At 39.6% G+C, this 58,772-nt stretch overlaps 1 protein-coding gene and 2 non-coding genes across 6 annotated transcripts; 1 reads left to right on the top strand and 2 right to left on the bottom strand.

Annotated features, from left to right (window-relative positions):
• Window positions 1–24,362: 24,362 nt before the first annotated feature.
• On the bottom strand, window positions 24,363–24,495 carry LOC113179621 (U11 spliceosomal RNA). The gene has a single exon (XR_003300370.1). It is a non-coding gene; the product is annotated as a U11 spliceosomal RNA (small nuclear RNA).
• A 10,369-nt stretch (window positions 24,496–34,864) lies between these two features.
• On the top strand, window positions 34,865–57,386 carry Tial1 (TIA1 cytotoxic granule associated RNA binding protein like 1). 4 transcript variants are annotated; one of them, XM_026384164.2, is made up of 13 exons: window positions 35,371–35,396; window positions 38,041–38,102; window positions 42,118–42,214; window positions 47,701–47,850; window positions 48,079–48,133; window positions 48,289–48,376; window positions 50,276–50,351; window positions 51,998–52,106; window positions 52,504–52,599; window positions 52,846–52,930; window positions 53,168–53,291; window positions 53,629–53,768; window positions 54,719–57,386. In XM_026384164.2, exons 3-13 carry the CDS (start codon window positions 42,203–42,205, stop codon window positions 54,843–54,845), a joined length of 1,062 nt encoding a protein of 353 aa, XP_026239949.1. In that variant the 5' UTR covers window positions 35,371–35,396; window positions 38,041–38,102; window positions 42,118–42,202; the 3' UTR covers window positions 54,846–57,386. The 4 variants fall into 4 exon arrangements, with proteins under 4 accessions (XP_026239948.1, XP_026239947.1, XP_026239949.1 ...); XM_026384163.2 differs by lacking the exon at window positions 38,041–38,102 and having other exon boundaries at window positions 34,865–35,396; window positions 47,752–47,850; XM_026384162.2 differs by lacking the exon at window positions 38,041–38,102 and having other exon boundaries at window positions 34,865–35,396.
• Window positions 45,300–45,372, bottom strand: Trnaa-agc (transfer RNA alanine (anticodon AGC)). The gene has a single exon. It is a non-coding gene; the product is annotated as a tRNA-Ala (tRNA).
• Window positions 57,387–58,772: the final 1,386 nt, after the last annotated feature.

The following is a 58,772-nucleotide window of genomic DNA, read 5'->3' as shown; positions in this document are numbered from 1 at the left end:
AGATTTTATCAGGTCTGACTCTGGTTGGCAGGAAGTGAAGGCTTGTCCAGGTTTGTCAGCAGCCTTTGGACATGTAAGCACTGACCTGGCTCCTCTACCCCCACCTCAGACTCTGTCAGGACCTTCCGAGCCTGGAGCTGGAAGGCAAGTGGAGGACAGCCAGCTAGGCGTTGAAAGACAACACATCCTCGGGGAATAACTGCCTCCCCAGCCCCAGGGCCTCAGACCCAACACATCCCAACCTGTTCTCCTCACTTCTATCCCCCAGCCTAAAAAAAAAGAAAAGAAAAAAATCAGGGACCCCTGGTAAGATCATCAGGATAGGATCTCATTTTTCTGCCCAGCAATAGAGGAAGCACAGACTTTTATTAAAATCCAATCATTATGGGATGGGGAGCAGGCTTAGAGATGTTGAGTAACCTAACACACTGGCAGGAAGAGCCAGGATTTGAATGCAGGCATTTGTACTAACTGCAAGTGCATGGATGCTCGCGCGCGCGCGCGCACACACACACACATTCTGGGGATCCAACCAGGCCTCACATTTAGCAAGAACTCTACCATTGAGCAATACCCTACCCCCCCCCCCACAGTCTGTGCCTGACAAGGCTAAACAGCTCTGGTTTTTTGCTGCTTCTCCTTCCTGTGCAAGTCCTAGCTTAATGCATAGGTTGAATAGTATCCCTCCTCCCCCAATTCATGCCCACTTGGAACCTCAGAATGTCACTTTACTTTGCAGATGTGACCAAATTGAGATGAAGTTATACTGAATTTGGGTGAGCCCCCATCCAATGACTGATGTCCTTATAAGACCGGAATGTGTCACAAAGACTTACAGACACACAGGGAGAAGGCCATGTAACAATGGTGGCAGAGATCAGAATGATTCATCAACAGGCCAGTGAACATCAAGGATTTCTGGGAACCACCAGAAGGTAGAAGAGAAGAGGAATCTCCTCCCCACCAGATTTCTGACTTTTGGTCTCCAGGACAGTGAGATAATAAATTTCTATTGCTTTAAGCTGCCCAGTTTGTGGTATTTTTTTAGAGCAGCCCTGGGAAAGGAAGACAGCAGCCAGAGTGTGGCTGTTTAGTGACCAACTCAAGTGTCACTTCTATAATCGCTATAGGAGTCCCCCTTTGGAGTATGAGCTACAAATTGTTTCATTTGTCCCTCATCTAATGTGGCACTCCAGAGAGGAAGATTTTCTTGAAGTGTCTCTCTTTCCCAGAAAAAAAATGAACTCTTCTTGTTTGAGGAATATCTCCCCTGAATTGCACTAAACTCCTAGATCATTTAAAGTGCAACTCTTAATGTGCTTGTAAATGATTTTTTTTTCCTTTCTACCTATCAAGATTCTCCAAAGCCTAGGGCCAGCTTTCAGACGTCACCCTGGCTAAACATAAATGCACTGACAGCTTATGAAGCCCCAAACCAATAAATCATTATAGAAAAGAAGGAAGGAATTGAAAAATGTCTAGTTATTTATTTATTCACTTCCTCCAGCAAACCCTGGAGGACTGACTGGCTCTGGGACCATAATGAATGAATGGAGGGCTCAGCCCCTGCCCTCCTGGAGTTATGATTTTGCAGAGGCAGACCCTTGTGAATAGTTAAATTACATTTACCACTGGGTAAATGCTGTTGCAGGGGTTTTAGCTGTTGCAGCTAAAATGGTTCTGGGGATTGAATCCAGGGATATTTTATCAATAAGCTACATCATTTAAGCCAGGTGCAGAACGGTAATCCCAGCGACTAGGAGGCTGAGGCAGGAAGATTCAAAGTTTGAGGCCAGCCTGAGCAACATTTTAGCTATTGCAACTAATGCCAGCTCAGCCTGGTGAATCAGGAAGGTTTCCAGAAGGAAGGAGTATTTGTGTTGAAAGAAAATGTAAGCAGGATACAGTGGTATACATCTGAAATTCTAGCAACTAGGAGGCTGAGGCAGGAGGATTTTAAGTTTGAGGCCAACCTGAGCAACATAGTGAAACCCCCCATATCAAAATAATAAGGGTAGAATTGGTAAAGCATCCTGGGATTCAATCCCCAGTACAAAAAAAAAAGAAGAAGAATTTTTAATCACTAACACGTGCACTTTTTAATACAGAATTCAAAAGGGACTCGGGAATACTGTTATCAGCTTAATAGAGTACCACAAGCTGGTCTTGGAAGAAGAGGCTAGAAGTCTATGATCAAGATCATCAGGGTTGGGTCAAGAGGGAAAAATCTATTGTACACCTCTCTCCAAATTTCTGCTGGTTTGCTGGGTATCACCTGGTCTCTGCCTTCATCCTCAAATGATGTTCTCTGTCTCCTTGTCTGTGTCCAAGTCCTCCCTGCTTTTTTTTTTTAAGGGACTCATTCTACATCAGTATGTCTTTATCTTAACTGATTATATCTGCAGTGACCCTAGTATGTCAGTCTCTCTTCCTCTGATGTTCTCCAGCCTCCCAGCTGGAGCTTTGGGTGCAACCAATGCCCCCCCAGTTACTGGGTATTCTTCCAGGGGTCCTCCATTCATTTATCAACATCTGTGTGCCCTTTCTTCTAGCACATCTTGTGCTCTGGCATCCAGCTTGCTTTTTTGACTTAACAATATTCCTGTGAAATTTTCCATCTGTCCATAGAGACCTTCCTTAATCTTTTAAGTGACTATAAAGCATATTCAAGTCTATACTTTAACTGGTTCCCCACCTTTTTTTTTTATTGGGTTAAATGTCAAACATAGGGCCTCATGAGCACATTGCCAGCTTAAATTGGTCCCCTCTTGATAGACATTTGGATAGTTCCAGGCTTTTGCTCTTACCAACAATGCTAAAATGTATATTATTTTGCAAACATCATTTTGCTGTGCATATACAAGTAGATCTGTTAATACCTGGAAGAGGAAGTGCTTGTTCATCAGGCCAATGCATTTTAAAATTTGAAATATTTGGCCAAATCCCTCTCCAAAGAGGTCAGAGAAGGTCAGCTTCCACCAACAAGGTTCAGAGTGCTTGCAACTGCTGCCCCCCACGCCCCCCAAACATATTTTACTGAACTGGCTGGCTCCTATTCTGAACTTTGCCAATCTCACATCTTCCCCTGGTGCTTCTAATTTGCATTTCCATTATTAAGAGGGTAATTGAGCATCTTTTCAATGTGTTCAAAAGATTTTTGGAGTTCCTTTGCTGTGAACAGTCTGTACCTATCCTTTGCCCAGTTTTCTGTTGGGACAGAGGAAGAATGAAAAAGGATTTTTATAGATGCAGAACAGGGAACAAAACAAGGCCACCAGATAATTGTAGGGCACACAAAGATGTGGACTGGCATTGAAAAATGGCCTGAGGCATTCTACCTCTGTGCCAGTTGCTTGGTATTTCTCACCTAGGTGTCTCCTGCTCCTTCTGACCAAGCTTCAGTCTACTCTGGAACCAAGGGGAAAGCCTGAAAATTAAATTCTGGGTTTAGAATTGCAAATTTGAGCTTGGAATGTGAATTGTCCAAGAAACCACTAGGCCCTTCCTCTGGGCCTGGTTATCTCTAAAGAGTGAGGTAAGCTTTGTTGGAGATAAAGGGAAATGAGATGTAGGAGTTTATTGAGTGAATTAATAATAGGCTTGGGAGAAAGTTGAAGATTGAAATAAGTACATATGTCATAATGTGACATCAGAGACCAGAGTCAGGTACTTCCCTGAGGCCACAACTTTCCTTTATATTGTTCTTTGGTCTTTTTTTCACCGGCTAGGGCTGTGCAAATTTCAAACCCAAATAGACAGATATTTCTGTCTGAGTTTGTTATTATCTTAAGCAGGTATAACTAAGTAAGGCCAAAGAGTCATTTTCAGGGTGGAGAAAGAATCAGGGTTGTGCTTTTGCAGTCTCTGCTGCCAACATGGTTTGCATGATGGGTTTTAAGCAGAGATTGGCGACACATCCTCTGTAGTTTCGAGAAGGTACACAAGGTTGCTTCAACAGGATCTACCAAAACTCATATTCTATTCTGCTACTCCTCAGGGATTGATTGAACACCTCCTGATGGTAGTCCTGAGATAGGCCCTGTGGGAGATTTCAAGGACATGTAAGAGTTGATCCATTCCTTTCATGTAGTAGGCTTCAGTTGGGGAGATAAGCCTAACCTGAGATTTAGTTTCATGTGTCAATTTTTTGGATGAGATTAACATTTAAATCTGTGAACTCCTGAGTAAAGCAAATTGCCTTCCGGAGCCATAATATGAGTGGGTCTCATTGAATCAGTTGAAGGGTTTTTCTTTTTTTTTTTTAATACTGGGGATTAAACCAAGGACACTTTGCCTCTAAACTATATCTCTAGTCCCATTCTTTCTTTACCTTTTCTTTCTTTCTTTTTTTTTTTTAAGACAAGTTCTCTCTAAATAGCTGTGGCTGGCTTTGAATTTGCAATCCTCCCCACTCAGCCTCCCAAGTTGCTAGGGTTATAGAAATGTACCATTATGCCTGGCCCATGAGGGCCTTTACCAGAACAAAGACTGTCCTCCCCTGAGAAAGAAGGAATTCCACCAGCAGACTACCTTTGGATTCTTTTCCATGGATCTCCAGGCTGCCTCCTTACTCTGTAGATTTTGGACTTGCATTTCCACCATCTCATGAGTCCATTCCCTAAACTTATATAATTTTATGTAATACATACATCCTATTGTTTCTATTTCTCTAGAGAACCTTCGTCAATACAACCAGTAACGAGTTGCATGATCCTAAGGTGTTATCTGACAGGATGTTATCTGACAGGGTCCCGATGAGGGAGATGCCAAATGGGGAGGTGGGGAGATGGACATTTATAATCCAAGAGACCTTGAATAGGAGCTGGAGACCTGAGCAGGATTGTAGATCAAGTCCCAAGGAGGAGAGCAGGCTGGGGTCCTGGTGCCTCCCTTGTGGCCGCCATCACAGGTACAGCTGGACACGTGTTAGAGGGAGTATGTGTTTAACATCCATTTCCCTCTTTAGCTGGGTCTTCTTTAGCCCTGTGCAATCTCTGTGCCTACTTAGTTCCATTATTAGCATTGTCAATTTCAAATAAATGTTGTGGAATTAATGAATTAACTTTGTTCTCCTAGTGAATCATAATCAAGGGCAGAATGAGTTCCCTTCCCTGTTCCAAAAGGTGACGAGAACTTGGCAATGACAGTCATGAGAATTGTTTTTCCCAAAGGGGAGATAACCTTATTACTTTCTATTCCTAAACACATACTTGTAAACAATTCAGACAATGAATAAAACTATAAAACAGAATATCTAGCTGGGCGTGGTGGTGCTCGCCTGTAATCCCAGCAGCTGAGAGAGTAGGATCACGGGTTCAAAGCCAGCCTCAGCAAAAGCGAGGTGCTAAGCAACTCAGGGAGACCCTGTCTCTAAAGAAAATACAAAATAGGGCTGGGGATGTGGCTCAGTGGTCAAGTGCCCCTGAGTTCAATCCCTGGTACAAAAAAAAAAAAAAAAAAAAAAAGAACATCTGTAGTCCCAATGCCCAGAGATGAGATGTGAATGAAAATAATGTTAAATCACCATTGATTAAAAATTTTACAAATTATTGTTGTCACCTTGTCAGATCCCTTCCTTGCTCTTGATTCAAGAGCCTCATATTTATTGAGTACCTACTGTGTGTTAGCCAGCATGTGGGGCCTGAAATACAAAGATAAACATGAACATAGGGCATTCTTGCCTCCAGGAGAGGCTCACCAATGAGAGAGTTTTCTAGAACCAAAGCTTTTACGGCTCTGGTGTTTCTGTGCCACCTCTTGGCTGCTGGACCCACACTCTTGTTTTTGTGCTTGAAAACACTTTTTTTTCTTTTTCTTTTTTTTTTTTTTTTTTGTAAAGGCACTTCCCCCTCAAAGGGTTGTGAACAAAATTCTCAGGATATTTCTCTGAAATCATTTCCATTTCCTAGAAAAATGGGTTGTTAACTGTTGAAGGGCCCTTTTCATGACTTCCCTTAGATCCCTCTGGAAACCTGCCCTCCTTAGTTTAATGGGTTTTTTTGGTACTTGTTTGTGTGTGAAGATCTCATTCTTATACAGGGGAGCGGTTATTCACCCTGACAGGTCAAACTGGTTCTGTTTGATCATTTTTGCTAATATAAAGGGGCACTGTTCTTTGTTAAAAGAAAGAGATATTTAGCACTATCTCCGCATTTATGTTTGGATTTTCCCCCCAGTGCTAAGGATTGAACCCAGGGCCTCATACATGACAGGCAAGTACCTCACCACTGAGCTATAACCCCAGTCCAATTCTTTTTTATATATATTTATTTATTTATTATTTTTTTAAAGGTGGACACAATATCTTTATTTTATTTTTATGTGGTGCTGAGGATCAAACCCAGTGTCTCACGCATGCCAGGTGAGCATGCTACCACTTGAGCCACAACCCCAGCCCCCCCCAGTCCAATTCTTTAAACTTTATTTTGAGGTCTTGCTAAGGTGTCTAGGTTGATCTTGAACTTGTGATCCTCCTGCTTCTGCACCTGGCTGGATTTTTTAAAAATGTTAATAATTTTTTATGGAGATTAAGCCCAGGGATATTTTTTCACTAAGCTACATCCTCAGCCATTATTATTATTATTATTTTTTTTTTCAGTTCATGAGATTGAACTCAAGGGCACTCAACTACTGAGCCACATCCCCAGCTCTATTTTCTATTTTATTTAGAGACAGGGTCTCACTGAGTTGCTTAGCACCTTGCTATTGCTGAGGCTGGCTTTGAACTTGCTTTCCTCCTGTCTCAGCCTCCCAAGCTTCTGGGTTACAGACGTGCACCACTGCACCCAGCTCCCCAGCCCTTTCTATTTTTTATTTTGAGACAGGGTCCCGCTAAGTTGCTTTGGGCCTCACTAAGTCGCTAAATACTGGTTTTGAACTTGCAATTCTCCTGCCTCAGCCTCCAGAGCTATTGGAATTATAGGCATGTGACACCACAATCAGCAATGTTAATAATAAATAACATAAATAATACATAAAATACATAAATAATAATACATAAAAACCTATCCTTGTTTGAAAATGTGTTTGACATTCTAAGCTATTTTGTAAAGGAAGTCCTTCATCTAATAAGTCTGAATCTAGCCTGTCTTTGCAATCTTTAGGGTTGTTCTTATAGGTTCAGGTCTAAAGCTTAACCCTCTTTTACCTGGGAAAAGTCCGTTAGGATTTTCTAAAGCTTCTGTTTCCCAGGTTGATGTCACTGAGTTTCCTAGGGGCTACCCATCTGCAGTACAGCTGTCCTATGCAGTATTGTTTTGCAGTATTGGTCGTGGTGCTGTGGGGCATGCTGTGGAGCGTGCTGGGCAAGCACGCCACAGGGAGCCTTGGACCCATTCCTTATCCTGTGCTGTTGACTGGCTACAGGATGCCAGACCTACTCAGGCACTGGAGCAGGTATCATTGTCAAGGGCTCCAAGAACTGGGAGGCAACCTGTTCCCTCTAGAACAGGACTGGTGACCATTGGCTGGCCATACACTATTCTAGGCATGGAGTACCAGACTGCTAAAGGCAAGAAAAGCATCTGCTAGTTAGTGATGCTTGCAAATAGCATGCAGGTCCTAACAACGAGGACGAGCTGTGCTTGCACTGGACTCGGTCATCAGCTTCATTCAGGTGATTTGGGGCTCTGGCTGGCGAGTCGGCGGGGCGAGATCCTGCAGTGGGAGAGGAGGCCAGTGATTTGATTTTTTTCTTCTTCTCTCCTTTCTTGTTTATGTAAAGGTTGGAACAAGATTTTGTGGTTAGAGTTTTTTATTTTTTTTTATTTTTTAAAAGAATTTTAGTTGTAGATGGACACGATGCCTTCCCTTTCTCTTATTTATTTTTATGTAATACTGAGGGTCGAATCCAGTGCCTCACACATGCTAGGCAAGAGCTCTACCACTGAGCCATAACCCTAGCCCCTAGAACTTTTGAAATGCATTGTTTTCTTTCTAATTATGAGTGATTTATTTACACTTTATAGAAGGTGGAACCTTCAAAAGTCACAGGAGAAAATAAAAATCTCACAAATGGGGGGAACTCATAAGGATGAAGGATGATATGGGAAAGAACTTGCTAAGGATTCAGAGTAAGCTCCAGGTTGCTGGGGTATCAACAGCAGAGGACTAGACCATCAGCCTCTGAAAGGACTTCAGCTCTGATTTTTGTGATGGGGTAGTGTGAGTCCTCTGACTTCAAAATAACACACCCCTTTGTCTCTGCTGGTGCCCACAAGACCAGAGGAGGCAGATAGTGTTCACAGAAGAGGGTTATGGGTCCCAGAGAGGGAATGCCACATCTATCATGCATTTGTTCATTCATTCATCCAATCTTTTATTGAGGGCCTGCAATGAGCTGTACAGCACACCAAGCTCTGAGATGTTCTGTGGATGACACAAAGTCCAGATCATGTTCCTAACGGACATTAAAGTTGTGCAAATAAGAATTAATTGTTTAATTCCTTATTTTGAGATGCTGGGAGTCAAGTGCTAGGCAAGTGCTCTATCACCAGCCCAAGTTATACAAACAAGAATTTAACACAGTAGTTTACCCCAGGAAGAAACAGAGGGAGAGGTCTTGTGAAATCTGTCCTGATCGGGAAGTGGGGAAGGTATCACTGAGGAAGTCACCCATTGCTGAGGCTGGTCCAGTGAGGAGGAGTTTGCTGGACAGTAGTAGATGGTGAGGACGGGCCGTTGTCCACCCTGCGGGAAGCTTTGTGCTGGGAAACCTTCTGGGGAGGGTGGTGAAGAGGCAAGGAGGATGCAGGTGACTTGGGGCTCTGGCTGGCGAGTCGGTGGGGCCAGATCCTGCAGGGCCAGGGCAGCCTCTGTAGGGTGTGGGAATTTATCAAGGGCCATGGGATCACTTGCAGCGTTGTGAGCAAAGGCCCGTCATGATCAAGCTTGTGTTTTTAGAAATTTTAGCTGCTGCGTAGCTGAGTCTTGCAGGAGGGCAAGACTAGAAGTGGATTAGGGGTGGATGTTAGTTAAGAGGCTAGATAAGAGGCTGACTGTGAATGTTGAAGTAAAAAGACAGTGTGGTTGGAACAAGAATGGGGATAGTACTATGAAAGCCAGGCTATGGGGTTTTTGTTTTAGTACCAAGGATTGAACCCAGAGGTTTATGGCTGAGCCATACCCCAGCCCTTTTTATTTTTCATTTTGAGACAGACTCTGTGTTGCTTAGGGCCTCACTAAGTTGCTAAGTATGGCCTCCAACTTGTGATCCTCCTACTGCAACCTCCCAAATTACTGGGGTTACAGGTACACACCAACACACTGTTACACCAGGATGCAAGAAAAGACCACTGACTCCAATTAAAATCAAATTAAAGCAAGCTTATTATTTCAACCGGCCGGGCTGCCTCTCCCACCCAAAACTGCGGGAACAAGACAGCAGCAGCATCTTTCCTGCAGCCCAGCTTTATAGCCCAGAAAGTTACACAAAGGGGGGATTACAGATAACAAAACTCTGAGGAGCATAACACTAATGGTAGTTTACATTTTTTGCTGGCCAGACACCACAGAATTTATGAAGGTCATTAGAGCCTCAGAGAGGGTCATTATCTGGCCAGGGAAGGCCAAGATTTGTGAGGCGTCACTAAAATCTCAGAGAAGGCTGCTATCTGGTCAGAGGGCCAGGCATGGGTGAGTTCAAGGCACAGGCAGGCATTCCAAGCAGGTTCAGAATTTGCAGTAATTTATAGTAAAGCTGAAATTATCTTTTCATGGCTTTGTGTCGAGATGGCTCCCAATTTTAAGAAAAGATCAAGTTGGGTCTATCAACACCTGGCTGAAAATTAGGTTTGACTGAATATAAGACTAAGTACCAGGCACTGTTCTCAGCATTTTATCTGAATGATCTCATAAACACCTATGAAACACCTATGAAACAGACAGCATTATGAGTTTTGACTGACAGAGAATACAAAGGCTCAGAGAAGTTAAGAAACTTGCCCAAGGTCACACAATTGGTGTGGAGAGTCAAGATCTGAGCCTGGGGGCTTAATACCCACCCATAGTGGAGAGAATTAGATGGAATCAAAGCCTATTCCAGTGTAAGAAGCAACAAAACTTGAAGATGGGTGGAATGATTTCTTCAATGAGCCCAACAAGATAATTAGTTCCATTTGTTATCATAGAGACAGCTAACTCAAAATGAAAATTTGATAGGGTGTGGTAGCACATGCCTGTAATTCCAGTGGCTTCAAAGATTAATACAGAAGGATCCCAAATTCGAGGCCAGCCTCAGCAAATTAGTTAGGCCCTAAGTAGTTCCTTAGTAGGCCCTTAGTGAAATCTTAAAAAAAGGGGGACAGGGGTTGAGGGTTGGAGACATAGCTCAGTGGTAAAGTGCCCTCGGTTCAATCACCAGTACAAAACAAACAAACAAACAAACAAAAACAAGAGAAAGCTAATTTGCTGAAGGTATGGCTTAATGAGTTGCAGATCAATTAATTTATACCAAAGTAAAAATAACAATAACAAACACTCATATGGAATTTTCTATGTGCCACCCAAATATCCTCTAAGAGTTTCGTCCTTAGAGGATTCACTGAATTCTCACAAGAAGTCTCAGAGAGAGGGGCTGTTTTTATTATCCCCATTTCACAGGTAAGGAAACTTAGGAACAGAGAGCTCAAGGAGCTTTCCTACGGTGGTGCCATAGAAAGTGTCAGAGGGTTTGTGACCTGAAAAGGGTGGGCTCTGAACCACAGGTCACAAGACCTGCAGCTTCCTGGGCTTCTGCAACACAAAGGTCCCCTTCCATGAGGCTGGCCTCACCAGAATGGCCCATTTCCCAGAGTCACAGTCCAGAAGCTTGCTTCTACCTTAAGCCACCCTATAAACGTGGTCCAGTGAGTCATAAAATTAGCCCCAGAACTCTTAAATAATAGAGGCAGATGGTATACTCAATCCGCACTCCTGTGGTGAGCTGCTTAGTGGTCTGGCCTGAACTGCAAAAAGGGGTTCCCCATCCAGACATTATTTTCTGAATTTGCTGAGAGGTTGTTTATAGGAGGAAGAGGAATTATCTGATAAGGAGTCCACAGGGAGGCTTTTCCCAGGTTTCTGGTTAAACCTTTTCATTATGCAGATGTGGCCTTCTTGGTGCTTAATAAGGCTGTGCTTAATTTGGATGTCTGTGGAATTGTATTTGAAGGGATTGCTATTAATGGGAACCAGTGGAAGAGCAGTCGCTAGTTAACTAGGATGGCTTTTTGGTAAGGAGAATCTGGCTTTCCAAAACATCCCACCGGGCACCTGGGAACCAGGCTCAGAACAGCAGGGGTACTCCTGTGCATCTTTGGGCCTTGTCTCCCTCCTTGGTTGCTCTCTGGTAAGTCCCTGGAGCTACCCGTAGTACTCATTTCTGTTTCAAATCCCTCAAGGGGTCCCCATTACTTGGCAGAGCCCCCACACTGGCTGAGCCCACCAAGCCCTTCATAGAGTCACCCCAGCTGACCTCTCAAGCTTTGCTCCTATCCTCCCGCCCTCTAGTCCTACCTATAGCATCTCACCTTCCCCCAAAATATCACCTGCAGGTTCCTTTCAGCCAGGCATGTGGTTTATGCTCCTCTGTCTCATCAGTTCCATCTTGCCCTTCAAGACCCTGTCAGTCTTCCTGGGGAGTCGTCCCTACCAGCCCCAAGTATAGGCATCGTCCCCACCCTAATGCCATGGGGTATTTGGTTAGGAGTGTCTTCCTCTCTAAACAGAGAGTCTGGTGATCAGTTTGTCTTCCTTTTCTTCCTTGTCCCTTCCTGTGGCCCCTGCATTGGATACCAGGCCTGGGGAGCAGTAACTATATATGGCAGGATGCCTGTCCTGAGATCTGTCCTGCTCAGCATCCCATCTTAGCAAGACTGTCCTGACCATAGCCTGGGGCTAAGGTCTTTATGTTTACTTCCTCAATGTTTAGGCTAGGAGTATGTCCTAAGAAGCCACCCCATAGGCTGGCATGTGACTTGCAATGACCTGAGGAAAACATGACCTGACCCATCAGGCTCTGCTTTTAGGAAAGTGAGCTAAGAGACATGGGAAGAACTGGCAGTAGCAGAGGGAAGGCTGTGGCCAAGTCACATGAAGGGGACAGAATAGACTGAAGACTCTGGGCCCTGCCACTAAAGTGCCCAAAGCTGCCTTGCTTCCCACAATGCCCTCCAGTTCTTGTGTCTCAGAGGCCTGGCTGAGCTATGGCACTGTTCTTGATTCCTGAGACCCAGTTCCCCTTCGTAGAAGCCAGCCTCCCAGATGGCCCCATGATCATTGCTTCCTGGTATTTGCCCTTGTATGTTCTCTTCCACATTGAATAAAGCTGATGTGACGGAAGTGATGGTTGTGACTTCCAAGATAGATCATAAATGTTGCACATTCCGCCTTGCCCTCTTGAAACATCACCTCTGGGGGAAGCCAGTCTCCGTCTTCTGGAGATGATCACATAGTCTCATCCACTCCTAGAGAGGCCCACTGCCAAGAACCAGCACCAACTTGCCAAGCCCATGAGTGAGCCACCTTGGAAGAGAATTCTACTTCCCCAGTCAGGTCTCTGATGACGTTTTGACTGCTTGATGCACTGAGCAGCTTCCAAATTTCTGACACATAGGAACTGGGTGAGATGATAAATATTTGCAGCTGTTTTATGCAATTAGATATTGGGGTAAAATGTCATATTGTTTCTTTACAACACAAAGTTCTTGTATCAGCTTGTGTGCTAAATACAGTCAAATGTTTCATAATAAAATTTTTGACTGCATGTCCAGCAACCATTCAATAGCATGCTATCACTAGTGACATTGTAGCCATCTTAGTTGGTGAAGGTACTCTCTATAATGATTGTACAATGACAAAATCACCTAACAACTAATTTTTCAGAAAATATCCCCATTGTTAATGATGCATGATTATTCTTGCTATTTACGTATAGCTGCTTCATGTGATTGGTGGGTTCCCATTTACATACAGGGCAGTTTATGCCCTAGGACTAGCACCATTGGAAGGATAGAAGAGGAAGAAAACTAACTCTCTCTCTCTCTCTCTCTCTCTCTCTCTCTCTCTCTCTCTCTGAATTTCATCTATCAGTAACACCTTGTATATGTTTACTGTGATTCTATTTTCAAAGCAATTTTCTTTTTTTTTTTTTTTAAAGAGAGAGTGAGAGAGGAGAGAGGGATAGAGAGAGAGAGAGAGAGAGAGAGAGAATTTTTTAATATTTATTTTCTAGTTCTCAGCGAACACAACATCTTTGTTGGTATGTGGTGCTGAGGATCGAACCCGGGCCGCACGCATTCCAGGCAAGCGCGCTACCGCTTGAGCCACATCCCCAGCCCCAAAGCAATTTTCATTACATCTCATTGACCCTCTTTAGAAACTGACATGAATACGTAGATCTCACACATATTTACAACTAGAGATACTGATTAACTTTATATTAAAAATTTTGGCAGGAATAAAGCCCATTTTGCAGTTCTTTCATTGTGTATGGGACCAAAAGATTCATTTATTCAACAAATGCTTACTGACTCCTACTATATTTAAGAAGTTAGAAGACAGAGAGAAAGCGGAAATTATGTTGCCTTCAGAAACTTTATAACCAAGTAAGAACATTCATATTTGTATATAAATAGCTAAAAAGTTATACAGAAACTTCTAAAGTCCACCACCTAGACCAAACAGTGGCTTTGTCCTGATGTTTTACTAAAAGCTTTATGTGGATAATCTTCCCTGCTAAGATGTGATCTTCATGAGAGCGGGGATTCAACTTTACCTCCCACACCCAGAGCTGTCCTTGGCACATTTTACTACATTTGGCACACAGTAAATATTTATTTCATAAATCTCATTGTGTCCTCACAACAACCTCATGAGAAAAAACAGAGTGGTTAGTATTTCGGTTCTAGAAAAAGTCTCCTGGATTTGAATCCTGGTTCCATTACTTGCTGCAAACTGATCTTCGAAAAGTTACTGACTGTCTCTGTGACTCAGGTTCCTGGCATGAAAAGTATAAATAACAATACCTAAGTACAGTACCAAATAATCATGCTCATAGAGTTATCACAAGGATGTCATGAGATAATTCATGGACGACCCTTGGAACAGTGCTGGAACATGATAGACACTAAAAGTGCCAACACATTACTGTCACTATGATGGTCCCCATTTTGCAGATGAAGAAATGGAGGCTTGGGGATGTTCATTAAGCCATGACTGTGGGGCTGGGGATGTGGCTCAAGTGGTAGCGTGCTCGCCTGGCATGCATGCGGCCCAGGATCGATCCTCAGCACCACATCCAAACAAAGATGTTGTGTCCACCAAAAAAACCTAAAACATAAATATTAAAAAAAAAATTCTCGGGGCTGGGGATGTGGCTCAAGCGGTAGCGCGCTCTCCTGGCACGCGTGCGGCCCGGGTTCGATCCTCCAGCACCACATACAAACAAAGATGTTGTGTCCGCCAATAACTAAAAAATAAATAAATATTTTTAAAAAAATCTCTCTCTCTCTTAAAAAAAAAAAAGCCATGACTGTGTTGGTTTTTTTAAAAAAAAATCTGTTTGTTTTTTGTTTTTGTTAGTGTTGAGGATGGAAACCAGGGCCTTGTGCATGTTAGTTGTACCACTTAACTGCACCCCCAGCCTCTATGCTGCACTTTTAACTGTATCATTCTAACATCTCCAAGAAAGCTGGTAAAGGAAGGCAGACCAGGATCCATGTCAAAGTACATTCTTGTAAAGAGAAAGAAGAGTTGGTTTCCATCCAAAGATGATGATTGGACCTCTTGAAAAAGGTGTTTTAAACCAAGGTCAGCTGGACCCTAGCCATGAGGTTTCACTATGTTTCCTCTTAGAGGGTTGTTTCGGCAAAGAGGCCTGCCTGGAATAGGGAGGCAGACATGCTGTTGGTGCAGCCATCTTTGCACAACTCACCAGGCAGTTTATAGCACAACTTAGAAACACCAGGGATAGCAGGATTACTAAGCACGATGTCTGCTGATGTAAACTCTATTTGGATACAACAATGCTTTAAAATAACCCACAATACAATTACCACCCTGAGGATGGTGCTGGTTGAATGACTGCAGAAATATCATTCAGATAGTTCATTAACTAATCACAGAGCACCACAAACAGAGCTTACTGCCAGGCAGAGGCTGTGGGGATGACTCACAGGGCTGAGCTTAAGGGTGTTCAGTTCTCTGTTCTGGTATCAGGAAGTGGCGCTCTTGACTGACAAAGAGAGGCTCTTCCTTCCCTTGCTGTCTGTAGCATCCATGGGAAGGTGCATGGGAAGCTCAGAAATACTTGCATTCCATGGTTACATGGCATCAAAAACAAACAAACAAATAAACAAAAAAAACCTACTCCTCCCATCATGGCTCATTGCATTTATAAGTCAAGACAGTGTCTCAGAGAGCTTGGACAGGTCCCTCATTTAGTGTCCAGAGGTTGAGCACTACAAGGGAGAAATATCTACTAGGGACAAAAGGGCCCTGATGCCCCACAGCCCTGCTACCCGGGGAGCACCTGCTGGAGGGTGTGAATCATCCCCATGTGGAACCATGTGGATTGGGAGCGGCCACCCATCCCACTGAGTTTGTTGCACTGGGAATATTAAAGTTGTTAGGTGCAGGAGTGTTTGCAGGGCATGTAGGAATCCTGACAGTTTGGACAAGTCAGTCCTTGAATCTTGTTTTTTTTTTTTTTTCCAACTGCAAATGGGGTGGGTAATAATGATGACTACATCAAAGAGTTATCAGATCAGGGCTGGGGATGTGGCTCAAGCGGTAGCGTGCTCGCCTGGCATGCAGGCGGTCCGGGTTTGATCCTCAGCACCACATACAAAGATGTTGTGTCTGCCGATAACTAAAAAATAAATATTAAAAAATTCTCTCTCTCTCTAAAAAAAAAAGAGTTATCAGATCAGATGACATCAGGACTGTCAAGTTTTTAGAATAATGCTTGGCAACAAGCCATCTCACATAACATGAGAGCTATTCTGTTGTCTTCTGGTTTCACGCATATGTTTCCTCATGGCCTGTAGAGGAGGATTCAGACTCGGCGCCTTGTCCCTAGCTTCCCCCAACATGCAATTCTATCAGTGTTCAGACCCCATGCTCAAATGCCAGCCTTGGTAGTCAAGAACAACTACTCAAAATTCCTCCTCTGAACTTTTAAAACCAACAATAGTAGCACACTATCTCCTGCTTTCAGTGGTCTCCCAACAGCCCCTGTTTTGACTTCTCAGACCCCCTCCCCACCTTGTTTTGAAAATAAAACAAAACAGTCTTTAGGAGACTATAATTGAGCCTAGTTGACTTTTTTTTTTTTATTTTCTTCCAAAGTGAATGCCAGGCATTTCTGGGGCCAAAGACAGGGATTAACATTTCTCAGCCTAGTAAACACACCCATCTGGATTCAACACACGGAGCTTTAGTGCTCCAACCGTTTCCTGTAATCAGCTTGAATGATCTAGGCTGCAAGCTTGGAAATTAAATTCTAGAAGCAGTTTTCCCATCCTGGAAGCTCTTTCAATTACAGCTTCTTGCAGATGAACCTCAGGTAAATGGCAAATTTACAAGCTCTGGCACTTATGTAATGAAGCTGCACAATGGGAACCTGGCCATGATACAAGGAAGACGCCACCTGGAGGCTGAGACAGGGGGATGTGCCTGCACTGAGCACCTGTGGCAGACCAGACATCCAGAGTCTCTAAGCCGCCACAGAGCAGCCAGACTTGGGCCTCCTCCTTAAAGACTTGCTGTGCAATGGGGGGATGCATTGCTAGGACATTTCCATGTGATAGATGGCATTAAACTTCATCTCAGCTAATGCTAACTCTCCATGATTAAATACTGCTCACCAACCCAATCAATAAATGGGTGAAGGAACTGAACAGACAGTTCTCAGAAGAAGATATACAATCAATCAACAAATATATGAAAAAAAAGTTCAACTTCTCTAGCAATTAGAGAAATGCAAATCAAAACTACTCTAAGATTTCATCTCACTCCAGTCAGAATGGCAGTTATTAAGAATACAGGCAACAATAAGTGTTGGCGAGGATGTGGGGGAAAAGGCACACTCATACATTGCTGGTGGGACTGCAAATTGGTGCAACCAACCTGGAAAGCAGTATGGAGATTCCTTAGAAAACTTAGAATGAAACCACCATTTGACTCAGCTGTCCCACTACTCGGTTTATACCCAAAGGACTTAAAAACAGAATACTACAGTGACGCAGCCACATCAATGTTTATAGCAGCTTAATTCACCATAAATTTTGGAACCAACCTAGATGCCCTTCAGTAGTTGAATGGATAAAGAAACTGTGGTTTATATACACAATGGAATATTACTCAGCATTAAAAGATAATAAAATCATTGCATTTGCAGGTAAATGGATTAAGTTGTAGAATTTCATGTTAAGCGAAGTAAGCCAATCCCAAAAAACCAAAGGCAAATGTTTCCTCTGATAAGTGGATGCTGATCCATAATGGGAGGTGGGGGATGAGAGGAATGGAGGAACTTTGGATAGGGCAAAGGGGAGGGAGGGGAAAGGAAGGGGCATGGGGGTAGGAAAGATGGTGGAATGAGATGAACATCATTACCCCTAGGTACATGTGTGAAGACACAAATGGTGTGACTCTACTTTGTGTACAACCAGAGAAATGAAAAATTGTGTTCCGTATGTGTACTATGAATTGAAATGCATTCTATTATCATGTATAACAAATTTAGAACAAATAACTAACCATGTTAAAAAATAGATAGTGTTCACCCATGTAAAGAAAGTGGAGAAGGGTATTTCAGGCAGAGGAAAGAGCAGGTGAAGACCTCTAGGTATGTAACAGTGTGTGCATGTGTGCACATAGTCAGCCTGGGATCCAGGTATAAGGAAGGTGGTGCCAGGAGACTAGCTCTGCACACCTTTGCCCTTCACTATCATTTTTAGCATCAGAAATTTCTTTGGATGTTGCTCCAGGATCTTGCCTTTAATGTACCAGATTTCTAGGGTGTGAGAGGTAGAAGAGTTCCACCAGCCCTTCCAAGATTTGTGGAGGCCATGCCTTGGTATTTCCATGCTCCAGCTCAAGAGTGCATTGGGGCACTGGTATTAGAATTAGGCGTCAGTGGATGGCAAAACAGGTAGCCCAATGAGGTGAGGAACCAGATCCCAGGGGAAACCTCAGGACACAGCAATCACTCTTAGATCTTGGCTATAGGCTACAGAGATGAGTTTCAGAACCAGTTTCAGAGATTGTCTAGGGAAGAGGCTACAGGGTGATCTGAAGGCAGATTCTCCTTCACTGAGAGTTCCTCCACTATACAAATGACCTGGGGACCAGGGTGGATACTAGAAGAGAGACAGAAAGTCCTGAATTAAAGTAAGTCCAATCTTGCAGTTAGTTGTGTGTGAGACTTAATTTCACCAAGTGCCAAGTTCTTCACTGTTATGATAGGGACTATGAAGCTCATGGGTTGTTGTGGGCATGAAATGAATGTTCATGGGAGGTCTGGTGTCACAATGAGTGTTTAATAATAACAGGTTTTATCCAGGTGCTGCTGGATACAACAGCTAGTGCCTACTCTTGAAATTTTCAGGCTACATGGGGGTCAGTTTGGAGGTCTGTGATGTCTCTATGGTGGGCATTGTTAGGAAACCCAAGTTGGCTATTTCCAAGGGTCTCTCACTGGCCTTTCCTCCTCCCTGTGCTTCTGCTGAGCTCTGCATGTGAGACCTACGGTCCCTTAACCACCCTCACAGTACAAGGCTGTGGGGAAAGGGCACCCAGCTAGAAGTGATGCAACCTGAGTTTTCTTTCACTGCCATCATAGGAATTGAACATTTTTATTGCTCGTCTAGGTTTTTAAATTCCAAAAGAGTAAAAGATTTAGTTCGGGTTTTTTATTGTTTGTGAGTATGGGGGATTGGATTTAGGGGCACTCTACCACTGAGCTACATCCCTACCCCACTTTTTTATTTTTTGAGACAGGGTCTTGCCAAGTTGCCAAGACTGGTCTCCAACTTGTGATCCTTCTGCCATAGCCTTCTGAGTAGATGGAATTACAGATGTGAACCATGGGCTCTGGAAGATTTTTTTTAAATGAGGTTAAAAAAAAAAAGCTGGGCTTGGTGGTGCATGCTTGTAATCCCAGTTACTCTGGGAGGTAAATGGATTAAGTTGTAGAATTTCATGTTAAGCGAAGTAAGCCAATCCCAAAAAACCAAAGGCAAATGTTTCCTCTGATAAGTGGATGCTGATCCATAATGGGAGGTGGGGGATGAGAGGAATGGAGGCCAATTTTAGCAATTTAGGGAGACCCCATTTCAAAATGAGAAGGTCTGGGGATACAGTTCAGTAGTAGAAGGCTCCTGGGTTTAATTCCCACTAGTGAAAGAAAAAAAAAAAACATCTTAAAGAGTACAGGACACTGAAGTTACTTTCCTTCTCCTGGCCTCAATGTCCTAATCTGTAAACAAGAGATAATAGTAACACCTTCCTTGTAGAGTTATTGTGGAGATGAAATGGAGGCATAGGAGAAGTGTTTGATGCAAGCTTGGCAGAAACAACTACCTGACGTATTGTACCAAGTATCATCATAGCTGTTCAACTTCCAGAGATGACCAAGCATCTCTTTCCAGAAAGATTCCACACTTATAATAAGAAAAACCTTTACACTCAGGCACACAGAGAGATATTATGTTTAATGCTCTTCAATTTGTGGTTTTTGCTTTGTAATTATCTTGAGCATGTTTTCAAATTAATGCATATTTATTCTCCACACTCTTTTTGAATAACCTGGCAGTATTTCATTGAATGGTATATCATAGTTTACATGACCACAAATGAATATTTTGGATATATAATTACATATCTATTCAGGGTTTTATACTTGGAAATTCTTGCAAACAATCATTTAATAATTCGAACACATTTTTTTCTTTTTTATTCAAATATATTTTCAACATTTGCAAATCCTATAAACTGACCTACGTTATGTTCAAACAATGCTGCTGAGAGACAAACTGGAACCACAAATTAAGAGCATTATGGGCCAGACTGGACATGCCTAATAGGGCAAGGTAAAAACAGTGCAAGTTGCTATATTACTCCAGATTTATTTGGAAGAGAACAGAGCATTAAAGGAAGTGTGATAGTCATTTGTTCAAGCTTTTAACTACAATCTAAAAGGACCAGTGGTTTTACTATTTTATTTTCCATTTGGCTTCCCTACACCTCAAATTCAATCAGTGTCCTGCTGTTCAGAGGTATTTTGAAATGTACCAAGTCTTAATTGAAGTGGAAGCGCCTGAAACCAGAGTTAATATCAGTAGCAACAGGAAGCCGAATTTATGGAGGTAAACTGTTGCTAGCCCTGCATTTCAATTCCTTTTGGCTCCTGATTGTAGATTGAGGGTTGGGCACTGAGCTGGACCACATAAGAGATGCAACTCTGGTAATTCTGCAGAGCTTTGGGGTCCCTTGGAATATAAGAAAAGAGTTGTGCTACAACAGGGTCCAGGATACTAAGAGAGCACCTGGCATGTCTTCCACCACTAATTATGAAGCCTAATGAATACTTCAGGGGCTGGGTATGTGGCTCAAGCGGTAGCGCGCTCGCCTGGCATGCGTGCGGCCCGGGTTCGATCCTCAGCACCACATACCAACAAAGATGTTGTGTCCGCCGAGAACTAAAAAATAAATATTAAAAATTCTCTCTCTCTCTCTCTCTCTCCTCTCTCACTCTCTCTTAAAAAAAAAATGAATACTTCAGATATACTGCTGAGAGCTAGAGATACAGGATGAGATTGGATCTCTGCCCTCAGTGAGTTTAGATTCTAGTTGGCGGGGGCGGGGGGGGGGGCTGACATAAATAAGGAAGTAAATGAAATGGAACTTTTAATTAACATAAAAAAAGAAATAAATGGGGTGATGAGAAAGAGAATACTGAGGGGAATCCATCGTATTGGTCCATTTTCTACTGCTATAATAAAATGCCAGAAGCTGGGTACTTTATGGAGAAAAAGTTTTATTGACTCACAACTCTAGAGATTCAAGAACATGGCATTGGCATATACTTGGCTCTGGTGAAGGCTTCATGGTGGATGGCATCACGGTGGAAGTATGTACAAGAGGGAGAGTTTACATAGTTAGAAAGCAAGAGACTGGTGAGAGACCAGGCTCACTCTTTTCCCCAGGAAGAGCAGAAAAAGACCATTTTAGGCAAAAAGAAGAACAAGGGCAAAGCCTTTGGTAGGGATGAGCCATCATACTAGGTGAAATGAAAAACACCCATGTGGAGCAAAGTGAGAAACAGAGGAACAGAATCAAAGCCAATGGGGGCCATGTCTTGCAGGGTGTATAGACCACCATGGGGTTGGTTTTTGTTTTAAATTCTATGGGAGGCCATAGAAGAGTTTAAGGAAACAATGCAATAGTCTGATTCTTATCTTTTCAAAAAGACCACTTGACTACTGAGAGCACAATGTATTAAGGGAGACCAACAAAGAAGGAGCCTGCAGTGCCCCTTGCAAGAGATGATGCTGGCGGAGGCAGCAGCCATAGAAGCAGAACATGGTTATAGATTCACTCCAGCAGGTCAGAGCCCACCATACTCTTCAGAACACAAAGACCTCCAGGGATCTCCAACCGATGCTCAGGTATCTACTGAGCATTTGCCCAGCACAGGGACAAGTGTCTGGTGTAGTAGGAGGCATAGGCCACATTAAGACACTTGCCTTATGGGGACATGAGGGAAATGAAATAGTAAGATGCCAGCCTTCAGGCAATGGTGAGTGGGGGCACTGGAGTCAGAAGAAGCAGTGACAACTTTGTTAGCATGCCACACACCTGCCTTCGGGACCCTAGACACAGCTGTGAATGTACACCCTCTATGCCAACTTCCCTTTCCCCTGCTAGGAATGCAGGCTGATCCCATCTTCCACACAAACACTCTACTCAGACCCCTTTTGCAGAATTAGGTCCCTGCAACAAACATCTGCTTCCCTCTCATCCCCAGAGTGGGGATTACACACTGGACCTCACGCATGCTACGTTGCACTGTACTGCTGAGCTACATCCCCAGCCCCCCATATCTGCTTTAGTTGCTATAACTCAAATGGACTTTGAGTTTTGAGTCTGTGTGGGAGAGATTTGTAAGGCCTGGCTCTGACTAATGATCTTGGCCAGCAACTCTCTGCTGGTGGTGAACAGAAAGGCTCCACACATCACAGGTTTGGGACTAAACAAGTGCTATGTATGTTCAGAGAAGGCAAACCTCCAGGCAAGATCTCTTGGAGAGACAGGCCTGGAGCTGAGCTGGACAGCTTTTCAAGGCTGGTTTTGAGGATGCATGGAGGGTTCAGGCGACAGTAGTGGCCCAAGCTAGGTGGAGTGAAAGGCTGTTTTCTTCATAATGCCAGCCTAAACATTTGAAATACAGGTGGTAAGAACCATTTGTCTGTTAACAGGGCTGTGGTGTTTCTCTCTGGCTGCTTTATAGGCCTTCTATTTGTCTCCGTGGTTTGCAATTCCACTATCTGGTGTTGAGTTGTGGATTTCTGGATTTCTTTCTACACATCATAACTACTATATATTGTGGTTTGTATTGTCTTGGATCATTGTGTTTCTCTACCAATTCATACATCAAAGCCCTAATCCCCAGTGTCTCAGAACGTGACTGTATTTGGAGACAGTATTTGGAGACAGGGTCTTTAAAGAGATGATTGCCTTAAACGAAGTTTAGTAGGATAATGTTTTTGAGGGGATCCTGTGGCAATTTACCACAGAGCTATCCCCAGCCATTATTATCTTTTGAGATAGGGTCTCACTAACTTGCTTAGGGCCTTGCTAAATTGCTGAGGCTGACCTTGAATTTACTATCCTCCTGTCTCAGCCTCTTGAGCTACTGGGATTATGGGCATGCACCACCACACCCTGCACTAGGGTGAGTTTTTTTTTTTAGTTGTAGTTGGACATAATACATTTATTTATTTATCTTTACGTGGTGCTGAGGATCGAACCCAGGGCCTCACACGTGCTAGACGAGCGCTCTACTGCTGAGCCACAAGCCCAGCCCAGTAGGGTGAATCTTAATCCGACATAACTGGTGTCCTTGAAAAGGTGAGGTTAGGACAGAAACACACAGAGAGAAGACCATCTGTAAGCTATAGAGAGACTTTAAGATAAATCAGTCCTGTTGACACCTTGACCGCAGACTTCTAGCCTCTATCCTGAGAAACTTTGTTAGGATAGTACTAGCAAATGAATATACCTATCTCTACTATGTCAGGTTTTTCAATTTTTAAAAAAATTCCCAGTCCTTACCCTCTGACTATACTGCTTCTTGTTCTTTCTTGCTGTTCTCTGATGGGCTTCAATTTGATGTATGTTAGATTCTTTTATTCTTTCCCCAGACCGCTTTCCCTTCTTCTTCCTCTTCTCCTCTGTGTTCATGTTGGGTAATTTCTTCAGATTCACCTTCCAGCTTACACATTTCCTCAATACCTTTTTCAATTTTAGGTTTAATTTATTATATTTGTTTAAACGATTATATTTTTTCATTTAAAAAATTTTAGTTGATGATGGAATTTTATTTATGTGAGGTGGTGAGAATCAATCCCAGTTCCTCACACATGCTAGGCAGGTGCTCTACCACTGAGCCACAACCCCAACCCATATTTTTCATTTTTAAAATATCAATTCTTTTAAAATCTAGCCTTTATTTTTTGAGAAAAGTCAGTTTCTTGAGATGATAATGAAATTGACAGGTGGATTCTCATGACAAAGAATAGAAGGTAGAGAAAGGGCAGAACATGACTTCAAGAGAAAATAAAGAATGAAAGCAAAATTTAAAAATTAGTTTTTTGATTGTCTCGTGGTTATTAGCTAGGAATAAAAGAATATTACTTCAAATCAAACATTGGGGAAGCAGAAGGATTGGCCAAAAAAGAGTGTTTTTGTAACACTATAGTAATGATTGATGTAACACTATAGCAAGACTCATAAATACTAAAACCATCAGTGAAAGAATGTTGGATAATAGACTTTTGAATGGATTTGAAAGATTATCTCAGAGATCATTTATGAATTCAAAGGGTAAAAGGTATCTTTCTAAAAAGGAAATCCAGACAACATTATTTTAAACTAGAAATCAGTCTTAACACCAACAAAGGGACATTCCAATACCAGGTCTCTTCTGATGTGACACATTGATGATACAACACCCCCTACACATTAATCCTACCACAATATTTAACCTGAATATAATTGTGAGGAGACAATAAGACAAATCCAAATTGAGGGCCTGAACTTTTAAAAAGTATTCATGTGAAAGGATAAATACATGGTGATAAATTTGTTTTTTATAATTTTTTAAAGGGTGCAAGGCCAATAATCATCAGATGCTAAATAACTAAAGAATTATACTTCTGAAAACTTTTTAGAGGATTCCACATGAAAAACAATTGAGTTGCCCTAGGTGTGCCACTGAGGACAGAGACCCTTTTTTGTTTATTTATTTTTTATGTGGTGCTGAGGATTGAACCTAGTTCCTTACACATGCTAGGCAAGTGCTCTACCACTGAGCTACAACCCCAGCTCAGAGGCTCTTTTTAAAATTAGTATTTTTTGAGTAGAACCACAAATTTAGCCTCTTGTAACTTACCTTCGGAGGGGAAGCAAACTGGAGGACAAGGTGCATATGAATCAGAGTCCCTTTAAAACTAAAAGCAGCTTCCTGAACAGTGCTTGTTTAAGTCAGCTTTTGCATCACTGTGTGACCAAGATACAAGAACAACTTAGAGAAGGAAAAGTTTATTTGGGGCTCATGGTTTCAGAGGTTTCAGTCCACGGACAGCAGCCAACTCCATTGATATGGGCCCAAGATGGGACAGCACAGCACTCGGAGAAAAGCTGCTCAGCTCACCCAGATCAGTAGGGGTCTGGAAAGGAGCGGTGTACCCTGAGGGCAGGTGCACCTTTCAGAGCATGACCACCCCCACCTCCTCTCGCCATGCCCTATCTGCCTACAGTTACCACCCAATCGTTCAAATTAGGATGGACTGATTAGGTTACAGATCTCACAATTCAATCACTTTACCTCTGAACTTTCCTGTATTAACACAGGAGCTTTTTTTTTGGGGGGGGGACACCTCACATTCAAATCATAATAGTGATTTTCTGCATCTCAAATTTCCTTATGCTGAGAATGAAAACCCAGAAAGCCCTGCCAGGTCCTGAGGCACCAAGGAAGCTGAAACTGACATGTGGTCTGGCTACCACAGCCTAGCTAAATCAATCTATCTATCTATCTATCTATCTATCTATCTATCTATCTATCTATCTATCTATCACCTGGCTCTAGTTTCTATAAATGGGGTGGAGAAACAACCTAGCTGCTTCTCACCAGTTTGATTAAATTGGACAAAGTTCATTTTTCCTTTTTATAACCCATTTCATATTGCAGGGGTGGGGTGTTGAGTCCTGGCCAGCCTGGATCCTGGCTTGGGAGCTGGTAATATGTGGAGGTACAAATCCAGGTGTGGGTGATGCACACATTCTTAAGCTGGGTGTAGTGTTCCTAAGTATCCATTTTATTATATATATTCTTTAGTATGAGTTATATGTTACATAATTTAAAACACATTTTGGCTAGGGAAATCAGAAATGTCTAATTTCTACCTTTGGCCTATCAATTCTTCCTGGATCTAGATTCAAAGCAGGTATGAGGTAGGAATTTGGGAATAAAGGGAGACACTAAATCTCAGAGGGAGTGCCTATGAACCATTGAAATGTAGGAAACACCCATGAACCATCAAAATGCAGTGAGCACCCATGGGCAACTGCAACTCCTGAGCAACATGTCCTTATCTGCAAAAGCAACATGAAGGCAGTGCCTGTGAGTGCAGGGAAACTGGCCTGAAATCATGTAATTCCACCCTGGCTCTGCCTCTAGTCCAGCCCCTGGCAACCATCCCTCTATAAATATTTAGCCCACCCACCAACGGGTTGCTATCTCTTCCTTGGGACATGATCCATGTTTTCTCTTGAATGAGTATTCCTTGCTTTATCCCAAAGGCATTCTTGAGATTGCCCCCATTCTCCCTTGAATATGTATCTACTTTCCTAAACCTCTGCCTGTGCCTTTGACTGGCATGTGCCAAATGCTTTTCCTTCATATATGCCAAGAACCTTACTGGTCCTGAGTCAAGTTCCCACTTCTTTTCTGGAACTCTTTGGACCCTTCTTCAGAAACATCACTTCTCCTGTGACAGGTATAGGGTACAAAGGAGGCTAGGGTAGGTAACTTGATAAGGACAGACAGATGTGAGTGGTGGGTACAGGAGGCTAAGGGAATAATTCCATAAAACAGGCCCACTGTGCTGACCTTCTCATGCTTTCTTTTCCAAGAAGCAATTTACCTGCAGCACTGCCTGGTTTAAGTGGACAGGATTCCCCAGCAAACAGCCTGTTATCTGCAGGAGAAATTCAGGCTCAAAATAATATCAATAAGAGGAAGCCAAATTACCTGAAAGGACAGATTTTTGTGACCCTTTTCACAGACCAGATCCCAAAAGGAGATAAGGATAATTCCTTCTAACCACAAAATCTGTAAGAATTAATGGTTAAGAATACAATTAGAACCAGTTAGTATGGGCCAAAGTAACCTAGAGTTGTCATGGCAGCGGGGAATTGAAAGTCTGATCTCATCCTGCTGTCAGTAGAAAGTCAAAAGGTGAACCTGGGAGGGATTTTCAGAAAACTTCTCTGGTATCCCCAATTAAACTAGAGTGCATGAGAGGCATACTATCCCTCTCCTCTCTAAGAGGACCCCACTGTCTCCCTTGAGAGCATCCCCTTTCCCCTTTTCCTATCCCTTTTCGAAACTCATGCTTATTACATGTCTGAAATCTTTCTGATAATAGCAAGAATGTAAGTTCAAAGGGGATAGGTCATCATGATGCCTCAGTTTCCCAGAGTCCCAAGCCCTGTTAACAAATGGAAGATCAAGAGGTTACTGAAGATTCCCTTCAAACCTTGGTGCAGAAAAAGCAGGGAAGCTGGGTGGGTCCAGTGGGTGTTTTTACCTGAGTTTGGCTTCCAGGCCTGTCTAAGTTCCAGGGTCCAGTGTTTACTCTCCTGGTTCTCAGACTTGGATTTCTGATTTTGCCATTATGATAGGGGAGAAAACATCCATTTCACACAGACCTGATATCCTCAGTGAGAATGTTCACAAAGAGTAAGAACACGACAGCCTCTAAAGGACTGGGGAAGTAGCTCAGTGGTAGGGTGCCTGTCTAGCATGCAGGAGGCCCTGGTTCCATTGCCAGTACCTGTTCCCCAACAAGAGAGTGCCTAGAGCCAAGTGCAGAGTTGGCGCAGGTCTGAGAGAGGAAGGGAAGGGGAAAGGCAGGGTGATCCAATATTCTCCAGAGAGAGAATAGGCCTGCCCTCTAATACTCCTGCCATGCGGCAAGGAGTTTGGAAGGTGAGCCACACCCATGTCCCAGATCCCCCTTACATGGTAATTCTGTCCCCTGGGAAATGTGCCCCGCTAGAGAGAAAAACCCATTAACCATGGGATAGAATCAGGAATAGAGTGGGAGGAGGACAGGATGGGATCCTGAATTCCTTTTGAGGGACAATCTGCTTCCAATAGGTGGGTCCAGTTTATTTTAAAATTAAATTAGCACATTTTCTGAAGCTTAATCCACATTACCTGGCTTCTTGTCCCTTCCCCTCAAGGAAGCTGCCATTGCCTACGATGACCTATCTGCCCAAACCTTTCCACCATCCACCAAGATGGATATTCCTTGTCCTTATTCCCTGCTGGGTCAGTGGGAGGTGACTGGCTCCTTAGGGACTGTGCTCCGTCTGCTGGTTCATGAGCAGGAGGCTTCAGGATGTTGGACAGGCCCTTCCAATGGTGATATCAACTTCAAATAACTGCCATCATAATAATCTGCTATAGATTATCAGTTGCTGTAGATTAATAGTGTTAATATAAAATATGTCAAGGGCTCTGGAGTCCAATGAGGTCCCCATGGACCTTTGGCATACTTAATCTCTCTGAGCTTCTGTTTTATCTTCAAAATTGCAGGATCCATCAGGGTCCAGTGAAGGAGACAGAAATTACACTTGCTGATTTAACAGAATATGGGGAAAACTGCTAAGCATGTTGGAGGGCTAAAAAAGCAGAGTGGGTATTTGGAGATCACAGGTAAACACTTGGGGAAGCAGCTGCCATCCCTTTGTGGAGGGAAGAGGTTGGGATTATCAGAGCTTTTCTACTTTCATGTGACAAATCTCTCTCAATCTCAGAGGCCTCCCTATTCTCAGGGATGGCTCCCTAAGGCTCATTCATGCTGCCCTCTTATGGAAGGTCAGCTAGGACATCTGGTTGACTTGGCCTCTCTGTTTTTCTTTCATCCTCACACGGTGGCATCCACAGTCCAAGAAAACAAGTGCTCAGGAAGACTCTGCTTGCTCGTTTGTGTCTGTCTCTCAGGCAAAGCAGTTTCCTGGCCTCATACAGGGTGCTTGTGCAAGGGACAACGGGGGCGGGGGCAGATATCAGGGGGCATGATTCATCAGAGGCTAATGGTATAACCAACTATCCTAAGAAACTGAAAGTTGAGTGGAGAGGGTTCACGGGGCTTTGGCTACCTTGGGAGTTTGGAGGAGGGGTTTCACGGAGCTAGAGCTGGGACATGTAAGAATGGGCCCCCACCAAGCTGTGCTGGGAATATGGAAGTTAGAAATTGGAGCCATCTAAAAGAACTGGCAAGAAAATTGGGACAAACAAACCCCTTCTTTCCTCTTGCTGCCCTCTGGTGGCCCCATATTAGCAGAAATTATTAGGATGCTTGCCAACAAAGGGGATGTAGTTCCCAGACTTCTAGCCCTGAGCCACAGCGTATAGTAGAGAATGGCAGGAACTGAAACAAACCTTCAAACTGTGCAGGGTTGTTGTGAAGACTGGAATTGTTTGTACAGTTATTAGCCCAATGAAATGTCAAGTAAGGACAATTGTTTATTGTAATAAAAAGCTAACTCTTGTAATCTTAAACATAATCTTATTGAACTCTCACTATGTAGGTACCATGAGGTGGGATAAAATCTGGAGGTAACTGAAGTTTTTCCTAACCCAATAGAGTTGACCCTCTGTATCTGTAGTTTCTACATATGTAGTTTTTCCATATGTAGAAAACTTTTGCAAAAATGGTGCCAAGCCAAGTGGATCACCAATTCAAAGCCAGGCTCAGCAATTTAGTGAGGCCCCAATTTAGTGAGACTCTGTCTCTAAATAAAATATAAAAAGGGCTGGGGATATGGCTCAGTGGTTAACCACCCCTGGGTTCAATCCCTGTAAACAAAAAGCAAACAAACAAACAAAAAAACTATACTGAACATGTACAGACTATTTCATGTCATTATTCCCTAAACACAGTATAATGATGATTTGCATAACATTTACATTGCATTGGATATTATAATAAGTAATCTGGAGAGGACTTTATATATGAATACATGAAAAGGGTTCTATGTAAATACTATTCAATTTTTTAAAAAATATATATTTTTTAGGTTTAGATGGACATAACACAATGCCTTTATTTTTATTTGGTGCTGAGGATCGAATTGATGGAACATGGGTCCTGCCCGTGCTAGGTGAGCACTCTACTGCTGAGCTACAATCCCAGCCCCAACTATTCCATGTTTAATAAGGGACTTCAGCATCCTTGGAGTGTGTATATAGCATTATAAATTTTTAAATTCATAATCCCCTTCATCCACAGTTTTGCTTTCTATAGTTTTAGTTACAGTCAACCATGGTCTGAAAATATTAAATGGAAATTTCCAGAAATAAGCAATTCACAAGTTTTAAATTGCTTGCCATCGTATACAGACAAGCACCCTGAAAAGCTGTCCCTTTGCAAAAAGAAACTTACATCTACATTGGTAAACAGCAGATGCAAACAGAGGCTTTTTTGATTACTACCCCCCCACCCCCGCATCTGCTTAGGAAAGACCTTGGACAAGAGGGGACTGGGGTCTGACACCTGGCCCAGGCAGAGATTACCACAGGTGGTCTTCCAATGGCTGCTACCCAGAAGACTATCTGGAGAGTAAGACAACCTTTCTCTGAGATCCAGTTTCCTTCCCTCACTCTTTCATTACTTGCCTTAAAACCAGTTACAAGAAGCTTGAAGCATCTACACTATATAAATTCCAACCATCTGGCACTCCTTTGAGTTTTCTATTTTGCATGACTCCCCTACTTATGCAAGTTAATTTATTATTCTTGTCTTGTTAATGTCTTTTGTTATAAGGGTGTTTTCCATCACCTGTTATGATGTGAGGGAAGGGACCACCCGCTGTTCTGCCCCTACACCCTCTTCCCCACTACAATCATAGTTTCCCTTATTATTACCAATTTATATTACTGTGGCACATTTGTTACAATTGATTTACCAATACAGAAACATTAGTAGGTCTTTGCTTACATTGGGATCCACACTCTTCAGTTGCAGTTTTTTGGGTTTTGACAGAAATTTCACTCAGAATTTTACCACCTTAAAAATGCAGTTATCGGTCTGGGGTTGTGGCTCAGCGGTAGAGCGCTTGCCTCACACTTGTGAGATCTTGGGTTGGATCCTCAGCACCACATAAAAGTAAATAAGTGAAATAAAGGTATTGTATCCAACTACAACTAAAAAATAATATTTAAAAAAAATGCAGTTATCCTCCCTGATCCCCTAAACCCTTGACACCTACCAATTTTTTTTTTTAAATTGTCTATAGCTTTGCCTTTTTCAGAATGCCACATAATTAGAATAAAGTATGTGGTGTTTTCAGATTTTTTTTCCCACTTAGCAATATGCATTTAAGATTCCTCCATGTCTTTTTGTGGTTTGAAGGCCTATTTCTTCTTATCACTAAATAATGTTTCACTGTATGGATGTACCACATTGTACCAGAGTTCATTCATTCATTTATTCAAGGACATTTTGGTTGCTTCCAACTTTGGGTAATCTAAATAAAGCCGCTATAAACATATGTATGCAGGATTTTATGTGGACATGTTTTCAACCCTGCGATGGTTTGGATATGGTTTGAGGGTATCCCCCAAAAGGTTTATGTGTGTAGAAGCTGGTCCTCAATATGGTGATCTTGAAAGGTGGTGTAACCTTTAAGAAGTGGAACCTACTGGAAGGGGTTCAGGTTATTAGAGGCACTGCTCTTGGAAAGAATTAATGTAGTACTCATGGGTTGTTACTTAGTTTCCATGAGAGTAGACTGTTATAAAAAGAGTGAACCTGGCCTCTGACTTCCTGTCTTACCAAGCAGATTATTCACTTGTACTTCCATTGTGACCCAATTTGCCATGTTGTGGTAGAGCCAACAGGGACCCATCAGAGGCCAAATAGACAAGGCCACCCTATCTTGGACTTTCAGCTTCCAAATGGTAAGCTTAATTGACCTCTTTACAAGTACCCAGTGTCAGGTATTTTGTTACAGCAACAGAAAACTATGATAAATTCATTTGGTAAATACCTAGGGGTTATGTTTAGCTTTGTAAGAAAATGTCAAACTTCCAAAGTGGCTTCCACTGACATGAATGAGAGTTCCTGCTGCTTTAAGTCTTCCCCAGCATTTGGCGTCCTCAGGGTTTTGCATTTTTAGCCATTCTAATAGGTGTATAGTGGGCATATATGTGATATATACTTTTCATAGGACTACATATATATGTAACACAATTCTGTAAAAGGAAAGCAAGAAATAGTAAATGAAAAGCCAGGCACAGTGGTGCACACCTATCATTCCAGCTGAAACAGGAGGATTTCAAGTTCAAGGCCAGCCTCAAAATTTAGCAAGATCTTGTCTCAAAAAATTTTTTTATTTATTTTTTAAATATTTTATTTTTTAGATTAAGGTGGACCCAATATCTTTATTTTTATGTGGTGCTGAGAATCGAACCCAGTGCCTCACGCATGCCAGGCAAGCACGCTACCACTTGAGCCACATCCCCAGTCCCTTGTCTCAAAATTAAAAAAAAAAAAAAAGCTGGGATTATAACTCAGTGGTAGAGTGTCTTTGGGCACATTCTGAAGTACCGCAATAAATAAACAAACAAGTACACAGGATGATGGTTACCCAAGGTGAGGGGGATAAATTAGTACTGTTGTGTGACACATACCATACATTCAGATGTAAATTGCTGTGATGACTTTTTAAGATTTGCAGCTATTATATTAAGTTCCTAAATTAGCAATAAGTAAACTGATACTGCCCACTGAGGTGTCTATGTCCTAATCCCTAGAACATATGAATGTGGGCTGGGGATGTGGCTCAAGCGGTAGCACGCTTGCCTGGCATGCGTGCGGCCCGGGTTCGATCCTCAGCACCACATACAAACAAAGATGTTGTGTCTGCCGAAAACTAAAAAATAAATAAATAAATATTAAAACTCTCTCTCTCTCATAGTTCAGGACATCTGTTATTAAAAAACTAAATAAATAGAACATATGAATGTTTTTGTTTTTTGTTTTTGTTTTGTACTAAGGATTGAATCCAGAGATGCTTCATCATTGAGCTACATTTCCAGCCCTTTTGATTTTGATATAGGGTCTCACTTAGTTGCTGAGTTCTGGGCTGGAGATGTAGCTCAGTGATACACTGATACACTTGCCTAGCATGTGCAAGGCTCTGGACTTACTTCCCAGCATCATAAAATGTATAATAGATATATAGATAAAGGATAAAATTAAAAAAAAAAAAAGTTGCCAGGCGCAGTGGCACATGCCTATAATCCCAATGGCTCAAGAGGCTGAGACGGGAGGATTGGGAGTTCAAAGCCAGCCTAGGGAACTTAGTGAGATGCTAAGGAACTCAGTGAGACCCTGTCTCTAAATAAAATACAAAATAGAACTGGGGATGTGGCTCAGTGGTCGAGTGCCCCTGAATTCGACCCCTGGTACCCTTTCCCCCCAAAAAAAGTTGCTGAGGCTGGCCTCAAACTTGTGATTCTCCTGCTCAGCCTCCTGAATCACTGGGATCACAGATGTGTGCCACTGCTCCAAGCTGAATGCTTTGTATATAAAAGGGGACTTTGCAGATTCGATTGAGGATCTTCAGATGCAGAGATTATCCTGGTCAAAGTAATCACCTAAAATCATCGAAAGAAAGAAAAGGAGGCAGGAGGACCAGCCAGAAAGACAGCATTGAAGGAAAGAAGATATGCAACAGTTTTTGAAGATGGAGAAAGGGGCTAAGAGTAAAAAAATCAGGCAGTCTTTAGAAACTGGAAAACACAAATCAGCCCTGTCAACATCTTGATTTTAACCCAGTGAAACTGAACTTGGGCTTGAAACCTCCAGAATTCAGATAATAAATTCATGTTGTTTTAAGTCTCTAAATTTACACTAATTTGTTATAGTGGCAACAGAAAACGAATACATTGGGCTAGGCACTGTCAGTGAATTGGATTATGATTAATCCAATTCTGTACCTAGGTTCAAGTTAAAAAATAAATAGATTCAACTTTTCAATGGTTCCTCACTGCTTGGAAGATAAAACTCCAACCCCTCAGCATGGCATAGATCCTTGACAACATGGTACTACAGGCCCAGGCTTAAATCTCTAGCACTGAAGACCAAGTCCACATTGCTGCCAACACTCCCACCCCTAGACCCAGACATTTTACCCATAGATGCTGGCCTCTGAACCCTTTAGCTATTCCCATTGAGTCTTATGGGGCTCGACTCCTTTGTCAACCGTTCTATGAAGTCCTCCAGGTTAAAATCTCCCTCCCCACCAATTGACAGTACCATGCGTTGCTGCATGGCTGATGGTGCCTACAAGATTAGGATCCGATGGTACCTGCAGAGGTCTTCAGAAACAACTCTGTTAACTGCGAACTGTCAGGTCAGGCAAGAGACTGAAAGTCCTCTCTTCACCTCCACCCTTCACTCATCCACAAGAGCTGCTACAAATTGTGTGCTTTTTCCTGTCGGTGCTGAGGAGGTAAAAAAGCATACGGAGGACTGGTGTGTGTGGGGGGGTGAGGGGCTGCAGAGCTAATTTGAACGTGGCTTTCCACTTCTTCAAGCAAGACTTCCTTCCCCACATGGCTGATGTCTGTAAACACAACCTTAAATCTACGCATTTCTGTTAAAAGACTTTTACTTCCACGATTAAATACGGGGGAAAGGAGGGCAAGTCATTCAAATGGACGGCTGCTCGTCTCACCCGCTAACCCGACGAGATATGGAAGGTAGGCAGCCCTCCGAAACGTACAGCAACCTACCAGACTACCTCGTCTAGGAATTCCTATCTGCGGGAAAAGGCGCCCCAAAGACGCGACCGGCCCCTGGGGAGCCCGCGGTCCGTCAAGTCCCGCCAGGTGCCCGCCAGGCCAGCCTCTCTCGGGCCAGGCGCGAGTTGGCGGTTGATGACCGCGGGCCAGCCGTTCTGCCTCCAGAGGAAGGCCGGCAGGGCCTGATAGCTCTGACAACACGCGGAGCCGGCGCACCGCCTGAGCCGCAGTTGAAGAAACCGCTCTTGGCCAGGACGGAGGCGGAGCCGACGCTCACGCCCGGCCAACAGAAGAGCCTTAAGATGCCTGGAGCGGTCCTGAAGCCGCCCCCGGCGCGAGGCACGCTGGAACTTGTAGTTCACTTCCCGGACAGCGACTCTCCCACTCGGCCGGCCCGCGTTTTACCGTCGCTTGTTCTCTTCCCTCCCCTCCCGGCACGCCGACTTCCTGGTGGCCGCACGCCCTCACGTACGACTACACTACCCAGAAGTCTCTCCTGCGCGTCCCGGCGAGGCGCGGGGTCTCCTTCGGACTACAGTTCCCAGAAGTCTCCTGGAAAGTGCTTCCCTCGCTCCTTCCCAGGACCGCGATTCCCAGAGACTTCACTTCACGACGTTTCTCTTTTTGCCCGATCTCTGCTGGAACTGGCTGGGGTTCGGTCGGACGGCCAGCAGACAGGCTCTCGGCGACAACGGAGTCGTCGTGAACTGGCACAGGGCTTGCTCCGCGGCCTGGCTTTCTGCCCCCCTCAGCTCTCCCGGGGCAGGCCGTCGCGGCTGGCCTGAGCGGTGACCTGGCGGGCCGCGCCTGCGCCCTGCCCCGTTTCCTGCCTGGCTGGTGGCGGCGGCCATTTTGTTCATCCTCCTCCTCCTTCTGCTCCTCCTGGTTGGAGCGCAGTGTCCGGAGCGGGCTGGGGGGAGAAAGCCCTAGAGCAGGGTTCGGTGCCTTTTCCTCTGTCCCCAGCCGGTGCCCGGAGCCCCCCTCCCCTTCCTCCCCACCCCCTCCCCTCCCCAACCCTGCCCTCCCCCTTGTCCCGGGATCGCTCCGTCGCACCCACCATGATGGAAGACGACGGACAGCCCCGGACTCTGTGAGTACCCGAGACCGGGGGTGCCGGGAGCCTAGAGGCCCGGGCACCGCGGGACGCTAAGGGAGGGAGCAGGAGACAGGGGGCCGAAGCCGGGACTCTCGGCGGCTCCCTGGCCGGGGCGGCGTGGACGCTAAGTGCATTCCTCATCTGTCCCCTTTTCCTAGGGAAGGAAGCCCTCCCTGCCCCCAAACGCAGTCACTTCCTGGGGTCTGAGGCTTGTCCCGACCTTTTCCTCTCGCGCCCTTCTTCGCGCACCTTTCCCAGGCCTGGCTTCTGCATCCGCTGAGGCTGTCAGGCCCGAGAGAGCTTCTGCTCCCCCTGTGCTTGGGGGCCCTGGGCTGGGCCGGGAGCTGCCGGTCCCCACGGGGGCTGGGCCTGGTGGAGGTGGGACTGGGGGTGGGACCGTCGCTGCATCCCTTGCGGGCCCGGAGGAATTAGCGCTCACGCCCTCCACGTCCCGGGCTTGAGGCGCCCCCGGCTCTTTGCCCGAACTCGGCTCTCGGAGGAAGCCAGACACTCTTCAGCCTCGGGAGCCCCTGGTCTCTTTCTGCCCCACGTGCCCCCGCCCACGCTGTCAGAAACACCCGCCCAGCGCCCGCTACTTTTGAAGTGCAAGCGGAATGCCTCTGGCCGCCGCAGCATCGCTCCCTTCTCGGAGAGCGAAGTTTACTTTGAGCGCGCCCTACGCCAAACTGACAACCAGTTGTTACACTCTTTTGCTGTTTGGTGTTGCCGCCTCCTAATTGGTGTGTCGAAATCATCAGAAGCAGATAGAATCATGTCTTCGTTCGCTATACGATGCGTGTTTGGGGGGCGCTTCTTTGGTCTTGCTGTTGCATTTTGCCCAAAGCCCAATCTAATGAATGGATTTCATCTTCCAACCACCTAATTCGAGTTTTCCTTCCTTTTCCAATGAAGAGTGATGACTCAGCAATTACATTTCTTTCTGAATAGCGTGGCACTCTTTTTCTTCTCTTGTATCTTTTTTTTAATTTTTATTTTTAGTCTGAGTTATTTCTAATTGTTTAAATTGCGCACCTTTGGCATTCCCAGCCTCTGAGGCCCAGTTCTCCTACCCTGAGTAACAAGGAGTCCAATCTCTGCTTTGTTTCCCTTGCCTGTGCCTGATATTGATATGATCAGAGTTCACTTGGCTGGGTTATCTGCTGGGGAAAGTACTTTTTGGGGAATAGATGAAGGTAGATGGACACTCAGGAGGTTGATTAGCTTCTCAAAACTTCACTCCTACCAAAAAAAGTATACGCTCCCTAAAGAAGGTAGACTTATATGTTCAAACTTGATTTTTTTTTTTTCGCCTGTATTTTCTTTTTGTTCCTATTTCTTTTAGTGTCTTACTCTGAAGTACTTGTCATCCTGTTTTGGGAATTTAAGGCCAATTTAAGCACATCTACTACTTGAATGAAAGGCTTGCTCAGTAGAACTTTTTTTTGTTGTCTTCCATTTTTTGCCCATCTTCCCAGAAAACAGAATTAGGACAAATTTGAAATTTGTCCTCAACATCTGTTGAAGCCAAAGCTTGGTAGTTAACATCTGGGAAAGTTAGATTTAGGGGCTATCATGTATTTAAGGAAGATAACAGTTATATTGTATCTGAAATGTCATCATCGCATCATAATAACTATTGAATAATTGGTAATTTCTTATGGCTAATGTCTCATTTAATTGTATCATTTGTTCCCAAGAAGAGGAATTCCTGGTTTTGTCCTTCTAAATAATGTACTTTTTCAGTATCTTTCATTCATATAGTTATCTATGCATATGCCTTGTTTTCATTTCTATTGTACCTTCTCCAGTAGTCTAATAAGCTAATTCTTTGTTACTTCCTACCACTACCTTTTCCAGTATCTTGTCCTTTCTCTGAAACATACTTAAGTTGTCTGTGTTTATTATATTTATCTAAAAATGTGACATGTATACATAGGAGTAAATAAAGATCTAAGCTCTGTTATTTCTCAATGTAGTACATGTTTACAACTCTCCTTTATTCTTCCTTTTTCCTTCTCCCACTTTTCCTCCATGGGAAGGTTTTTATTGTTTAAGATAAGGACTGCTACATCTTCCTAGGTCTTACCCTTTAAGCACTTAGTTCACTGCTGGGAACGTAAGAGGTACTTAATAAACATTTTGCAATGATTATATTTTTCTCATTAAATCAGTTTTAAGTCCCTTTTTAATAGTCCTGATTGATTTAAATTATAGGCAGACATTATTGTCATACCTTGGGCAGTTGATTTGTGTGTGTGTATGTGTGTGTGTGTGTGTGTGTATAAACCTTCAAATGTAAAATCTTGAGATAAAATCAAATGTTTCACAATTCAGATTTTTGCCAGCATTTAATAAAATTAATGCATAATAATTTTTAAAAAGTGTACGTTTTATATATTTCTGAAAGGGCTCTTTTAGATACAAATAATGTAATGGAAACTGAACATGATTTGAAGGTTGTTATCTAGTAAGGTTTGGTTTTGTTAGTTTATGGAGATCCTATGTTTTGCCTTGTGATCTATGGATGAGCTTTTCAAGTGGCTAGTATGTTTTTAAAGAATGTACTCTTAACAAAACTTATCTTAACCTGTTTTCCTTAAAATGCCTGTGTGTTACTAGTGAGGTTTTTTTCCTGCAGACACACACAAGCTAAGACATATGGTTCTATCTTCAGAAAACAATATGGTGTTTATAGCCTAGGTAGGTCTTTAAATATTCATTACCTACAGTATTACTAATTTATTTGATGGTATTTAAATGGTATAGAATTGCTTTGATGTTGAGCTTAAAGTTCTGTTTGTCATATGGTTGCTTTAAAGGACTGTTTTTTCATGTTTTTCATTCTCATTTGACATTTATTTTGGGATATTATGTATTGGCTAACTTGTGATCTGAAAAAATAAACAAGATCATGCTGTGTAATACTGGTGTTTGAAAGTGGACAAGCCTTTAGGACATAAGTTGCAGGCTTGTGTGTATTTTTATAGTACAGTGATTTGATCCATGGTATATCTGAATCTACAATATGACACTAAATTACATTAGTGTTACACTATAGTTTATTTTACTCAGCTATTTGATGCACTAAAATCAAAAGGAATTGTGGTTCTGGGATAATAATAATCATGTTATATAATGCCATCCTTTGAGGCTATTGGTTCTTCCTCATACTCAAAAATAGGGAAATCTATGATTTAGAGTATAATATGAACATCTAAGAACACAGCAGAAGGAAATTCTATAAAATCTAGTTATAAAACTGAGTAGCTATACCATGGATTTGGCTAAATTGTGGCTGTAATCAAGCCCTTCATTCAATTTAATCATAGATTTTGTTGTTGCTGTATTTTTTTTTTAAGTGTGTGTGTGTGTGTGTGTCCCTTATAGATAGATGGTCAATTCAATGGTTTCCTTTTCCTTTTCCTTTCCTCCTTCTGACCTCCTTCCACAGTTCTGACAAATTGAACATTCATTAGCTGTCTATTAAAAGGTATTGTTGCAAAGTCTCTTGTATAGGAACTTGTCAAGAACAAAAGCAAAAATGTTAGTTTTATGGAAGTATGACCATAGTATTTTGAGTAAAACTGCCTTGGTAGGGCTACTCTTTGCAGAGAGAGCACATTCAGTGTTGAAAACTATCATTAGTCTCCTGCAAGTCATGATGTTCTTTAACTTAAATTTCTGCCCACTTGGACATATGAAGTAGTTCGGCAGTGTGAACTTCTGCCTACTGTGAAACTGCTAAGTCTCTGGTCTCAAATTGGATTTTAACCCTAATGTTAGGATAAAGGTATCATTCTCAGTTTTTAATACTTCATTTCCTGTTCTTAGAAGACAAAATAGAGTGTCAGGTATGCCTTTTTTTTTTTTTTTTTTTTTTTTTCTTCAGTGAGATAAAAACCATTTTGGAATTTCTTAAGTATTTTCTCTTTTGAATTGACCTCTCACTATAAGAACTCAAATCATTTGTCTTTTTTGTTTTGTTTTATTATTTTGTATAGGTTCTTCAAGTAGAATTATATATTTTAAAAAAACTTGAAACTTTAGAATATGTTGACTACTTCATAATCAAAGCAGAAAGAAAGTGAAGTATAGAGGCTGTCATTTGAAAATAAAAACAAATTTTCAGTCAACTACCAAAAGATGATGCTTACTAGGTTAACAATTGAAATTTGTCTTATTTTTATTAGTATTTATTTCAGGACAGGTTATTTCATGATAATGTAAAAGTACTTAAGCAGTATAGTAAAGTGTTTTAAAAGCTACAAATTGTGCCTCTATTAAGTATTATGCATGAAGGCATATGTAAATACATGAATTATATAATTCTGAGTAAAAGAAAAAGCAGTCTGAAATTTGGGTGAAATTTTAGGGGAAATTATATAGTGAATTATGTTCTTTTTATCCTGGTAAATTAAGATGTTCTGCATGTTGTGGAAGGCCTTTTATGTTAGTTTTTGTTTTGTTTTTTTTTAAGATATCATTTAGATATCTTTTTTAAAAAAATATTTTTTATTGTTGATGGACTTTGTTGTCTTTATTTTTATGTGGTGCTGAGGTTCGAACCCAGTGCCTCATGCATGCTAGATGAGGACGCTACCACTGAGCCACAACCCCAGCCCCATAGTTTTTGTAATTTAGTTTTCTGCTTTTTTATTTTGAGACGGGGTCTCATAAGTTGATGAGGCTGGCCTGGAACTTGTGATCCTCCTGCCTCAGCCTCCTGAGTTGCTGAGATTACAGGCGTGTGTCACCATGGCCAGCTCTTAAGTTAACTAGCCCTTTAGGTTAGATGAACATAGTATTTAGAATATTAGCATCACTTGTTCATTTTTCTTATAGATACATCTCCTGTGTTTAAAAAAAAGGAAAGAAAAATTATTCCATGGATACAGGCTCACAAATCCCTGTGAGTTTTAAAAAAAAAAGGAGGCAGTTGTCTCTGGCTAACTCATAATTCTTTAATCTTTCACTACTGGTGGAAAAAATAAGTCATTGCATTGGCCTACACTTTTAATAATAAGGAAAAAATGGCATAGTGGACCAAAACCAATTTGTCAACTGTTTTGATCTTCTATTTAAGTAATATAGGACTTATTTCAGTTTTAGAACATGTGTCCTATGGTTATTAGTGCCCATTGGGGTGAAATTCTTTTTTTTTTTTAATATTTATTTTTTTTGGTGTAGATAGACACAACACAATGCCTTTATTATTTATTTTTTTTTTTATGTGGTGCTGAGTATCGAACCTGCCCCGTGCTAGGCAAGCACTCTACCACTGAGCCACAATCCCAGCCCCTAGGGTGAAATTCTTAATCTTAGCTTTCTCAAATCTGTTTTTCCCTTTTAGTGTATTCCATCTTAAAGCAGTTTTGTGTTTAATGTGGCAACTGTGTTGCAAAGCTTCTTTTGGTCTCAGTACTCAAGTTTCCAGATGTTATATATTATGGTTAGAAAAATAAAACTTATATCCATTTACCTTCCAGAAGAAACTATGTTAAATTTTACAAGTACTTTTTAGTTTATGAGGTTTGTTCATGACAGATGTAAGTTTTAGGAACTATTTGCTGAATACCAGAAATATTCAAAAGTTTGACAGTATACTGACATAATTAAATCAGTGTGCAAAAAAAAAAAAATCAAAGTGGCATCTCTTGGTGGTAAAGTAGTGATTTTTCTTTATTTAAAAAAATTTTATACAAAATGTGTATGTTCAATCTGTAATCTGGGAAAAAAAACCCAAATATTTAAATATCTATAGTCAACAATATATCTAAATTGGTCTCAATTTTTCTCTGAATTTCTAAAGAAGTCTTTAAGTTTGCTTTATTTGTTACCTGTATAAAAATGTATTTTTTGTTGATTCTGCTTTATTTACTTATTTGTGTGCGTGTGTGTGCACGCGCGCGTGTGTGTGTGTAATTACTGGGGATTAAACCCAGTGGTTTGTGCATGCTAGGCAAATGCTCTACCATTGAGCTACATCCCCAGCTCTTTTTATTTTATTTTGACACAGGGTCTTGCTAAGTTGCCAGGACTGGCCTTGAACTTGCGATCTTCCTCCCTAAGCCTCCTGAGCAGCTGATTTTACAGGCGTGTGTCCTCACACCCATCTCAGATGCATTTTTGACCAGAAAAATCTTATTTTACCTTATTCTCCTAAAACAAAGCAATGAAGACATACCATTTGCAAACAGTCTTATTTAGCCAACACCAAAACAAAACTCCTCCATTCTTTATGTATTTTGCTGTAACTTTATTCATCTCTGTTCTTTGTTCATGTAATTGCCGTGGTTGGCATTTTAAAATAAGCCCATTGTAGCTCTAATAACTTTTTATGGTCAGTTGTTTTAGTATTTGTCATAATATGTCTATGCTATGAATTATTTTGATAGAAATTGTCATTATCATGAGACTGGTTAGAATAAGAAAATGATATATAGGGTATAGAATAATATATATGCCTTTGGGCATATGTATTCATATATAAGATCATATTGATTTGTTCTTTACAACATCTTTGAATTTTAGTGGGAAAGGAACAATTGTTTTCCTTAATAAGGGTTAATCTTACTTTGATAGGATCAGGCTTACTTTGAAATTTTTTCTGAAGACACAAGAAGTTAAGTTGAAATAAAAGGTGATAAATTAAATGATAACACAGAGCCAGAGCTAAAGGTAAATTGCTGATAATATATATTTTTTTCTCATTCAGATACGTAGGTAACCTCTCCAGAGATGTGACAGAAGTCCTTATTCTTCAGTTATTCAGTCAGATCGGACCCTGTAAAAGCTGTAAAATGATAACAGAGGTAAGATCTTCCCAATTATATGTGCTCTCAGTATGATGTTAAACATTTTGAAATTTATTGGTTGATTAGTATCATTTTTTAAAATTTATTTTAAGCATCAGGTTATTCTGGTGGAGAGATCAGTGACTTATTTGATTTGGCTGGTAAATGAGACTTGGAATGGAGTCTTAAAAGGGCAAAGTTTCTGTGCTATTATTCTAACACAGTCATTCTTTGTGATGTAGTTATCTCCGAGTGATTTTGCTTGTAAGCTTATCTCAGAATGGTGAAAAAACTTGATGGTATATCATATAATTCCAATTAGAATGTTAATAATTCAGGTAGCATTCATTTAAAGTTCAGGAATTGGTGTATGTGAGAGAATATTAGGTTATTATGTGCATAGTAAAGCAACATGTGTCATGTGCATTTTTAGTAAATATTAATGATCACACAATTTAAGTAGTTAGGCATTTAAATTGTTAGAATAATTTGTTGAGGCTAGGCATGTGCAGGCGCTGGATTCAGTTGACTAGTGATACCCAATGATTCACATTTTAGTTATTCTTTTCTTCCTGTCTTTTTGTTTGTTCATCAACATGTTTTTTGACTATTATGTACCAGATTCTGCGGTAAGTACAAAGGATACAGTAGTGAATAAGACAATTCCTAGTCCTTTAGTATTTCACAGCTTAGTAGGGAAACAGAGAAGTTAACGGGTACTTAGAATATAAAATAATAATGTATGCAGTGTGGTTCGAAATCAGGGAGGCTTCTTGAAGATATTAGTATACAGGCTGAAACCTAAAAATATAATAGAAACTGACCAGAAAGGAATTTGGGGAAGAAGCAATTCTAGTTAGAAGAATGTTGGTCTGGGCTGGTAGACAGAGCAGGAATGCTTATAAGAGGATAAAGGGGGGGGAAATACAAGTCTGTTTTTTATTAGAAACCTGTATTCAATAGTAGCATGGTTGGAGTTTAAAATGGAATTAGTTGTAAGACATTAGAGGCTGTGATAAGGAGTTGGTGTTTTATCCTGAGATGGGGCACTGTTAAAAACCTGTAAAGTGCACTGGTTTTTTGATCTTTCTTAACTCACTATAGTTATTAGTCTGTGCTGGTATATTTTCCTTTTTTATTTCCTGAATTTATTCATTCATCTTTTCATAAATAAAATGTCTACATTGCACTAGGCACTCTTCAAGGCACTGGGCATATAATGGAGAGGCAGAGAAAGGAGGTTCCCAGGCAAATAGGGAGATAAGAGTCATGATGAGAATAAAACAGTTCTGTAATGATTGGAGGGTTGGTGTTATGTAGGATAGGTAGGTGAGGGAAGATGTCATCTCTTTGAGTTGAGACAGTAATAACAAACAAGATGGTGCCTGTCTATAGTAAGAGCTGGAGGCAGAGGAAAAGCAAATACAAAAGGCCTCGAGTTTGGGGGTGGGGCTGTGCTGTGGCTCAGCGGTAGCACACTTGCCTGGCATGTGTGAGGCACTGGGTTCGATTCTCAGCACCAAATTTAAATAAATAAAATAAAGGTCTATCAACAACTAAAAATATATTATTAATAAAAAAGCCTCAAGTTGGTAATAAGCTTGTTGTGTTTATGGAACCAAAGACCAGATGGCTGCAGTCTGGTGAGTGATGGAGGATAAGTGGTGGGAAACGAATCTAATAAGGTAAGCAGGATTCAGAATCACACAGGGCGGTATGGGCCATGACGGAGTTTAGGTTGCAGTGGCAGACCTTTGGAGGGGTTTTAATAGGGGGATGAAGTGCTCTGATTGGCATTTTTAAGATTACTTTGTGTAGACACTGTGGTATAGAGAAGGATTGTAGGAGACAAAAGAAGGAAAGAAACCAACTGGGTTTACTAGTCTAGGTGAGAAGTGATAGGTTCTTGTGCTTTAGAGTGTGATGGATAAAAATAGGGGTAGATAAAGTTTGAAATATATTTTGAAGATAGAATCAATAGAACTGGATTGGCTGTGGGATATAAGGGAAAGGAAGAAATTAGGAAAGACCCTAAGATTCTTGTTAGTACGATTATGTGGGTGGTAATGCTGTTTACCAAAATGGATGACTGAGCAGGGCACAGAATGCATGGGGTTTGGTGGGAATTAAGCATTCTATTTTGGTTGTGTTAAATTTATGTATTAGATATCTAAATGATCACTGTATATGGGCAGTTGGATTAACTAATTTGGAACTCTGGAGAGACCAGTGTTGAAGCTTGCAGCAGTATTTGAATCTATGGGACTAATTGATAGCAGAAAAGAGTAAAAGGATTAAGGTCTGAGCCCTGGAGCCTGGAACAGCTCAGCATTTAGAGTTACATTCCAACTTTGAGTTAAGGAAGAACTACCTTCGGAAAGATCCTCCACTGAGGAAACAGGAGAACTGAGTGTATGGTAGGTTGAAGAGAAGAGAATGTTTAGAGAAAGGAAGGTAGTGGTCAGCTATTTTGAATTCTGTCTGGAAGTCAAGATGAAAACAGAAAAGGGGTTGTAGAGGTGACAGAGTCATTGGTGAGCTAATCTCAGTGACATGCTTGGGTTGGAAGCTTATAGGAGGGGATTTAGGAGAATGGGATATGAGAAAGTAGAGTCTAGAAAAATTTTGAGAAGCATTTGATAAATATTTTAAAAATATTTTTGAAAATTCTATATTTATATATAGCCATTTGAGGGATGAAATGATTTGAAATTCGAAATTTTATCCATATTCTAGAACTCCTAGATTTGAACTTGTAAATATAAAACTTCATATTTCTGTCTTGACATTTATGTCATCCAACAAAAATAGGTGACAACACTAATTAAGGTAAGGACCTAACTGATGATTAGAGTGTCACTTGGTGGTGGTGATATAAATGGGAAGCTTATAAAGGGCATGGACTATAATACAGAATACTTCATCTAGGCATTTATTTTCCCTTCATAATTTTTTTTCAGTATATGAAAAATCTTTTTCCCCCTTAATTTTATGATTTTTAAACTGTAGATATTATAGATTCTAGCTTTCCCTATATAATAAAATAAAATCTATACTAGATTCTAAGGCAAACATTAAATATGTATATATAAGTGTGTTTGTTTGGTGGTGCTGGGGATTGAACCCAGGGCCTTGTGCATGCTAGGCAAGCACTCTACCAACTGAGCTATATCCCCAGCCCCAAACATTCAATAATTTTAACACCTTTGACACTTAGGATTTTTTAATTTACTTTTAAATCCATCAGAAAAAGTTTCTGATAAATATTAACTCTTTTCACAAGAGGAACTTAAGTGTGTGTTTCTATTTGGAGTCTTTCCCCCCATTTCCTTTCTCTACCTCTAAAGAACAGTGTTCACATGTCTGTGACAGTAAAAAAATCAGTTGTGCTTTAGATGAAATGCAGCATGATACGAGCATATATGTGATGTGACTATTTAAATACGTGTGTACAGTTTTTTCTCTTATCTGTGATTTTTTTTTCCCCTCAGTTTTGGCTATGGTCAACCTCAGTCCAAAAATATTAAATGGAAAATTCCAGAAGTAAAAAATTGAAAAGTTTTAAAATGCATATAGTTCTGAGTAGTGTGATGAAGTTTCTTGCTGTCCTGACCAGAACATGAACCATTTCTTTTCCAGTATATACATACAGGGATCTGGCTTACTACTAGTTAAGTAAATTTGATATTAGTGTGCATGTAATACACTAGTTTCTTAAAGCCTGTTTGATTTTTTTCCATAGTTCTACCATTGGACCCGCATATATTTTGCCATAAATATTAAGTATTTTCTTTAGAGACCATCAGGGCTGAGGAATAGAAGGAAAAATGGACCAGCACAACTTTAATTTTTTAATTTACTTTTAAATCCATCAGAAAAAGTTTCTGATAAATATTAACTCTTTTCACAAGAGGAACTTAAGTGTGTGTTTCTATTTGGAGTCTTTCCCCCCATTTCCTTTCTCTACCTCTAAAGAACAGTGTTCACATGTCTGTGACAGTAAGATCTTGTGTGAGAGCCCATAGTTTTCTTGTCAATGATAATGATCCTACTTTTTTTTGCCTCAAAAAATTGCTTCTGCGTGCTGGGGTTGGGCTCAGAGGAAGAGCACTTGCCTAGTGTGCATGAGGCACTGGGTTCAATCCTTAGCACCACATAAAAATAAAATAAAAGTATTGTGTTCTCCTACAACTAAAAAATAAATGTTAAAAAAAATGCCTCTAGTTGCTTTGTCACTATTGTTTAGACATCTTATTTTTTTTCTAATTTTTACTTATTTATTTATATGTGTTGCTGAGGATTGAACCCAGGGCCTCACGCATGCTAGGTGAGCACTCTACCACCAATCTACAGCCCCATCCCGTAGACATCTTATTTGGGATTTTTCTTCTAAAACTTTCCTGGAGTGATAAACAGTGGTTGTTTTAAAGGTCTTTATTTTATCTGGTATTTTTATTCCTTGTAGGTCAGCCCACAATTGCACATTTTAAATATATTTTTAGGGTATTTCACATTGAAGAGTGAATGTTTTCAATCTTATATTAAAAAAATTTTGTACAGTTGTGCTACTATCTAATATAGACTGCATGTTATAAAAATTTGTTTTTGTTGTTAGCACTACTTTCTCACCCTCTTTATAAATATGTATTTGCCAACTACTATCAAGCATATATTTAACAAAGATTTTTATATATTGGTGTTTTTGTGATGACAGAATATATATAGCTTTATCCTGGATTCTCCTCACCACCACTTTTTTTTTTTTTTTTTTTTTTTTTTGCAGTATTGGGGTCAAATTCAGAGCCTGGTACATGCTAGGCAAGTACACTACCACTGAGTATACCCCATTACTCTCCTGGACTATTGGAATATTTTATTCAGTCACATTTTTAGCAGTTATTTTCTAGTTCGCTAGTGTATTTTTTGGACTTTGGAAAACCACATTCAAAGTATATAGAATCTCTAGTACATTAGACTATTTTGAAGGATTACATTTTTCTATTGTTATTCTTATTCAGAAAAGGAATACATATAATCCAGTCTCAGTAGTAATATAAAAACACTTATTATTTGTGGTACCAGTCCTGGTTTTGATCAGGAAATAAAGCTTATAAAGTTAGTTCAATTCTGTATCTTTTTATAGTACTGGAATACAGTTTGGGAAAGATTATGATACATGAGTAGAATATATTTGTTTCAAAATAATTTTTGGAAGAGGAGAGCAATGATAAAGAGTGATCCTCATCAAATCTGAGTTTGAGGTTTGGTTTGGCCTAATCTATTTCATATTTAACATACTTCACTAGAATTTTATATGTTAGTTTAATTCTCAAGGTTATGATTCCATACTGCTTTCTGTTTGAGTACAGCAGTGCTGTGAGGCACAAAGTGAGGTTTAGCTGTAAATCTTTTTTTTTTAAGCGTTAGGCTTTCATAAGCTTTTGCAATCTCACTTTGTACATTCCTAGCTATCAGTAATGTTTTTTCCTGGATTTTCTTCTCAGCAACCCGATAGCAGAAGGGTCAACTCTTCTGTTGGATTTTCTGTTTTGCAGCATACAAGCAATGACCCATATTGCTTTGTGGAATTTTATGAACACAGAGATGCAGCTGCTGCATTAGCTGCTATGAATGGGAGAAAAATTTTGGGAAAGGTAAGGTAATAGAATGGTGACGCCTTATGAGTACATATATTTGCATGTTTATATTCTTTCTTAGCAAGTTTTAAACAGATATTGAACTGCTGATTGATGGTTTTGCTTTATTCAGCCTAGGGCTTTTACAAAAATAATCCGCTTGATAAATGGTTTGTTAAGTGGTAAGTGTTATAAATGCATAATGACATGCTTAATAATTGTATTAAATATAATCTTTATTTTTAGGAGGTCAAAGTAAACTGGGCAACAACACCAAGTAGCCAGAAAAAAGATACTTCCAGTAAGTACTCCTGCTGCGTTTACTGTGGAAGAGTTCTGAAATTTTCCTGGCAGCATTACCAGCTTAACTAGGGTTTTTTTCCTCCTTAGTGTTGCCTAAAAAAGGTTTAGTAGCTGACTTCTTAAGTATTTGATTACCAAATGCTCTGATTTCAGATCACTTCCATGTATTTGTTGGGGATTTGAGTCCAGAAATTACAACAGAAGATATCAAATCAGCATTTGCCCCCTTTGGTAAAATATCGTAAGTATCATAATCAGTACTACACTCAACAGTGATAGGCAAAATTGTATATGATTAACTTGTATTGGAAATAAGATTTTCTTTCTCTAGTTAGTGTACTTTTCTTTTGCTTTTTGATTTTCTTTTTTTGGTTTTGTTTTTTGAGTAGATGTTGTTGCAAATGTTGCTGTCATTTCAATGTTTTGGGGTCTTGTTTTCATATAATCCTGTGTATAATATGTTTTAAAAATTTAAGTGATTCTGTTTGTTATCTTTGAAGCACATGTTTAGGTGGTAAAACTTACAAAGTCCAACTTTTTGTCAAATGTTTTCAAAACTTGGTGGTTAAGAAAAATGTGTTAACAAAAAACAAATGTGATTATACTGTGTTACACTTTTATTGGAGGAATTGATAAGTGGGGAAAGTAGTTAAATCTTTGGGTATATTGTGGTAAAATTGAAAATGTTAATGTTTAAATGTGATGATAAATGTGTTTTGATATCTTAGGTATAAGTAAAAAGTAGTACTATTACAGTATTAATGTTTCATGTCTGAATTATAATGTGGGACTAATTAATAGATGGTTTTTGTTAGTGATATTTGATTCTGCTAGTAAGGGGACAAATATGGTTTGATTTTTAACAAAATTTATGCTCAAATTTTACTGTTACTTGATCAACTGTATTGGAAAATTAAAAATGGTTATAAGTTGTATAAAGTATTTATCACCGTTTGTCTTTCTAATTAAAATCAGTGTATTTGATATATTTCCTGTAGATGTAAATGAAACGTTTTAGTACTACTTTACAGAAACGTGTTTCAATTAAGAACAACAACTTTTTTCTTTGTATAATTTGTTGTTCTGTAGATTTAATTTTATTTGAAGGAAAGATTTAATTCTTAATTTTCTATTTTGATATTTGCTTTGCTTTTTAATATAAATGTGGTAAGTAGTACTGTTTTAAAAATCAGTATAAAAATAACAGGTTGCTGTTTTTCAATCTTTATTTATACCTGAGACCTGCAGTTTTCTAAAGTCCAAGTCACAATTAAAAGTAATAGCATTCTGGTTATTTTGCAGAATTGCTCATAAGAATGGACAGGATCTTGAAGGCTAACTGCAAGGAACTGTGCACACTGGAACTCAGTTGTAGATTTTTTTTCTCATTTCTATTTATTCTTATTATACATTATTTATATATACATATTTTAGTATTTACATTTTAACATTCTATATTCAGTGGAGTTCTATATTTCCAATCATTTTAACTTACTCACTAAAATTTCTGTGTAAATTTGTTGTTTTCGTACTGGTGTGCTTAGCATTGTTGTTAGTTTTTTATTCTCCTTTCTTAAATTTCTGAAAATGTCAATTTTTCAAAATTTACAGCTGCCCAAACTCCAAAATGATGATAGAGAATTGACCAAGAAAAATAAAGAAATCTGTTAACAGGCCATGTATGCCTTTTTAATTCCTATTTTTTCCTCTTTTTCAATTTTTTAATATTTCATATATTTTGTATCACTAGGCAGAAGACATTTAACTATTTAGAGATTGCATGGTAAAGTAGTTAGCATTGTTACAGTAATTTATAGAATCAGTAAATCTTAGAGGACACTAGCAAATAGAATATTAGAAAAGGAAACTATTGTTCCTATTAAGCTTCAAATTTGAGCATTTAGTTTAGAAAGCACAGGCTATTTGATTAGGTTGCATGTTTATTACATGTTTTTGTCCTACTGCTTTTTTCTAACAGGTAAAGAAGCATTAGGGAGAGTTCAGGAATGGCTGTAGTTAATTAGGGCTAACTGGAATTTTATTTAAAAAAATGCTCACAATACAGTGTGTGTGGTTCCTTTTAGTTTTTATTTTGAGGGTGACTCTTACTTCCCTCATTTAGCTGTGCTTCTTTTCACAGGGATGCCCGGGTAGTTAAAGACATGGCAACTGGAAAATCCAAAGGCTATGGTTTTGTATCTTTTTATAACAAACTGGTACGTTCTTTCAACTCAATTTAATTTTTTTAAAAAAAATATTTTTAGCAGTAGAGGGACATAACTTTATTTTTATGTGATGCTAAGGTTCAAACCCAATGCCCTCCTGTATGCTAGGCTGGCACGCTACCACTGAGCCAAACCCCAACACCCAGTTTAAATTCTTTAATTCTAGATTTAATCACTAGTTAATACATAATAACTGAAATTTGAAAATGCTTGGATATTAACTACAAATCCAACCTCAACATAAATTTTTGTGTGTTAATAGTAGAATATAATTCATTCTTTCAGAAACCTGAAAGTAAATAGTTGAAATAGGGTGATTACACTCTAAGGACAATTATTAAACTTGCACTTGTGCATTAATGAAGGAAAAATGTGTTATAAATCAAGCCCAAGACTAGGACAAGTGAACTAATACGGAATTTGGAGGGGGAAAGTAAATTATATTGAGTCTTATTTTTTTGTCAGGGTGTAGGGAGTGTGGGGGAGTCCTGGGGATTGAACCCAGGTCTTTTTAAATTTTTATTTTGGGTCAGGCTCTCAGTGTTGGTGAGGGTCTCACTGAGTTGCTGAGGCCAGCCTTAAATTTGGTGATTCTTGATTCTCCCAAATCCCAGGGTTTCCAGGCATGCGCTACTGTGCCCAGATTATATTCAGTCTTAATCATGATTGCAGTTTTCATTCTTTCTTTAAAATTATCCATATTTTTATAACTGGCATGTTATTGATGACAGCAGTTCTATAACTGAAAATTTAAGCAATTTTTCTTGATTTTTTTTGTATGACTTTTTTTTAAGAAAGATGATGTACCAAAGTACCCTAAGCATTTGCATTTATTATAACATTCAATAATAAAATAGAGTTTAGTTCGGTTTCAACAACTTAAATTACCTACATTTTATTGAAGGGGTATGATAAAATTACCAGTTATATTCTATCTTTGCATAGATTAATCTCAGGTTCATATTGATTTGGATAACCTAAGCTTTTTTTTTTTTTTTGTGGTGCTAGGAGTTGAACTCATGGCTTTCGTAATAGTCAGGCATTGTCCCGCTGAGCTATAATCCCTCACCCTAAACTTATTTTTTGTTGATACATTTTTTAGCATTATAAGTCATAATTTAAAAGTCTTCCATCTCATGTCATAGTCATAACTCATACCAATAGAATACATTGTAGATTTTGAGGGGTAGGCAATTTAGACTATAATGTTTGTTTTTAAATTTTCTTCAGTAAATATTACATTATAAATCATCCATAAAATTAAGATATTTGATTACTTTGTCTTATGGAATTTGTTTTTATTAAAATGTGTGTATTTGAGGAACTAAACCTTAATTTTGGGTAATCAGTAGGATTATGATTTTTTTTCATATTTCAATTATGATAAATGTTCCTTTACATCAACTTAAATGCTATTTTCATAATCTGCAATCAACAAATTAAAATAGCTTTATGATTAATTCAAGTTCAAATTATTTTCTTGTTAATTGTTTAGTGAGTTCATTTACTGTTGAAATTTAGTGAATCCAGCAGTGCCAACTTTTATTTATTACTGGCCTTATATACCATTCCGTTTTGTTTGTGATTGCTCTCTCTCTCTCTCTCTCTCTCTCTCTCTCTCTTTTTTTTCCCCATAGGATGCAGAAAATGCAATTGTGCATATGGGAGGTCAGTGGTTAGGTGGCCGGCAAATCAGAACCAATTGGGCCACACGTAAACCACCAGCACCTAAAAGTACACAAGAAAGTAAGCTATGTTTGTCACATATGTTAAGATTATAGATTATTCACAAATCACTTGTTTCTATATAAGATTTAATTTCTTAATATTTAAATTGTGTGGGAAGACTTATTTTGTCTTGAATTTTATTATCAAAAACAATTGAGATTTGATGTATTTTGTGAAGATGTGAACCACCTGATTTTACAATCAAATCATAACATTGAGAAAAAATTATATTTTCTTCTTTCTGAGGTATATCTTAACAGTATATAAATAATTAGTAAGACTATGTGTGTGGTGCTAGTCATCGAACCCAGGACTTTGCACATTAGGCAAATGCTCTGAGCTACACCCACAGGCCAGAAAATAATTTTATAACATTGTATAGCAGTCAGCATTTTTCTTTTCTTTCTGCATGTAGATAACACTAAGCAGTTGAGATTTGAAGATGTAGTAAACCAGTCAAGTCCAAAAAATTGTACTGTGTACTGTGGAGGAATTGCTTCTGGGTTAACAGGTACAATGTTTGCTTTCCTAGTCACTTTCTTTGTGGGGCTTCATTGTTATTAGTATGAATTTTTAAAATACTTTTTAGTTATCAGTGGATCTTTATTTTATTTATTTATACATGGTGCTGAGAATTGAACCCAGTGCCTCACGCATGGTAGGCAAGCGTTCTACCACAGAGCCACAACCCCAGCCCTATTAGTATGAATTTTATGATGTATAAGAACCCTAAATATTATATTCATATGTTTTATAGATCAACTTATGAGACAAACATTTTCACCATTTGGACAAATTATGGAAATAAGAGTTTTTCCAGAGAAAGGCTATTCATTTGTCAGGTAATAGTCTACTTGTAATATCATTATTAATCTTATATTTGGTTTACTCCTACACTTGTGTTATTTGACCCTGTCAAGGAATCAGGTTTTTATTTTAGTATTTCTTTAGAATATAGAACTTCTAACTACATGATGTAATTTAGGGGAAATACCAATTTATAGTAATGAACTAATGAGTTTCTGTATTAAGCTCTTAAAAAAAAATAAGACAAACATGATTATTTTTTTTCCTCTTAGATTTTCAACCCATGAAAGTGCAGCCCATGCCATTGTTTCAGTGAATGGTACTACGATTGAAGGACATGTGGTTAAATGCTATTGGGGTAAAGAATCTCCTGATATGACTAAAAACTTCCAACAGGTAATTGGATTTTTCATAGTACTTTTTAAGGTTCCATCTTATATATCTACAATACAAGCTTTGGAAACTAAAATAAACAGTAAATAAAATAAAGCATATATCTACTTTCAGTTGATTGTATTAATGCTATTTCAAAATTGATTTTGCGGTATTAACTGAATCTTAATACTTTCTTTTCACAGGTGTCACCACCCCAATAAACTTAGACAATGATAAATAACAGAGTCCTATTCACATAAGGGTGCTTACTTAGTTTTTCTCTTCCTTGTCTCCCACTCTTTCTTCAAATACGGTGTTTCTTACTTGTTTCTTAAAACAATAATTTGCTTTTTTCTAGGTCGATTATAGTCAGTGGGGCCAGTGGAGCCAAGTATATGGAAACCCACAACAGTATGGACAGTATATGGCAAATGGGTGGCAAGTACCGCCTTATGGAGTGTATGGACAACCATGGAATCAACAAGGATTTGGAGTAGAGTAAGTTGTTTGGGTTTTTCCATTGTAGACATAGAATATAGTTCTGACAAAAGAAATTTAAAACTGTGTTTTCCTAGGGATGATCTATTTAAATTATGTACATTGAGGTATTTGGATTATAAACATAGAAATAAATGTACTGAAATGTGATTTATAATGTTAAAAAATTACTTCTCTTTACCTAGATGGAAAGGGAGGTTAGGGTAACCTATTAGTGTAACCTGTCTTTGTAAGCAGGTGGTAAAATTGACTTAACATTTCCAATGATACTTTTATTTGTCTATTTTTGTATGTATAAAAGATTTTTTTTTCTAGATAAATTTGGAAGTTTGATGATTTTATGCCATTTGGCATGTGTGAGAAATCCTTAAAATTATGTGATATAAAATATCTTACTTTTTATTGTTGTTGATAGAGTGGGTTGGTTCTCCCAAGTTTTTCCCCAGGCCAGCCCAGACCTTTACTTTTACTGGTTCCTTCTTTTGAGACTCTTTCCAACTTGAACTTGAGTTTTTAAATTTTCTTATAAATTCATAGATCATGTATGCATTTTTTAAAAAATCACTCTTGCGAGATGTGCTTAATTATGCTATCCTAACAACTTAAACAGTGGGATGTACATTCTATACATGTAGCATTTATTTATTTATTTTAAATATTTATTTTTTAGTTTTAGGTAGACACGATTTCTTTATTTTACATTTATGTGGTGCTGAGGATTGAACCCAGTGCCTCATGCATGCTAGGTGAGCAAGCTACCAATGAGCCACAACCCCAGCCTCTACATGTAGCATTTATTTCTTTGATCTATTTAATGTAGGTTGTTGATTTCTTCTAGTTGTTTATTCTGTGATTGGACTGCTTAATTTTTCTATAAATGTATAGATGATTTTTTTTTTTTTTTTTTTTTTGTCTTGTGTTTGCTGAAGATTTTTTTTTTTTCTTCCAAGTCAATCACCTTCTGCTGCTTGGATGGGTGGATTTGGTGCTCAGCCTCCCCAAGGACAAGCTCCTCCCCCTGTAATACCTCCTCCTAACCAAGCTGGATATGGTATGGCAAGTTACCAAACACAGTGAGCTGGGACTCTAAACAAAATTGTAATTCATGATAGGCTTCGATTTCCTGTGACACTCTGAAGACATGAAAGTAGACATCGGAAAATGAAAATATTTATTTTAAAAATTGAAATGTTTGGAACCTTTAGCACAGCTTTGCTTTGGTGAAGGACACATGTCTTCTAGTTCTGCCTTTTTAAGTTTTTGTTCATGATGGATATGAACATGATTTTTCTTTGTGTACAAAAACTAAAATAAAGTCAATAAAGACAATTCTGACTACAAATTTTGATATAATAAGAGAAATGGGTAAATACATTTTGATTCTTAGATACTATTCCATTTTTATCTTATTGTTCAGTATTTTAACTCACTGTGTTTTTAAACGAGCAAAAAAGGGAGGATCTTGAAAAACTGGGAATCACATAAGTTCATCCTGAATCCTGATACTCCCCTCCCCTACCCTGAGGTGGACCACATTTGAAGTCAGCAGAAAAAAGTGTGATATTCAGAAGAAATGCATGATTTTGGAGTCGCTTTGGAGGAATACTTACTTTATGCCTAAAAGAAACTGAAGCCAGACTGAAATTTTGCAACCTAAATAAGGAACAGCGTTGTCTGAGTTCCTTGAGCAAATGTTGGTTGGTCCACATTAAGACATATTTTTAAAACTTCAGAAAGTGTTATTAAAACTGTAGTATATTACATTTCATTTTGGGGAGAAATTCCAAGTATGGTGTTTGTATTAAAGTCAGACAGTCATACTTGTGCTTTTACATGAAGTTTAAATGATATACATTGTAAATATTGAATACAGTGTTTAATAAGCATGCTTCAACATAGAAGTAGCAGCAATGTAATTATTTGAAGTAACACTTAACATACTCCACTGCATTGAATGCAGTGGATTGATAAGAATGTTAAAGACTGACATTTCCAAGGTTGGCTATCTATGTAAAATTAAAATGACACAAATTATTACACAGAAAAGGCCTTAATTTCAATTCAATATGAATCTTTGATGGATTAGTACATTCTAAAATGTCATTGGAAATTAGATTTTCGTTCTTTGCTTATACATTATTTGGTATGTAAATACCTTGATTAAAACCTGTAAAACAATTTCAAGGTTCCTATAAGTTGTATAGCACAAGTGTTTTTTAAAAATCTTGGGGTGTTTTTAAAAATTAGATATATTTTGCCCAAGAATTTTTTTAACAAGATTGCTAAAACATCTTATTTAGACAGTTTGATGTACCAATTTATAATTGGATATTCAGTTTAAATAGTACACAAAGTTGTGACTTTTATTTTTGATTAATTTTTTTTTCTTGTGGGGAGTGTGCATGGGATAACAAGCCTGGATAGAGGCTTGAGCTGTATGTGTGCAGTTTGTAAATTAATCCACTGGAAAGATGCAGAAAAGGTTGAGGTTTGTTCCAAGGTATTTTTCAGTCTATGTGGATAAAATCTGCCTCAAATTTCTATAAAACAGGAATGTAAAATAGACAAAATCTTACGTGTTTAAATTGTGACAGCTAGGGGGTGCACATGTTTTGGCAATGTATTCAAATGTTGGTCTGGGCAATTGAGAAAATAGCCTTTTACAGTTAAGTAGTATGATGTAACTGGCATTCACAAATTGCCATTTTTTAAACCTTTGAGGTCTTATAATTAACTTTAAAATAATGATGATTTTATATATTGATGACCATAATTATTTTGGTATTACTTTCTTCCTTTTCCCATTTAAAAATATAGCCAAGTGTATATTCAGCATAAAAATACACAGGGTCTGAAGTTCATCTTTGAGCCAAAATTTTTAAAATACCTTAGTTTTAACCACCATATTCATCTTTTGCACTTTTATTAGTAAATATAGCTTTGTTTCTTTTGCTCATGCTATCTTGGGGGAATGTTGTTTTGGAAAAGTTACTTTATATTTTTAGGGAGACACTTAAGAATTCACATCGATTATGTTTCTGAGTTAAAATGTTCATGAATATTTATGAAACTTGAACAACTAAAGACTTTTTTAACTTGATAAATGCCCACTAAACTTCCAGGTTTTTGTTTTTGTTTTTTTTTTTTCCTCTGCCAGTAAATTAAGTGGCTTATAGAGATAATGAACAGCTAAGTTTGGCTGTAATGTTTCCTGGTTTGTATATTGTGACTTAATTAAATTATCCAGACTAGTTATATTGCCATGGTAAGCACCTGACTGAATTGTCCTCCATCTTAATCTGGATGAAAATATGATTTCATGATCAGTTAATTGAAGTTGTTTCATATTAAACAATTTTAAAGCATAAAACTACTTGTCTGAAAGATGCACCATTTAGAAAATGCAACTGTCAAGCTTACAGACTATTTTCTAACACAAATTGAAGTCAGCGCTATTTTAATCCAGTTTGAGCCTAAGAATCGTTGTCTTTTCTTTCCCATGTTCATTAAAAACAGCAGCAGAGATTCTTTGGCATGCAATGAAATGTTTCTTATTTCAAAATTATTTCAAGATTTATTTTGATGATGTGTTTCTGCCTGCCATCTTCTTTGCTTAAATTATCTCTACCAATATTTCCCCCACGCCATTCCCATTTGGTTTTTATGTCTACTGGCAGTGAGAGGCTAAAATGACTGGCCAACTAAAGCCAAAGCTGTAAACAACAGTTAAAGTAAGTCTTTCAATAAAGACTAGACTATATGATAAGTGGCTTTTTCTTATTGTCGTTTATTACATAATTGTACTTTCTAACCTACCATGAAATAAGCAATTTGGTTTTAAGTTCAGTAAGATATAAGAAGTACACATATACTCAGGATTTATTTCTATGTTCTGTGTATGTATTTAAAAGGCCATTAGCCTTGCTGAATTAAATTTTAATCTGGATATGGAAGAATAGAAATTTGCATCCTTCTAATACGTGTGTTCCGTTGAAAATTATAGTAAAATTTCATTAATTTGGGGCCCACAAATAGGGAACATTTTAACTTGTCTAGGCTGATCCTTGGTAGCATCTATGTAAAAATCATGCTTGACAGTTAATTGTGAGGGAGTTGTGGTTATAAAGGGTCTAGACACTTATGACTTTTTGTTGTTTTTTGTTTTTGTTTTGGGTGCTAAGATTGACCAGGGTGCTTTTTCACTGGGCTACATCCCCAGTAATTTGTTTGTATGTATGTATGTATGTATGTATGTATGTATGTATGTATGTATGTATTTATTTATTTTTAATTTTGAGATAGGATCTCGCAGAGTTGCTGAGGCTGGTCTCAAATATGTGGTCTCCTGCCTCAGCCTCGTGAGTTGCTTGGATTACAGGTGTGTGCCGCTGTACCTGCCTAGATGTACTAGACACTTGAATTAGGTAATGCCTCACTTAAGTCTTCCAGCATCTGGGCTTCTACTTAATACATTATAAACATTAACTGTATTTTTGGTATGTTTGTAAAGATGTAAAAACTTTTTTAGTCTTTTACTAGTTTTTAAGAGCCTTTATTTACATTTATAAATAACCTTATTTTATTTATTTTTTATGTGGTGCTGAGGAACAAGTCCAGTGCCTCACACATGCTAGGCAAGTACTCTACCACTGAGCCACAACCCCAACCCCTTTATTTACTCTTAAGTGGTTCAAATGAGTGGAATTTTGATTAAATATATGTTTAGTGATAAAATATTCTAGTAATTATGTTCATATAGGTTATATAATTTAGATTGCTATTTATTCCATTTTTTAAATAAATAATGTAATTATAGCTTTACAAATATGTTGGTGCAGTGGTGCATGCTGATAATCCGTCTTGGAGGCTGAGATGGATCAAAAGTTCAAGCCAGCCTCAGCAATTTAGTCAGGCCCTAAGCAACTTAGTGTTGTCTCAAAATAAAAAGGGCTGGGGAAGTACTTCAGTGGTAAAGCACATCTGGGTTCAGCACTAAAAAAAAAA

This window comes from Urocitellus parryii, chromosome 5 (genome assembly GCF_045843805.1).
Source record: "Urocitellus parryii isolate mUroPar1 chromosome 5, mUroPar1.hap1, whole genome shotgun sequence".
Classification (NCBI taxonomy): Eukaryota; Metazoa; Chordata; class Mammalia; order Rodentia; family Sciuridae; genus Urocitellus; species Urocitellus parryii.
Note: the sequence above shows the minus strand (reverse complement) of the source record. Positions and strands in the feature narration are given on the sequence as shown.

Coding starts and splice junctions, on each gene's coding strand:
- Tial1 (XM_026384162.2), top strand. CDS start 35,365: ATGATGGAAGACGACGGACAGCCCCGGACTCT. Junction 48,377..50,275: donor GCCCCCTTTGGTAAAATATC/GTAAGTATCATA, acceptor TTCTTTTCACAG/GGATGCCCGGGTAGTTAAAG. Junction 52,107..52,503: donor ACCTAAAAGTACACAAGAAA/GTAAGCTATGTT, acceptor TTCTGCATGTAG/ATAACACTAAGCAGTTGAGA.